Source organism: Equus caballus, chromosome 11, assembly GCF_041296265.1.
Source record: "Equus caballus isolate H_3958 breed thoroughbred chromosome 11, TB-T2T, whole genome shotgun sequence".
Classification (NCBI taxonomy): Eukaryota; Metazoa; Chordata; class Mammalia; order Perissodactyla; family Equidae; genus Equus; species Equus caballus.
The window spans coordinates 49,254,147-49,315,094 of record NC_091694.1 but is presented as its reverse complement, the minus strand read 5'-3'; the positions used below and the strand labels follow the sequence as shown (position 1 = coordinate 49,315,094).

General features: G+C 47.2%; 1 protein-coding gene and 1 pseudogene across 3 annotated transcripts; one reads left to right on the top strand and one right to left on the bottom strand.

The window, feature by feature from the left end:
• Positions 1 to 325: 325 nt before the first annotated feature.
• NLRP1 (NLR family pyrin domain containing 1) lies at positions 326 to 51,681 on the bottom strand. 3 transcript variants are annotated; one of them, XM_023653314.2, is made up of 17 exons: positions 51,457 to 51,681; positions 50,806 to 51,103; positions 49,739 to 49,912; positions 47,810 to 48,013; positions 35,591 to 37,205; positions 31,535 to 31,705; positions 21,723 to 21,893; positions 20,961 to 21,131; positions 18,544 to 18,630; positions 16,856 to 16,947; positions 16,087 to 16,249; positions 15,493 to 15,716; positions 6,739 to 7,001; positions 6,066 to 6,191; positions 3,530 to 3,671; positions 1,532 to 1,576; positions 326 to 1,090 (listed from the first exon to the last, which is right to left on the bottom strand). In XM_023653314.2, exons 1-17 carry the CDS (start codon positions 51,523 to 51,525, stop codon positions 759 to 761), a joined length of 4,347 nt encoding a protein of 1,448 aa, XP_023509082.2. In that variant the 5' UTR covers positions 51,526 to 51,681; the 3' UTR covers positions 326 to 758. The 3 variants fall into 3 exon arrangements, with proteins under 3 accessions (XP_023509082.2, XP_023509083.2, XP_023509084.2); XM_023653315.2 differs by lacking the exon at positions 47,810 to 48,013 and having other exon boundaries at positions 51,457 to 51,668; XM_023653316.2 differs by lacking the exon at positions 50,806 to 51,103 and having other exon boundaries at positions 51,457 to 51,666.
• On the top strand, positions 38,286 to 43,517 carry LOC138916307 (profilin-1 pseudogene; annotated as a pseudogene).
• Positions 51,682 to 60,948: the final 9,267 nt, after the last annotated feature.

Sequence of the window (60,948 nt, the reverse complement as noted above, 5' to 3'; positions counted from 1 at the left end):
GATTAGACACAGTTCTTGTCCTCAGGGAGCTTACCATCTAGTAAGGGAGACCAGCAATGAAGCAGGAGGGACAATGCCATGTGCTGAGCACTCTGATGGGGTGAGGGACACAAGGTGTTGTAGGGCCACAGGGCCGTGGCACCAAAGCCAGGTCTAAGGGCATGGAATCACTTTCTACAGGAGAAGACATCTAAGCTAAGACCTAGACTCCGTTCCCCCTTTGGTCTCCTTCTTCACCCCGCTCCTCTCTAGGAATCCATCTAGACTTCAGAAACAACAAAGCACAATTTGGACTAATAGGAAAACCAAGCTCAACACAGACAAATGAAAAATAAATCTGCTTTTGCCCCTGTTCACAAGCCATTCAAAACCCCCAAGGTGTCCATTTCCATTGTCTGTCTCCAGCCAGAAGTGGCTAGTCCCATGTCCCCCGTGCTCCTCCTGGCATCTGGATGGCACAGGGAGGGCTCTGGGCTTGGCTGCTGTGGCCACCAGACCAGGCTCTTGGGTTAGGCTTCTACAAGGTCTGCAGAAGTCCTGCCAGCTCCAGATGGACATTCCCTGAGATGCTGCCATCCCACCTGGACAGCGGCAGGTGAAAGCCAAGGGAGGCACTGTGGGTACCCAGCAAAGACGTCATCAAAGCTCCATAACTTTAAGGTTGGAACGCAACTCGGATGACACCTTGTTTCAAGATGAAGAAATGGAGACCTGAAGAGTGGTGAGGCCGAGCCAGGACTCACAGTGGTGTTGAGATTTCAGCTGCCGAGCTTGCTGGCAGTCCCCAGCTCTCCTCCATGGCCCCACTTCTCCCAGAGTTCCACAATTAGGTGAGGATGGGTCTCCTTCAGGGCTTGGTAGAATTTGTCTTTGCAGGCCCAGTCCCAGGACTTGCTGAAGCTAAACAGCTTGCGCATCTGGCTCGGCGTGGTGGCCTCAGCCCGCACTTTCTCATACTGCTCTTCGCTCAGCACCAGTCCATGCAGCTTGTCCAGGACGGGGTCCACCGATGTCACTCGAGCCACCAGCTGCTCCCGGTACCGGTCCACGAAGTGCAGCGAGGCTGGTGCAAGTCCGTGTGAAGGTGAGACTGCCAACAAACAAAGAAGGGCTTCACCACGGCTTCTACCTCCCATGCCGCGCCCCCCGCCCCCAGCTCTCTGCACTCACCTCAGCTGCATCCCTGGCTCCTTCTCCCCCTGTAACCACCAGAAAGGCACCTCTGCCCTCTGTCATGTCAGCATCTAGCCTAGCACTCTGCTTGAGCTGGGGGTTGGGGGGGTTAGTGGGGGGGGTTCATGATGGAGGCGTTTGAGGCTGTCCAGTGGGAGGTGCCAGGGCCTCCATGGGCAGGAGTAAGGGGGATGGGGAGGGACTCTGCCCCAGGGCACACACCACTGTCCAAGGCTTGATCCCTTGTGAGGTTTGCAATGATGGAATCCCTTTCTTTCTCTCTTCCCTCCCTTCCAGGACCAGATAGTACACTCCAGAACTGCCATGGCTCCTGCGATCTCTAACAGCTGTTACTGACCTTTCAGGGCTGGAGGGACCGGAGTCGCGGTAAGTCTGAGATCTCCTGGAGGAAAACAGATATGAAGAAGCATCTGTAACAGTGCTAGTTATTGACACAAGTGATAATCCTCAAAACTCTTACCCACTTCTGAGATTCTTTGATTCTGAGAACTAGCTACAGACAAATTCTGATAGAATCTAGAGTGAGGGCTGGAAAGCTCCTTCGAGATTATGTGGGTGAATCCCTTCCTCATGACCACGGAGAAACTGAGGCCCACAGGCCATGACCATAGACAGGGAAAGAGAGAGAGAGAGAGAGTGGGAGAGAGGGAGAGAGAGAGAGAGAAGGCAAGTAAATGAGCAACAGCAGTTTCTTCCTCCACACTCTAGACATGGTTTAATCCAGTCTTGGCCTGAATGGAATCCTGGTGGAAAAATAACTAAGTCCCTTGCTAGGTAGCTTAAACTATCTGAGATCTCCTTATCCTGAGCAGAAATGTACCTCCTTGTCTTTGTTTGGCCTTCTAGACTCACACCGTTCTGGATTTTGATGTCAGAATTAAGAATCAAGATCAAGAAAATCTTAGCCCTTGGGAGGAAAGGGTGAATTTCAATAGGAAAAACTACGGCAACAACAACCAATGAAGAGGCTTAAACAATTACTTTCATAAGGAGAGGAAGGGGGAGTCCACAGCAGCTCGTGTGGACAAGACCTGAGATTCTGAGCAGACCCCCAGTTCAGTGTGACCTGACAGTGTGGGGAGGTGGACACCAGGAGAGGGCAGCTCCAGTTGCGGGACTGGGAGCACCGGGTTCATTCATATGGAGGGAGGATGGTGTTCCACATCCTTCCTGCTGACTGGACAGCATGGAGTCCATCCTGACTCATCTGCAAACTGGAGCATATACTGAGGAAGGTGACTGGGTTGCAAAGAATCCCAGTTATTCGAAATAGAAGAGCAGTGATGGAAGGAACTGGAAATGTTTAACTGGCATAAGAGGAGGCTTAGAGAAGGCCATGATCACAGTTTTCAAGTATATGAAGGGTTTTCCCATGAGGAAGGAAATAGACTTCTGTCAGCTCCAAGGGACAGAGTTGAGACTAAGAGGAGGAAGAGATTGGCTTAATATGAGGAAAAAGAATAATTTTACTACTGTTTATTAAGGGCCACCGCATGAAACATGTTCCTACATCATTTTATTTAATCCTACAAGTTAGGCATTATGATCCTCATTTTACAGCTGAGGAACCCGAGACTCAAATGAGTTATTTGATTTTCCCAAGATCACGCAGCAAGTAAGTGCCAGAGTGGGTTTCAAACCCAGGGGCGATGCTGGGGCTGCTTAGTTCTCTACCTGTGATGGCACCCAAGCCAAGACTGAGTGAAGCCCACTCTTTCCCACCACACTGTGAAGCCTGTTTGTCGCAGCTCGGAAGCCAGATTCACCATATTTCAATAGCTGACAATGGCTGGTTGTTCCTAAAACTGTTTAGGGTATTTTGGTTCTTGGGGGTATTGGTGCTGGACTAAGAGACTGTAAAGTTTCATCCACCCCTGAAAATTCATTATTTGATTCCCTCTTGCCTACCTTGAAAATAACTGAATGATCCAGGTTAGAGTATCTGATATTGCCAAAATTGGCTCAAGCCGTACAACCCTATAACCACCTACTTCTTATTCTTTCATCTCACATCCAAGCTATTGTGAGAAACTTTGCCAAAGGCCTTGTGCATGTTGAAATCTGTTAATTAAAGGGCAGTGTGGAAACACCATGGTTCTCTCCCATGGTTCTTGGGAGAGAGCATGGAGCTTAGAGTCAGATTAACTTGAGTTCAAATTATTATCATATCAGCTGTCATGCAACTAGAAAAAGCCACGTTATTTCTTTGAGCTATTTTTTTCCCATCAGCAAATTGTGATTATACAAACTCACACACACACACACACACACATGCACACTTTAATTGACTTTCTCTCTCCCACCTCTAAGCTCCCTGGACTTGTCTCAACTTTACCTCGTTTCACCAAGGCCTCCCATACCACAGTCCCATCTTTCTTGTCTCTCATTTGCAGCTTGATCCCTGTCCCGAAATGGTCAATGTAGAACTCAGAGAAGAGCTGGGATTCCCCAGGGCTCCGATAACAGAGTTCCAATTCCTGCAGAGAGAAAGAGTCGTCATGTGAGAAGCCACCGATCATCCTGTAAGTGAGATCTTTCTCCATCTGACATCCTCTTGGCCCTGCTCAACCCCACAGGGACACTAGGATGATCAGTACTGAAATTAATCATTACCTTCAGACACTGCTCTTTTCCTAATTTCCCACAAATCGTGACTCGGAAGGATGAGGACACAGCTGGGACCCCATGGATGAGTCAGGACTCATCCTTAAATGTAGTGCTCGCACATCCTAAACCAGATCCTTCTCCCTCCACCTTGAACCAGATCCTCCTTCCTCTGTCTCCCCTATCTTGACCCCAAACCCTCATTTCTCCAGCCCAAATCCTCTCTTCTCATTGGATCCTAAACTTGACCCACTTTCAATCAACAGAAAATTTATATTCATCTCCTTTCCTAAATCACATCCAAGACAGAACTCTTGATTCCCAACTGTCTTCCAAACATTCTCTCTCCCCACTTTCCCCAAACTCAGTAAATGGCACCACTGCCCACTCAGCACTCAGTTTCCAGATTTAGGCATCATCCTTAACTCCTTCCTTTCCCTCCCCACAGGCCAAGTCCTATTGGCTCTACCTTCAAGATATGCCGTGAATCTATCAACCTTTCTCTGTCTCCACTGTGACCTTCCCAGTCAGGCCGCCATCAACTGCTGCCTGCAGTATTGCAATAGCCTTTCCACTTGTCCGTGTTTCCATTCTTACCCAGCAGCCAGAGGCATCTATATGAAAGTAAATCGGGTCTTGTATTACCAAGTTTAAGACCCTCTAAACGCCTGTCATTGCTCTTAGAACAAAATCCAAACTCCAGGTCAGGGCTAATGGGGTCAATGGACCCTACAAAACCTCTGCCTCTTGTCTGGCCCCATCTTCCTCCTCTCTTTTGCTACACTCATTAAGCTCTGCCACACTGGCCTCCACTTTGTCACCTGGAGGTATCAAGCTCCCTCCTGCCTCTATGCCTCTGCTCCTGAAGTACTCTGCCACAAACCTCCATGTACCTGAGCCCTTCTTGTCACTCAAGTCTCACAAATGTCACCTCCTCAGAGACACTTCCCCTGACCACCCAGTATAAAGTTGCCCAAGTCACTCTCTTACATGGCTTGGTTGTATTTTCTTTACAGAATTTCATGGTTCGTGGTCATTATTTCTTTAATTATTTATATAGGTCTCACCCCACCAGGATGTCATCTTCCCAAGTACAAGGCTTTGTCTTTTTCACTGAATTATCCCCACTGAAGATGGTGCATAGTTGGCACTGGGTGAATGTTTGTTGAATGACTGAATCATGTCTCTCATCCCTTGTTTACAACTGATATAGCAGGAAAATCCAAGGTATTTATCCTTGGATTCATGTTTCCCAACTCAAAAGATATATCACTTCCTCCTAACTACTGGATATCTATTCCATTTGTCATTGTCACATGAGATGGCTCAACGATTCATCTCACAACAGAAGGAGAAAAGAAGTCAACCACAGACTACCATTCAGTGGACCCTCTGATCCTAAGCAGCAAACTCTGGGCAGGGTGAAGATTGAATGTCATGGACGAATGTCCAGTGGCCTGATGTCATGCCCCTGTGGCTGAAAGGGGAGACTGAGAAAGAACAAAAGCCTGCCCGTGACATCCAGGGACTGATCTGATGCTCACAGCCAAAGCTCAGTGTTATTACAGTCTCACCTGAGGCTGCCATCCCAGCCATTTTGTCCTTGTAGGACACACGCAATTTCACAGAATGTCCCCTTCAGACAGGTCACTGTGCAACCCACAAAATGCCAAACATCCCTTCTTCCCACTAAATGAGTGACTGCTGTGTAAGCAATTATAGCTTTGTCCTTGCTGTGTCTGCCCTCCCTAGAGATAAGATTTGTTGAGGTTCCCAATCATAGAACTGCTCCTGCCTTCTGACAACACCCAATCTAGAGAAAATCTCCATTTCCTTAGGCTTTTCCCCAAATTACCCAACCAAGGCCCAAATCCTATACTGAGTTCTTTCCAATGCTCTTGTACTGAGAGGCCACGCCGTTCCCCATGGCTCATATTCTCTTACTGCAGTGAGTAATAAACCCAGAGTGTTCAGCTCCAGATGTGTTCCTGGTGCTTTCGCCTGGAGGACATTGACATCCTATAGCCCAACACTTCTCAGTACCCCTAAGTCAAACCCCATTGTCGTCCCCATCCTGAATGGGACCCTCCTTCTCACTAGCTTCCTTTCTCCCAATCTTTGAAGCATTCCTGCTCACCCTAAGTCCCTCTTGCTGTCTGCCCAACTCCATTTTGCCTTGTCCCTGGGAATGCTATGAGACCTGCCCCACAGGTATTCCCAAGCGTGACCTCTGATCCCAGTGAGGGGCGAACATCTGGGCTGCTCACCTTGGGGATTATTTCTAGCTTCTTTGAACCAGACACAGTGTAGCGGGAGCCCACGTAGAGTGGGGTCAGCGGGGGTGGCTTGTGTATTCGCACAAACTGGAACTTCTTTTCTTCATCGTCTATGGCCTAAGGAGCATACAGAACAACGATCAAGGGAGATGTGGCTGTGTCTGGTGTCTGGCTCAGAGATTCCGTCCTATGGAGTCTGGTCTGAATAAAGTAACGTGGTGCTTCTCTGTGTTTGTGTGGGAAGGGGGGGCTGTACCACCCCTGCACCCCTCTCCCCCCATGCACTGCTACACAGAAAGCCCACCCTTGGCCTTGGCTAAGTTCAGGGGGGGTCTCGGGGCATTGCTAGAGAAGAAGTGAGAACTGGGGAAAGGAGAGAGTTCTGGGCATGGGGCCTTCCCATCCTTTTGACACCTGGAAAGAGTCTGCAAAAGGTTGCCCAGAGATGAGTGAGGGAGCAGCAAACCCCACTGGGGGAGACCTTAGGGAGCCAGGAGACCAGTCCATGGCTGAGCAGGGGGCAGGATTATTCACCCACTTCAAGGTACCCTTTTATAAAGAGGCCTATCCTTATTCCCAGTTGACCCATCTGGGGGGCTCTCTGGCTGCATTTCATGATTGCTCACAGCCCACCCTGGCCCGCCCTTTCTGGCTCTTAGTCCACCTTCCGAATGGTGCAGTCGTTGGGGATCAGGTAGAGGTGGAAGGTGACTTCCTCAGGTTGAAAGTGATAGTACAGCAACACGGTGGAGGTGACGGGAATGAAGGGCAGGGCAGCATGGATCATTCTCAGTAGAACTCCCACCGGGGAGAAGCTGGGGTTTTCCAGGACTGCGTAACATGGCTCCACCCTGGCCGGCTTCTCCAGGAGCATCCCCTCCTCTTTAAAGTGGGCCACTTGGAACAGGGAGATGTCCACATGGGCCCCTGTCAAAGAATGGATTCAAGAGGTGAGGATTTAGTACCCTGACTGAGTCAGGCTTGGCTGGAGCAGTGGGGTCGCAGGGTGTAGGCTTAGTGGCCTTCATGGGGCACTCAGCCAGGGAAGGGGGCATGGCTGGGTCTGGAGCCTTTGGGGGATGTCGGCAATACTGTCTCCAGGGTGGGAGCACTGTAGGAACTCCCTTGAGCCAAATCCATACACAGGCCCAGTCCCTGGCCCTGGAGCTGGGACAGACACTGACCCCATGATAACCTGTGCTGGTGTGAAGTCTGTAACTGTGAGGGCCGTTAGTGATGCTGGCAGGTTTGTCTCCAGGCAGCTGGAGAACAAGGAGGAGGGAAGGATAGTGGAAATGGAGTGACCAAGCGTAGTGTACATTTGTCAAGTATTTGGCCACCCACCGTTCAGACTCTTCCTGTCAGGAAGAACCTCCTTCTCCACCATGTGTGGATCTTGGCAGGAGACAAGCTGGTCCTCCCACTCAGGAAGTCTCTACTTCCTGGTGGCTATGACACAGGTGTGCAACCAAGACTTGACTAAGTGGATGCTCCTAACCAGGCCCTTGATCTTGAGGGGGTGAAGCAAAGATGAAAAGACAGAGATTCTCTTGGCAGCAGCAGTAGAGTCAAGAGTCCAGTGGCCACCATGGCAGGAGGGTCCTGCTGTGGCTGTGTCTGCAACAGAGGTCTCCCCATATTTTTCTTTGTGTGACCTTGGCTATGTTCTTGGTTTCTCAGCACCTTTTGGTGCTGCATCTTTTTTTAAAGGCTTGCCTAATCTTTTGTTAAGTCTATAAGCTACTCAAGAATCATCCTATACATTCCTTTTCTGCCTAAATCAGACAGAATTGGTTTCTTTGATTGCAGCCAAGAACGCAGATCTGTGCACCAGGCGAGGATGTTAACACCACAAGAGAGAGCGTGAGGGATGAAGGCTGGCAGTGGGAGCAACCCTGGCCTAGAGGTCAGGAGTCCTGGCTCCATCCCTGTGTTGCCTGGCAACTGCCGCAATGCAGGTGGTTTCTGGCAACAGAGGGGCATCTGGCAAGCCAGACAAGGCTCTTAGGCTGCATGGGCTCCAATCAGAACACTGCTGAGTGATGTTAATGCCAGAAGGGGCCATGGAGACCATTACTTAAGTTTTCTCATTTATTAATGGCTTTTTTGGGGTGAAAAATAACACCACAGTGGTGTACACAATCTGAAAAAGTGTGGAAGAATTCACCTGTGATCTCATCAAACAATACAACTATTACCATCTTTCCCTTTTCCATTAGTCTTTCTCTGCAGCAACATCTTTCCACGTTTCCATTGTAGTCCACGTAGCTTTGTCTCCTGCCTTTCCCAGGTCAGGTTAAATTGTGGCAAGCATCTGTCAGACCTTTTTTTTTTGTGAGGAAGATTAGCCCTAAGCTAGCATTTGCTGCCAATCCTTCTCTTTTTGCTGAGGAAGATTGTCCCTGGGATAACATCTGTGTTCATCTTCCTCTACTTTATACGTGGGACGCCTGCCACAGCATGAGTTGATAAGTGGTGCGTAGGTCTGCACCCAGGATCTGAACTTGTGAACCCCGGGCCACCAAAGTGGAATGTGTGAACTCAACTGCTGCGCCACTGGGCAGGGCCCTGTCAGACCTTTCTAATGACTGCAGCATACACTCCCTGCTAGTGAATGCATCATCCTGGAATTCACCACTCACCTCTTGTTTCAGTGTTGAGGTTGCTTCCAGCTTATCTCCATCATAAATAGTGCTGCCATATGCACATATTTCTGCAGAGAGCTTTTCGATTTCCCTTGGGTTATTGCCTTGGAATCAATAAGTCCCAGGGGATGAGAAAAGTGTGTGAAACGATGAGAACATTTTTTTTCTTTTTAAAGATTGGCATCTGAGCTAATACCTGTTGCCCATCTTCATCTTTTTCTTCTTCTTCTTTTCTCCCCAAAGCCCTCCAGTACATAGTTGTATATTCTAGTTGTAGGTCCTTCTAGTTGTGGCATGTGGGACGCTGCCTCAGCATGGCTTGATGAGCGGTGCCGTGTCCGCGCCCAGGATCCGAACTGGTGAAACCCCGGGCCGCCAAAGCAGAGCGGGTGAACTTAACCACTCGACCATGAGGCCAGCCCCCTGGAACATTTTTATGACTTGTCCGCTTTAGCCAAATTTCTTCTCCAAGAGCGGGTGCCACTTTGCACTGCCACTGGTGTCACTAAGTGGATGGTCTCACCTTGCCCTTCACAGCACTGGAATGTCCTCACAGGTCAGATGGGGGGAACTGAAACCCTGGGAGGGAAGGGCTTTTCCCGAGGTCACAAGCCTGCCAGAGCCCTATGACAAGAACCCTGCCCTCTGACTACAGTGGTGGCACTTTCAGACTGCTCTGTGCCACGCTAATTTTGGCTGAATTCTGGAAGGTGCTGTGTGTCTCCAGCTCACCTTCTTGTTAGGGTGACCAACTGTCCTGGCTTGCCCAGAACTGAAAGGGTTCCAGAGATGCAGGACTTTCAGTGCTAAAATCAGATGACCCCAGGCAAACCAAGATGAGCTGGTCATCCTACTATGTGTGCATATTGCCCTTTCCATAGACTGTAACAGAATCCCTTTATCCAAACTTGCTGACTGAGTATATTTGTGCTAACCGATTGGAGGGAGAAAGGAAGCAACAGAGAAGATCCTGGTCTGAAGGGGAAGAAGGGTGAGTGGTGACTGGGACAGGTATCACTGGCATAAAGACTTTCTCTCTGGAGCTGCCTTTGACTGGTCTCATTAGAAATATTCAGAACCAGCCATCACAGGGTAGGAGGGTTTCTGTGGCAGGATCCGGGGCCCAGGGACTCACATCCCTTTATTAAACAAAAGTACACAATAAACTTCTGTTTACTTGTGCTCCTCAATCCAGGCCCCGTGGTTATGGCTGTGAAGAGGGACAGCACGGGCTCTGCAATCCTGGAGCTCATGGCCCAACAGGGAAGACAGACAGCAAATAGAACAACGAGCAAAGCTCACACGTGCTGTCCCTCCTCCTTCCCAGCCTTGGGCCACTGCCACTCCCACAGTCCAGGAGTCTGAGGGCTCTCTCTCATTTAAACCCTGCCCTTGGCCTTACGGTCTGATTCCACTGCCCTACCCTTCCTGCTGATGTGTTCTCAGCACCTTCCAGGCTCAGGTGAGCTGTTGAGGGTAAAGTGACTTTCCTGCTGGAGGAGGGGCACCGGGAGCCCCACTACATAAAGGTGGGGGCATAGAGGGCTGTCTGGCCAAGTGGTTAATGACATGGGCTGCCGGAGTTTGACTCCCAGCAAAACCACTTACTGCCTCTGAGAGTCTGAGCAGGTTACTTAACCACTCCTTGCATCACCTGCAAAGTGGAGCCAACAACAGCGTCCACCTCCTAGTGTGACTCTGAAGATTAAACGAGTCTGTGTCCGCAAAGCACTTGGATAGAAGGGTGACATGCTATGGTTATGGGTAAAATGCAGCTTGACCAAGAGCATCACAACCTGGCTGTTGTGGTTCTTTCTGTTTCTTCCTTAAATGACTTGGCCCACTCCTCCTGGTAACCCTTGGGGTCTGGGAAGGAAAAGCTACTCTGATCTTTTGAAGATGCATTTTGCTGAACCTGAGTAGTTTTTGGACTTTATTGCTGTACAGTTCAGAAGGCATTGGTTCCAGAGAAGCAACAGACTCGAGGCATGTGAAATATCATGGTAGTTCCCAGCAATCTAGAGCAGGTGCATTCCTGGGGCAGGCAGGGAGGGCGAGACGGAGGAGCAGGGAACGATCCCACCCAGGTGGCTGTGTGAGTACCCTCCTTCCCCACGGGCAGCACAGAGGAGCGAGCACACCAAAGTGAGTGAACTCACTTTCCTGGAGGAAGGGCTGTGTGGAGAGCAGGGGTCTGTGTGTGCTGGGGGAGATGGGTAGTGGGGGCGTGAAGGACCTGAAAGGACAGGGCCAGCTTCATGGGCACGTGGCCTATGCAGTCACACAGAGCTCTGTACTCATAAGGGCCTCACGCTTGGTTTAATGCTCTACTGTTGCCATCTTGAAACTTAATAACTTTTGAACAAAGGGCCCCCTGTTTTCATTTTGCTCTGGACCTCACAAGTGATGGAGCTGGTCCTGCAGGAGGATGAGACTGCCCAGAGCGGCGAGTTCTGTGAGGCCCTGGGGTGAAGCTGAGATACTAAAAGCTCTAAGCTCCTTCTATAGTGGGAGAAAACTCACCGTGGAAAGTTGATAACTTGATATAGGACCTCACCAATGACAGTGAAGAAGCAGCCAGTGCCCAAATCCTAAATTAGTATCGCATTAGGCAGTGAGGTCATTGTTTCCAGGACAACCGACAGCTGCAGCCCAGGCAGCAGGCAGCAGGGATTCCTGGAGGGGCTGGGATTCCTGGCTGGGCGTGGCCATGGTGAGCTACAAGCAGCCTTTGTGCATTTCACCTCTTGCCCTGTGTACGGAATCCAAAGGGAACAAGTGCTGTCCGGGCACAGGGTGGGGTCCAAAGGTGGTCTAGGGAAGGCTGATGGCACATGGGCTTGGGCAGGTGTGGGGTGGGTGTGGATGTAGCTCTCGTTGCAGGGTTAATAGGACCCCAGCTCTGGGAAGCATCCTCACCTCTCTGAGCTTCAATTTCCTCATTGATACAAAAGGGAAAAATCATAGTACCTAACTTACCAGGTCGTTACAAAAATTGAGATGCTACCAATACATATGGAACTGCCTTGTGTGATATCAGGCACAGAACGCTCAGTTAATCGTTCATTTGTTATGATTAGCCACGTCCCAGGAATCCTCAGAGAAAGTGCCACCAACTTGGTGAATTCACTCCTGTCCGCATCTGGCCTTCAGCCTATAGGCTTAGGCTAGATTCCTGTGCCCTTGGAGGGCCACTTCTTCCTTGGGCAAATCCCATTTCCTAGGCCTACCAGAAGGATGTACAAGACTGACCAGGGCATGGTTGGGGTGTCCTCCTGACAGGGCGTGGCGGGCTCACCCACCCCTGAGAGCTGGTGTGAAAGGGGGCCTGGGAGCAGGTGCTAAAGTCACGCTGCCCTCTCGGGCACTGCTGGTGCCTTCTGGCTCCAGGCCTTGGACGTAGCAGGTTTTTCCTAGAATGTCTTGGCGTAGAGTGGAGCGTGGCAGTGTAGCCCTGAGCATGGCAGGCCAAGGGCAGACCAAGTGCTCTCATTGCTGGGCAGAGCCGAACCCATTGACTCCATGGGCCAAGCCCCTCTGTCCCTGGCAGAGACCCCCTGGGCAAGGTCTCACTTTGTGGGAGGGGCAGGATGGCTGCTGTAGCGGCTATATTTACCACTCTGCAGATGGTCAGGTGCGAGGAAATAACTTGTCCTAGCTGTGGTCTGAGCCATCAGTGCTGGCTCCCCAGCTTTCCCCCATGTGGTGGGCCTCTACAGCCCCTGGAGCTATCTTGCTCCTCCCTCCCTCATGCTTTACTCTGGAACCTTCCCTAATGACCCTGTCTGTCCAGCCATGTGCCTCCGGATCCCCGAGTCTTTCCCCTTGGTCCTGGTCATTTCCCCGCCCCATGCTCTCTTCCTGGTGTGCAGCTCGAATTGTTTACTAAGCCTTGTGGTCTCAACAAATGAGCCTTCCCTGGTCCTGGGTGCTGGGCAGTTCCCTGCTTGTTATTTTTATCATTCCATCTTTTTCTTTCTACTAGTTTGTAAATTATTCTTCTTGCACATATATTCTTTGATTATAATATATATATATATATTTAAAGATTTTATTTTTTTCCTTTTTCTCCCCAAAGGCCCCCAGTACATAGTTGTATATTCTTCGTTGTGGGTCCTTCTAGTTGTGGCATGTGGGATGCTGCCTCAGCGTGGTTTGATGAGCAGTGCCATGTCCTTGCCCAGGATTCGAACCAACGAAGCACTGGGCCGCCTGCAGCGGAGCACGCGAACTTAACCACTCGGCCATGGGGCCAGCCCCTGATTATAATATTTTTGACCCTAATATATTTGACCCTAATATTTTAATGTAAACCTAACGTAAATCAGTCCCTTGACCTAGAGGTTACCAAATATATTTAACTATGGGGCTGGCACTATAAATTAATGTATCAATCAATATACCAATGAAACATTGAAAACATATCCCCCTTTATTTCATACATATCATAAAAGTGCTTATAACTGATATAAGCTGTAACACAAATTGTTTATTAAATCATTCTATCATAATTAAGTGATGCTCCTGTTTGAGTCATGATCTGACATGGGGAGCTGCATCAGACTCTTCTAACTTTCTCATTAAATTGATAGACTCTGGGTGCCTGGCACTCAGCACTGGCTGGGTGGGCCCCTGATGCCCCCTGTGCCCACATGGCCTGGTATGGAAAGCCCGTGCTGTAGCCCCTGCCAACAACAGTGCTCCTGATGCCCCCTCCTGCTGCCCAACAGGCTCGGACCCTCCTGCCTACCCTGAGTGTCTGGCCTGATACTGCCTCGGCCACGCCATTCATGCCTGCACCACACTCAGGCCCTGTTACTCACCTCTGTGGCCAGCACTGTATGATGTGAGGTCATTCGTGGTCTCAGAAAGTGGAGAATTTCTTTCCTGGCCAGTTCAGAAGTGTTTCAGCATTTTAACCTGGACAGCACTACTGGTGCAGTCTTTACCTTCCTTCTGAACAACACAAAGACCTTAGAATTCTGGGGCCGGCCCCGTGGCTGAGTGGTTGTGTTCGTGAGCTCCACTTCAGTGGCCCAAGGTTTTGCCAGCTCGGGTCCTGGGCATGGACATGGCACCGCTCATCAGGCCATGCTGAGGCGGCATCCCACATGCCACAACTAGAAGAACCTATTACTAAAATATACAACTATGCACCCGGGGCCTTTGGGGAGAAAAAGGAAAAATAAAAATCTCAAAAAAAAAGAACCCTTAGAATTCTTTAACACTCTTCTTTGCTATTGTCGTTGGCATTTTCATTCTCTTTTAAATCCCTGGCATCAGACATTATTATTGTTGATTTATCCAGTTCATGTTTTCTTAGACGTACCCATACACATCTCAGAATCTTTGCTGACCGTTCCATCTTGCACTTCACACCTTCCGTGTGGGATCATTCTCCTTTTGCCTGGGGTACATCCTTTAGAATTTCCTTTAGTCAGGATTTGCTTGTAGAAAGCTCTCTTGGTTTTAGTTTGTTTTAAAAAAATCTGTTTTATTCTCTTCTTAAAAAAAATAATTTTTCTGTGGTTACAATTTTCTTGATTGACGGCTATTTTCTCAGTAGATTGAAGATGTCATTGCATCGTCTTCTGCCTTCCATTGCTGCTGTTCAAAAGTCAGTTGTCTGCCTAATTGCAGTACCTTGCTAGATAATTTATCTTTCTTTCTGGGTGCTGTCAAGACCTTCCCTTTGACTTTGGTATTCTGTAGTTTCATTATAATGGGTCTAGTGCTGATTTCTCTCTCTTTTTTTTTTGATTTTTGAGATTTCTCATTATGAGAAGTCACAACTTTCAGCAATTCTAGAAATTTCTTAGAAATTCTCTCTTTGAGTACTGCATCTTCTCCATTCTCTCTATCTTATTCCTTTGGATTCTGATTAGATGCATGTTAAGCCTCCTCATGCCATCCTCCCTGCCACTTAATCTTTTTTCCCCTATATTTTCTATAAATTCAGTTTGTTTCCAAACTCAGTTGACAATTTTTAATGGTTTATTGCTTCTTGCTCATATTTTTTAAGACTACTTATGGCTTTAAGCATATGAAACGTACTTATTTTGTGTTCTGTTCGTGGTCATTTCAATGTCTGAGTCTTTATGGGACTGATTCTGGTACCTGTAGTTTCCATTGATTTTCACTTATGGTACCTTGTTTGCTGTTCCTGAGATTTTTGACCGTGAACTTATATTTCTTGGCACTTTATCTGTGGGAAGTCTCTGGAGGTGAGCGAGGTGGGCATAAGTCCATTACTCTTTCTGACTACATATCCTACTGGGAAGCCCCCCTTTCGTGGCTGCAGCTCTCAAATGGAATCTGGTGACATGGTTTCTTCTCATTACTAGTCCCTAGGTACCCCAACATTCTTGTGAGTTCACTTAGACTTACTTTGTAAATAGTGCTGTCTTTGAAAAATCTCTTCAAAAACCTCAACAGCATATCATCTGTTTCCTGCTGGGACCGTGAGTGATACAAGCTATGTGAAGAGCACTTACTAAGTGCCAGTTCTTGTTGCTATGGAGGAGAACAGTTTCTATATAGGGAAACTTGCAAGGAATTCAGGCAAAAATAATTATGAGGCTGGGAGAGAAATATACTTCAAAAAAGGTATGCCCAGAGCACTGGGGAATGAGGGAAAAGCCGTCCCCACTCTACAACCCTCTCAGTGTCTCTAAGGAAGCCCCGAGCTCCTCCCCCAGCATGTTGCCATCCAAAGCCCCCTTCAGGCCTGTTCTCTCCACCATCACTTCCCTCCACCCCTCGCTCTTGCTTACCTTGGAGGACCACAAAGTGAGGGAGGTACACAGCTGCCACAGCTCCTGGCTCAGCCTTGATGTCAAACAGAGGCCCTACCACCATCCAGCTGTGCTGTGGGACAGTCCTGTCCAGGAATTGGCCCCAGGCACAGAATTCAATCTCGATGGTCACTGGCCCTCTCACCACAAAATGGAGACCTGTGTTGGGCCAGCGGTAGGAGCCAGCCATGGGGAGGTGAACTCTGGGAGAAACAGGGAGAGGTAGACACTGAATTACTCTACACAAACTCACTGAGCGCATCGTTGATGCCAGACCCCATGCAGGGCACTGTGGATTTAGCCGAGTGGCTACAAGCTGAGATGTTGGCGTCAGACAGATTTGACTTTGAGTTCTGGCTCCTTTTTGTGTATGTTTGAAAATTTTCCTAATAAAACCTCTTTTTCCATAATAAAAGCCCCCACCTGGTATCTCAGCCCTGTGCCTGCCTGCTGGCTTGGAAGGGGAGGGGACCTGATGAACTGTGGGTGGGGTGCTGACCGTCTGTGGGGGCCCAGTGTAGGGATGGTAGGGTGGCAGAGGCCAGCCTGGGCTAGCAGAGCCCGCTCACTCACCGGTACAGACTCCTCTCTTTGTCAACCACCTCGGTAGCCACAGGACCCATGGGGCCCCAGAAGTCATCTTTGGTCTCCAGAGGCTCCACGTGCGGGTCCCCCGGAGAGGCAGGGAAAGGCAGAAAGAGGGGTTGCACCTGTACCACTTGAGGGGAGCTGCTCTCTGGAACAGGCAGGGCAGTGGTCAGCTCTAGGTTCTTCTGTCTGGTCTCCACCAGCCCTTGAAGGCTGGACCTTGGAGGGGCCCCTCCCAAGGTTGATCTGCCTGGACTGTGGCAGGCATGTGTCTGCAGCCTCTGTTCCTGCTTTTGGGTTGCCCGCCTGCTCTCTGGGGAGGCCCAATCCTGCTGCCCCCTGACCCAACCCCTGCCCACCTGCCCTTTCCCAAGATCCAGAAGTGTCGCTTTTCCCAGCATGCCCCAGGTGGGCAGCTTATGAGAGGAACATGGCTCAAAAGATGAATGGGCAGGAATGGAGAGGTGATGCCCAGACCTCAGAAGCCCAGAGTGGGCCTTCGGAGACTGGGCCCTGGCTCAGAGTCTGAGACATGCCACATATGTTCTGGAGAGGAACAGCCCCAGTTCCCGAGGCTGGGAGAGAGGGAAGCAGAAAGTTCTAGGAGTGGGAGACTTTGCATGGGGCGGGCTCTCTTAGGTGAGGAAACTGCCCTGTCCCGAACCAGAGGCAGGGGGATGGAGGGGATGACCTTCCACAGCTGCCCCAGGAGCCATCCTGTTGTGAGGCTGTCAGCCTGGCCCCTTCAAACTACCTGATTCTGCTCTCTGCCGCTTGAGTGAGCACCTGTTTTCACTCATCTCTCCTCCATCCCGGCCTTCGTTAGGGGTCGTCACACTCGGCTTCCTAGACACAGAGTTAGTTGTTCATTCTCCTTGAGATCTTGGAGGAAGCTAGACCTGTCTACGAGGCATCCTTGCTTAAATTCAGCTCATCTGAATTTGAACTCATGGCCCCCGTCTGAGCTTTTCCATAGTTCCTGTCTCTGTGAATGGCCCCCCATCTGCCCAGTCATCCGTGCCAGAACTGGGGTGTCGTCCTGACTCCTCCCATGCCCCCTCCGAAAGCTGACTGATCTCCTAGTCACTACCTCCAAAATAGCTTTCCATTCTATTCTCTTCTCTCCACCTGCATGGCCTCCACCCTAGTCCCAGGCCTGGCGTCTGTGCTTGAACCACCGTAGCATCCTTCTGCTCTTGCCCCTCTCCAGTGCATTTTCTACACAGCAGCTGATCTTGAAATATGAATCTGGCACATCACTTCACTGCTGAAGCCCTGAAATGTCTCTTCATTGCTTTTGGGGTAAATTGAAAGTTCTTAACATGGCCCAAAAGGCCTTACTGTGCCCCTGTGTCCTCCACCCCCTAATCCCACCTGTGTCACTCTCCCCTACTCACTCACTTCTAGACCAGCGCTGCTCAAACGCGGTGTTGAAAATCACCTGGAGGGCTTGTTAAAACACACATTCCTTGACCCCCCCCAGAGATTCAGGTTCTGCAGGTCTGGAGTGGGGCCCGAGACTGCATTTTTGACGAGCTCCCTGGTGATGCTGATGCTGACACTGCTGGTCTATGGCCTACACTTTGGGTAACACTGCTCCAGACACCGGGCCTTCTTCTATTCCTCAAAGGAGCTAAGCTCAGAGCCTCTACCTCTGCCTGGAGTTGACCCCTTCTCGGCCCAGCTAACCCCTCCCATCCTTCAGAGCTCAGCACAGTTCCTCTGGACAGGTGGGCCCAGCAATACACTCACACTGACCCCAGGTGCGATTATACAGGCTGGGGGTCGCTTGTGCCCGTCTCCCTCCTGGACTAAGCTCCTGGCCCTTGCTCACTGCAGTGTGTCTAACATACCGTGGGTCTGCAGGGAACCGTTTCTCCAGTGATGAATGGCTGTTCCTCCTAAGCCTAGGCGCCCTTTCCCTTCCATTTCATCTGAGACACAGTAGCCAAGAACCCCGGGACAGGTGCACTTTGCAATAACAGGCAAATGCACCAAACTGGGAGAACTTGGGGGCTGTAGCAGATTCCCCGGGGGAGGGGGGAGGGGAGATGACTGCTCTCCCAGGGGCTTGCCCCTCAAGCACGGGGCGTGTGTCTATGTGTGTGTTTGAGGAGTGGTGGGGTGGTCTGGTCCCCAAGCCTTGCTCTCTTTGTCTTTTGTCTCCCCCTGGCGGTCACTGCTTTCCATGTTCCAAATCTCACCCACTCACTCATTCACTTTTTTCATTGTTCATTTCCTTATTCACCTAATGGAAGGATTTAAGCAGAGGAGTGACGTGATTCTATTTGTAGCAGACAACCAACCAACCAACCAAACCTCACTCTGGCTGCTGTGGTTTCTTGGTTTTCTCCCGGCTCTGCTCCCTTTGTCACACCCCAAGTCTCTCCCCCATCTCTTGGCTTTGGGCCAGCTGCAAAGTTCTGGGTCTCCCCGCCTTACCATCTGCTGAGGATGAGCAGCTGAGCGTTCTTCTCCAGGGCCCGCAACATCTCCGTCACCTCCTCATTCAGCTGGGTCTGGTCCAGCCTGCAAGCACAAAGGAAATCGAGTTCTCCTGGGACCCCCATACGACCCTGAGGTCCTCAAGGCCCAGAGGCGAGGAATCTGCCACCTCCTTTGGGAGCCTGTCACAGGTTGGTTTCCCTGGGAATTGGGCTCTGAGATGGAAAGTAGAGTGAGGAGGTTTATTAGGGTGTCTTCTTGGGTCAACATACAGGGCAAAGGAAGAGAGGGAAGCAGGATTGCACAGAAGGGGAAGTTGGGCTGTGATGCAATCTCAACGCAGACCTCAGCCAACTCTGCGGGGGGTTCTGAAGCTGGGATGGCCCTTCAGAGCTGTCCCAAATTAGGATGAGGGGCTGGGTCTTTCTACCCTATCACCAGTCAGTCATTGGACGTAGGCCACCCCAGGAAGGTGAGGTCGCCTTGGTTGAGATGGCCATCGTTGGCAGAGGCCAGCCCTGTAGTTGGCTGCCAGCAGCATTCCCAATGGCTAGGGGTTACGGCTTCGTTCCTGAAGGGGATCAGGGCAGCTCTTCACAACGTCCGCCACAGAACAGCCATTTGCCCAAATGACCACCTGGGGGTAGGTCCTGGGATTTGCTTCCCAGGGGATAGAGGTTTGTTGGAAAGAGAGTGCCCTGTTTCCATCTCGCAGGCCGTGTGTTCTGGGGCTTCCCGTTGGATTTGGGATAGCCGTTGCCCTCTCTGGGCCTCTGTGTCCTCATGTCTAGCACGGAAGGACCTGCTCTGTCTGTTGTGAGCCATGGACAAGGCAGGTGAAGAGACCTGGCGCCCTGTAAAGGGCGGGGCACACCTCACTCATGACTGCCATCAGAGCTGTTCTCCGCCTGGGGAGGGGATGGAGCCCACGATGTCAAAGGTGGTCCTTCTCAACCAGGTCCCGGGCTCCAGGAAGGAAGGAGGCAGAAACCTTCACAGGGCATCAGAGAGCAAGCTGCCCTGAGGCAACCAAGATTTGACCAGTCCCTGGTCAGCTGGGGCATGAACCGGATCTGCCTGCAAAGGCCCAGCTCTGGAGAGGCCCTTCAACACAGAGGAGATGGAGAGAGCAGAAATGCTCGGTGGGGAGTGGGCTGGGGAGCGAAGGTGCCATCCCCAGGGATGCAGTTCCCTGGGTGGAAAGGGTCCGAGTCAGCGTGGAGAGCTCCCACAGGCGGACTGCGAAGCCGGTTACCCTGCTCTGACCCCTCCTCCTTTAGGTTGCAGAGTCAATGAGGGAGGCCTGGCTGAGGAAAGCCAGGGCCCTGCTTCACAGAGCCCCTCCGAGAGCTGGCTGGAGCCTCAGTGCAGGACCAGAGGGGTCCAGACAGGTGGGGCTCTGGGGCCCCTGTCAGCTCTCTGAGTGTGTCCCAGGGCCCCAACCAGGAGCTGCAGGGAGTGTCCAGCCAGAAATAGCCTGTGGACTTGTATTCAGGACGTGAAGGAAAGAGGAAGCGGCCGAGAGACAGCTTGGGGAGTGGCTGCTCAGAGAAGGACGCGGCTCTCGGGGCCTGCAGGATGGGAGATGAGGGCTGGGGTTCACCGCACTCTGGCCACATGGGTCTCCCGTGCTCTGAGCCCGTTTCTGTCCCGGGGCCTCCCCCATATATTCTCTTTGTCTGGACTGCACCCTCAGACTGGGCCCGGTCAACTAGTTCTGCTTTAGATCTTGGCCTGGTGTCGCTTCCTCAGAGAATCCCTCGCTGGCCCCTCACTCTAGTTCCGTCCTCCCCGCATGTTACCCCTCACATAAGGCACTGCGCTTTCCCTTCACAGCACTCCGTGGAGTTTGGAAATACATGTGTGCGTGTTAATATGTGAGGAAAGTCTATCTCGTTCCCACTAGAGTGTAAGCTGCAGGAGGGCAGGGCCGCCTCTGCGTGCTCACTATTGCATCCTCAGGGCCTGGTCCAGTGCTTGATAGGAGGCGTGCAATGAATGAAGGAATGAGTGAAGGGACGGAGGAACGGAGGAATGGAGGAAGCACCACCCTGGAGTGGAGAAGTGAACCTGGGAGTCCCCTCAGAACACTCGGCCTCACTAATAGTTATCCTCTCATCCGGCTCAGCTCTATTCCCACCACTGTTCTGGTTTTTACATGCCTTTTGTTTCATTACAGTCGATGAAGCAGTTATGATAGACCCATTATACAGATGAAGAAACCGAGGCTCAGACGAAGACCTGCCCAAGTCACGCGGCCTAAGTAAGTGGCAGCGCTTGTAAGGAAGCCAGGCTGACCGTGCTTTTCTTTGTCCCTATTCCTTGCCCTGTCCAATTTCATGGCACCTGCATCCCTTGCCACCCCTCCCCACCACTTCCCTGCCCTCTGCCCAGAGGCACCCACAGGGCCTTACCACAGGAGCATGAGTTGGCAGGTAGGACGTCTGAGCCCTTCACAGAGCAGCTTCACGCCGAGGTTGCCCAGCTCGTTCTGCTGCAGGTCCAGCTCTGTGAGCCTGGAGCTGGCACTCAGCACGGAGGCCAAGTCCTGGCAGAAGCCAGACGTGAGGCCACAGCTGACCAGCCTGCAGGAGAGATGCACACAGGCCCACAGGCATTATCCTGAGGGCCCTCTCCTCCGGGTGACTGGGGTCTGGTTTCCCTTTCTAGTACCGTGGCCCTTTGGTGGTCCGCAGTGACATTAAAGGAAGATAAAGAGATGTCTGGCTTGCAGTGAACTGGGAGACTTACATTTTCCTGCTGCAGCCAAGGAGCCACTCAAGATGCAGGCAGCCTTCCTTCCTCACCCCTGCATGAGTCCCATGAATCCTGCCCACTCGCCATGCCAATCTCGGACGCTGAATTGACCCATTGTCCCATTGTCCCACTTGTCTAAGTGTTAACCACTTTGGCCCTGCCAAACACACAGCGTCAGCTGACGTGGGATGCTTGGTGGGTTTCAACATTAAGGGCATCCACTACACGGGAGAAAAAAGACCGAGCTTCTAATATAAGAGCAAGGGTTGAGGAGGAATCTGATTGCTTTAGTTGGAATCAAGGGTGCATCCTGGCCACGCCCCTGAGCTCTCACCTTCTCTCTGCCCCGTGGTGGGAGGGCAGCTCCCTCCGCCTCCCTGCGCCCACCCCACAAAGTAGTGTCAATGAGGAGCAATTACAGCAGTCGCTGCAGCACGCAGCTTGGCTGTCTCAGCCCCTGGCAAAGGTGCTTGGCTCCGGCGTCCTCGAGCACATTGCAGCTCAGCTCCAGCTCCGTCAGGGTCTGGCTGGCGCTCAGCCCGGAGGCGAGGTCCTTGCAGCCTTCAGCTGTGAGGCCACAGCTGGCCAATCTACGGGAGACATACACCGGTGGCCTTGACTTTACTCACCTGTTGATTCCACAAACACTCACAAGCACCCATTGAGCAGCTACTCTGAGCCAGGCCTGTGGGCTTGGCAGAGGTCAGTAAGACCCCCCAGTGCCCCTTGAAATGCATAGGTTCTGAGGGATAGACATAGAAACAAATAACAGTAAGTCAGTTTTCGGCTGTCTTTTGATCAAAACCCTCCCATGTCTTCCAATGTCATCAGAATTAAAATCAAGGTCCTGTCCTTGTCTATGGGACCCTGGAGATCTGACTCTTTGTCATCTCTGTCCTCATCTCATATCCCTTTTAGCTGCATCTTCACTGTTCCTTAAATATTCCAGGCATGGTCCCACCTCAGGGCCTTTGCACCTGCTGTTTCTTCTGCCTGGAACGATCTTCTCACCTGCTATCTCATGGCTTGTTCACTCACCTGCTTCAGGTCTTTGCTCAAAAGTCACCATGGTGAAGTCTTGCTTCACTGCTCTCCCCGTTTAAAATTACACACCCAGCCCACCCCCTACCCTTTTCTGCTTTACTTTTCTCTATAGCCCAAACCACATACAATATATTTTACTTATTTATCTGGCTTTTTGTTCCCCCTGCTCCAGAATGTAAGCTCCATGAGGAAGGAGTTTTGCCCATTTTCATTGCTAGTTGTAGCTGAGTGCCTAGGGCAGTGCCTGGCACATAGTAGGCACTTAATAAGTATGTGGTGAATGAATGAATGCAATAGTGTCAAGGAGGGCAAGCCAGGCGCAGCTGAAGGCAGAGAAGGAGTGACTAATTTTGACGAGGGAAGGAGGAGAAGACGTATGTGTCCTTGAATGACGAGTAGTTCACCAAGATGAGGGTGGAGGAAGGGGACCGGCTGGCAGAGTGGATGTGAAATTACAGCGTGTGTTTAGTTTAGTGACATTGGCATAAAGGCTACACGAGGGGAGATGAAGTTTGAGGGTAAAGCTGGAAAATATCGAGATACTGGTAGGTCTCCCATGTCATTATTAGCTGTCTGGACCTTGTTCAGGTGGCAGTGATGAGCCGGTGACAGTTCTTGAGGAGGGTAGTGATGTGTTCTGGGCACTGCTTTGGAAAGATGCCTGACAGCGAGTGGAGGATGGTTGGATGGGGCGAGGCAGGAAGCAGTGGTCCAGGTGGGAGCGGATGAGCACCTGGGTCAGAGCACTGGCTGTGGGAGACTTTTCTGGTGGACCCAACAGCGCTCGGTGCCTCTAGATGTGGGGATCGGGGAGGCTTCTCCATCAGGTGCAGAGCTGAAGCTGCTGCCACTTACTGAGAGAGTCAGTGTGAGAGGAGGCAAGGTCAGCTTCATGGATGTACAACCAGTGCAGTTGCACATGGTCCTGTCCTTGGGGTTTAATAATCTGGTTGCCATCTTGAATTTCTTAATAATTTTTCTTTGAATTTGTGTTTTGTAATTAAAGTCTGATGGGACACTGGAGCTTTGGCTCCTGTGTGTCCCCATCTCCTGCCACCTCCCTCCTTCTGCCTGAAGAGTTCTTGGCCACCCACTCCCCTGTCCCCTGATGCAGTGGGACCTACCCTAGCCTTTCCTTCTGCCCATTGACCATTGTCCCCATGGGCGCCCGGATCAGGCATGGTGAGGATCTGGGTTGGGCATCTTGGAGAAGGGCATGGAGGCAGCCATCCTGCTCTGGGCTGGCAGCACCACGGCACATTTGGTGATTTGGTGGGGGTAAGTCTCTCACCCACTGCTGATCCAGGTACCTCGTGCATCCTGGTAGTAATCTGGTGGGGGATCTCCTATCTACTTTGGGTTAGGGTGGCAGTCCTTGGGGTTCTCCCATGTGCTGTGGGTTGGGGTGGTGGGTGTCTGGCTTAACTTTTTTACCCACTCTAGGGCACGGTGCATGGGTCTGGCGGCTGGTGGGAGGAGAAACCTGGCATCTGGTGGGCTGTGTGCACACGCTGAATTGTTGGCAGTGCTTCCAGGCAGCTGCAAGGGTCTGCACACATCTGCTAGCATCCCCATGTGAGAGACAGTGCAATATTAAACAGCAAATAAAAAACACCACGATAGGTTGAGAGAGAGACTGTGGAAGAGGAAAAAAATTTCTATCTTAGTCTTGTCAGTGGCATTTTTTCCTGATTTTTGAGCAAGGGCACTGCATTTTGATTCTGTTTCTGGATCCTGAAACTTTGTAGTGGTCCTGAGAGGAGGAGCAGGTTTTCTTTGGTTGGGGGTAAGGTCTAGTTTAGAATACGCTGAGCTGAGGAGCCTCTGGGACACTCTGGAGGGGGGCATTGGGTTTGAGCCTGGAGCAGCAGATGGAGACTTGGCAGGTGCCTGTGGGGAGGGGTCACGGGGTGTGGTCGTGGGAGAGGCCCTGCCTGAGGAGGGAGGAAGCTGAAGGTGGGGCCTGCTTATCGTCCTGGTTGGACATCAGAGGCCCCCACTCGAAAATCGCTGTCTTTCCTCGCTCACACAGGACCTGCTTTCCCTCCTCCTTGGTCTTTCTGGCTTCCTCCTGGATTTCCCCACCCAGCCTGGAATCCCAGGTCAGCTTTATCAAAGACACGTCCCAGCGCCTGACATTTCAGAACGCCCTTGGCCATTGGTTGTGTCTCCCCAGACAGGCTCTGGCTTCCTTCTCTGCCCCCAACCTTGAGCTGCAGAATGTGGCCCAAGAAAGATAAGGATCCAGTTGGCAGATATCCCTACTGACGTGGCTCTGTGCCCCATCATCTACCACGCCTCGTAGCTTCGCGCCTGCTTTCCTGACGGCTTCCTCCTGCCAGCCCACACCCTCCCTGGCTGATGAGTTCCACCCATCTTCTTGTCTGATTTCCTGCTTGTTGACATGCGGGTTCCCACTGGGCATATTCCTGCCCCCAGGACCCATCTCAGCTTCAACAAACCCTTCTCTTGAGGGTTTACTCATCCTTGAATGACTCATCATTCAAGCTATGCTGTGTGTTTTCCCTTTCCTCAAATCCCCAACTCCTCCCCAGCCCCACCCAGGATGCTTGGCCTTGGACTTCAGTGAGGAGGCTGAGGTCACCTGACCGGGGCAGTGGAATGGGCTGGTGAAGGACACAGGCTGTGGAGCCACATGGACATGGGTTCAAATCTTGCCTGCCAGTTCGAGTTGAAGACTGGGGGCAGGTTTCTTTATCTTCAGGTTTACTGATCTGTAACATGGACTCACCATGCGTCTTGCCCAAAATGGTTGCAAAGGTCAAAGGAGATAATATATGCCATGTGCTTAGAACAGTGCGTAAAGAATGCTGCTGCTGTGGGACCTGAACTCCTCGACTTCCCTCCACCTCTCCGTCCTCAGCTTTCATGCGGCCTCACATTTCAGTTTTCATGAAGCCCCCCTCTTTCTCTTCTGTCCCAGAGGGGGCCAAGGCTCTTCCTTCCTGTGTCTTTGATTCCACGCCCTTCTGCTTCCCCCGTGACATTGCTCTTTCTGGCATCCCCTCTTTCAGATGTCCAGCCTCTCCTCTACCAATTTCTTCTTCTTTGTCTGTGGAATATGCTCAATTCTGCATGCACACAAAAAACAAACACCCCAGCAACCTTGGTTCTAGCCTATTCAACTTATTTCAAGAGAAACTCAATCATTAGTTAGGTCTTTGCTTGAGGGTCTTAGATAGTCTTGCATCCACAGGCAGTAAAGCTCTGAGCTCATCCGTATAGAGCCAGTTTTTCTAGTGGGAAAAATATTCACATCTGCCTGTTCCAGGATTGATAATCTTGGGGAAAACTCCTTCTTTTTATGACAGAACCCCAGTGAGCCAGCATGAATCAAGTCCTGGCTTTGCTAATAAAGAGGTAGTGTTGGTGCTGGGTTGTGCCCTCAATGGGTTTGTGTCCTGGTTCTCTCATTTCTAGCTGTGTGAATTTGGGCAAGTCAATTAGCCTCCCTGAGCCTCAGTTCTTATCATCTGGAAAATGGAAATAATCATCCCTGCTCTGCCATTTCCATAGGTTTTATTTGAAGGTCCAAGAAGATGATGGATGGAAATTGTGAAATTCTAAACCAATGTAAGAAGCACATTGTAGATTGGTGTCTTCCCAATAGGGTGGGAAATTTGAGGTGGAACCAGGATTTCTGAGTCCCTTCAAAACCATTTTCTCTTTCCCTTTCCTACACTCGGGGGGTTAGCACTGGAATGGTTTTAGGAGTGATGGGGCAGCCTCCTGTGGCCACAGGAAGTTACAAAGGCTGGCTTTACCTCCTTACTCTGCTTGCTCAACTTCTCCCACTAAGACCTTCTTCGGTGAGCAATCCCCAACCCTCTGCTTTCTCCCAATCTCTCACCACTTTCTTTTCTTCACTTGGAATCTAGCTTAGATTCCATGGTCCATCACTGGTGATATCATGAATGTCTTACCCTCTTACCCTTTAATCACATCCCTCTGGCTAAACCCAAACTCTGCCATTCTCCAGCTCCCCCATGCCCACTGCCACCTGAGTAACAGGGCTGATGGCTGACATCAAGAATCATGGCCACAACTCTCACATGGGACTCAACAAGACCTGGCAGGCAGAAATCTCCGACTCCACAATGGCCACTTCAAGATTTTACCTTCCCCAAACATGTAACACCCCAACCCTCACACTCTCAGCAGAAAACTCAATTCCTACTTCACAGAGAAGAATGAAGCCATTAGATGGGAACCTGTCAGCTTCCCACACTCAAACCTATGTGCCTATGTGCCTACCTTTTCCCTGTCTTTACCCGCCCTCCTGTTACAGTAGAGGAGCTGTTGCCTCACTCCTCCAAGGCCAGTCTTCTGTCTCTCCCTCTGAGGAAAGGGAGACCATTAATTACTCCTTCTCCTTTTGTATCTTTCATCATCCCTTCTCCGCTGCCATTCAGACTAAGGTCTTTTCCTTCTTAAATGCAAGCAAGGATACACACACACCCCGCTTCCTCTGGCCATTCCCACATTCCCCTCTGCTTCAGTTCTTTCCTCTTCTTCACTACCAAAGTCTTTGAAAAAAGAGTTTGTATTTGTGGTCTCATTTTCCACCTTCATCTCCCTCTTCCATCCAGTCCAACCTGGATTCTGGTGCCCTCACATCACAAAAGCTGCTTCTGCTAAGGTAATCCAATAGACAACTTTCAGCCCTTATTTTACTTGCCCTCCAGCAGTAATGGCCCCTGCAGGTCGCAGCCTCTTTGAAATCCTCTGCTCCCTTGGGTTCCATGACACCACATTCTCCTGGTGTTCGTCCCACCTCCCTGGCTGCTCCTTCTCAGGTGGCTTTGTTGACTATTCTTTTCCTGGTCATTAAACACTGGGGGAGGGGGTTCCCCAAGGCTAGACATGAATCTTATCTTTGCATCTGAATTTTAGGAGCAGCTTGACCATTTCCACAAAAAAGGCAGCTGGTATTTTGATAGGGATTGAATTGAATCTATGGGTCAGTTTGGGGAGTACTGACATCTTAACAACGTTCAATCTTCCAATTCATGAACATGGGATATCTTTCCATTTATTTAGGTCTTATTTAATTTCTTCAATTACGTTTTGTAGTTTTCAGTTTACAAGTCTTGCTCTTCTTTTGTTAAATTTATTCTTAAGTATTTTATTCTTTTTGATGCTATTGTAAATGGAATTGTTTCTTAATTTCATTTTTGGATTGTTCATTGCTAGTGTATAGAAGTACAATCGATTTTAGTATGTTGACCTTGTAGCCTAAAACCTTGCTGAGTTTGTTTATTAGTTCTAATAGGTATTTTTGTAGATTCTTTAAGATTTCCTACATACAAGATCATGTCAGTTTAAAATATAGTTTTACTTCTTCCTTTATAATCTGGAAGTTTTAAATTTTGTTCTCTTGCCTAATTGCCCTAGATAGAATCTTTAGTATAATGTTGATTAGAAGTGGCAAGAGTGGATATCTTTGTCTTGTTCCTGATCTTAACAGGAAAACATTCAGTCTTTCACCATTAAGTATGATGTTAGCTTGTGTTTTTTGTAGGTGCTCTTTATCAAGTTGAGAAAGTTCTCTTCTATTCATAGTTTGTTCAGTGTTTTTAACGTGAAAAGGTGTTGGATTTTGTCAAATGCTTTTTCTGTGTCTTTTGAAATGATCATGTGGTTTTGGTCCTCCATTCTATGAATATGATGTATTACACTGATTGATTTTCCTAGGTTAAACCAACTTTGCATTCCTGGGATAAGTCCCACTTGGTCATGGTGTACAATCCTTTTTATACGTTTTTAGCATTTTGTTAGGATTTTTGTGTCTATATTCATAAGAGATATTGGTCTGTAGTTGTTCTTTTTTCTTGTGATGCCTTTTCTTGTCTTTGATTTTGTTATCAGGGTAATGCTGGCCTCACAGAATGGTTGGCAAGTGTTCCCTTTTCTATTTTTTTGAAGAGTTTGAGAATATTGGTGTTAACTCTTCTTTATTTTTTATTTTATTTTATTTTTCTTTTAAAGATTTTATTTTTTTCCTTTTTCTCCCCAAAGCCCCCCAGTACATAGTTGTATATTCTTCCTCGTGGGTCCTTCTAGTTGTGGCATGTGGGACGCTGCCTCAGCATGGTTTGATGAGCAGTGCCATGTCTGCGCCCAGGATTCGAACCAATGAAACACTGGGCCGCCTGCAGTGGGGGGCGCGAACTTAACCACTCGGCCATGGGGCCAGCCCCTAACTCTTCTTTAAATGTTTGGTAGAATTCATCAGTGAAGCCTTCTGGGCCTGAGCTTTTCTTTGTAGGAAGGTTTTGCTTACTAATTCAATATTTTTACTTGTTATAGGTCTATTCAGATTTTCCATTTCTTCTTGAATCAGTTTCAGTAGTTTGTGTTTTCCTAGAAAATTGTCCATTTCATCTAGGTTATCTAATTTGTTAGCTTATAATATTTCATAATATTCCCTTAAAGTTCTTTTTAAATTTTTCTGTGAGGTCAGTTGTGATGTCCCCTCTTTCATTCCTGATTTTAGTAATTTGAATCTTCTCTCTTTTTATCCTAGTCAGTAGCTAAAACTTTTTCCATTTTGTTCATCTTTTCAAAGAACCAACTTTTGGTTTCATTATTTTCTGTATTATTTTTCTACTCTCTATTTTATTTATTTCCATTTTAGTCTCTATCATTGCCCTCCTTCTCCTTGCTTTTGGTTATGCTTGCTCTCCCTCCCTCTCTCTCTTTTTAAGTCTTTTAAGCTAGAAGTTTAAGTCATTCATTTGAGCTGCTTCTCCTCCCCCTCCTTCCCCTCCTCCTCCTCCCCCTCCTTCCCCTCCTCCTCCCCCTCCTCTCCCTCCTCCTCCTCCTCCTCCTCCTCCCCCTCCTCCCCCTCCTCGTCCTCCTCCTCCTCCTCCTTCTCCTTCTTATTCCTTCGTCCCCTCTCCTCCTTCTTTCTTAAACAGACTTTATTTTTTAGAGCAGTTTTAGGTTCACAGCAGAATTGAGCATAAAGCATGGAGAGTTCCTATATACCCCTTGATTCCACATGCATAGCCTCCCCCATTATCATCTGGCACCACGGTGGTGCATTTGCTGCAATCAGTGAACCTACATTGACACATCATAATCACCCAAAGTTCATAGTTTACATTATGGTTCACTTTTAGTGTTGTACATTCTACGGTTTTGGACAAACATATAATGGCACGTATCCACCCTTACAATGTCGTACAGAATAGTGGCACTGTCCTAAAAATTCTCCATGCTCTGCCTATTCATCCTTCCCTCCCTACTAACTCCTGGCAATCACTGATCTTTTTACTGTCTCGATAGTTTTGTCTTTTCCAGAATGTTACATAGTTGGAATCATACAGTATGTAATCTTTTCAGATTATCTTCTTTCACCTAATAATACACATTTAAGTTTCCTCCATGTCTTTTCATAGCTTGACGGCTCATTTTTTTTGTGCTGAATAATATGCATTGTATGGATGTTGCACAATTTATTTATCCACTCACCTACTGAAGGACGTCTTGGTTGCTTCCAAGTTTTGGCAACTGTGAATAAAGCTGTTATAAACATCTGTGTGTAAGTTTTTGTGTGGACACAAGTTTTTAAGTTATTTGGGTAAATACCAAGGAGAATGATTGTTGCATCATATGGTGAGAGTATGTTTAATTTTGTAAGAAACTGTGAAATTATCATTTAAAGTGGCTGTACCATTTTGTGTTCCCACCGGTAATGTATGAGAGTTCCTATTGCTCCATATTCTTGCCAGCATTTGGTGTTGACAGTGTTCTGGATTCTCACCATTCAACTAGATGTGTAGTGGTATCCTTTCTTCTTTTTTTTTTTTGACATAGGCATTGATAGCTATAAATTTTCCTCTAAGCACTGCTTTAGCTGCATCGAATAACTTTTGGTATGTTGTGTTTTCATTTTCATTCATCTCAAAGTATTTTCTAATTTCCCTTGTGATTTCTTCTTTGATCCACTGGTTATTTAGGAGTATGTTGTTTGATTTCTGTGTATTTGTGAATTCTCGAAATTTTCCTTTGCTATTGATTTCTAATTTCATTCCATTACGGTCAGGGAATATGATTTGCATGATTCCAACCTTTTTAAATTTGTTGAGGTTTGTTTTATGGGGCAATCTTATTTTTGCATAGAGATTTTTTTGATACCTGCTTGACATCTCCACTTGGATACCTCAAAGGAACTTAAAAGAAACACGGCCAAAATCATACTCATGACATCCTATCCTTCAATCACTCCTCTCCCAGGATTTTCCAACTTAGTGAAGGTGCCACAATCCCATGAGTTCTTCCAGCCATAAACCTCAGGTCATCCTTGATATCTCCATCTCCCTTTCTCCATAAATCCAGTCCATTACTGAGTCTGGCTGACTTTACCTTTATACATCTCTTGAACCCACTCACTTCTTTCCATCTCCACGGCCAACACTACAGTCTTAAGTTATCACTATCTCTTACAGAAACTATTGTAATTTTCCTTAGTCCAAGCTCTCACCATCTTTACAGGAACTACTGAAATTTTCATACGAACTGGTTTTCTAACCTGAACTTCTGCTCTCCTGCAATCCATTTTTCACATTGCCATCTGTTTCTACTTTGAAAATGTACCCATCTTGTTAACTTCTGCTTAAAATCCCATTGCATTAGGAAAAAAACCCCCAAATTCCAACAGGGCCCTGGAGGCCTTGCATAGTCTGGCTCCTATTGATTTCTGTAGCCTCATCTCACCACTTTGCTCTCTCTACCCCCCAGACACATGGTCTTCTTTCAATTCCTTGACTGCCCATCTTCCCTCCTGCCACAGGGCCTCTGTACATGTTGTTCCCTCTGCCTGAAACTTTTTTCCCTCCTGCTTCACTTGGGTAAATCCTCTGTATTCTTCAGATCTTTTTCAAGCTTCACATCCTTCCTTAAGGAAGTTTTCCACTGGAGCCCTTATCTGGGCCTGTAATTACACATTTGTTTGTGTGGTTCCTTGATTCAGGTCAGTCTCTTGCAAACTCTGTGATAGAAAAAAATCCTGTTTGTGACTGTTTCCTGTAGTAGCCCTGGCACCTGGCACAGTGCATGGCCAGAGAAGGGTGCAGTGAGTATTTGCTGAATATAAAGACCGATCTCCCATCCCAGACTTAGGTCCATCCCGGTTTCAGAACAGAACACAGGCCAGACTCACCGCAGGGTCTGCAGGTGGCAGCGAGGGTGTCTCAGGGCCTCACAAAGACTCTGTACTGCAGAGAGGCTTAAGAAGTTCCCACTCAGGTCCAGCTCCTTCAGGCTCCCAGTGACCTGGAGAACGGAGAAGAGTACCTTCCAGCAGGCATCTGTGACTGGGGCCCGGCTCAATCTGAGGGAGGGAGAGAGGGACAGGAGAGATGTGACTTGTGTGTGTGGTGTCTGAGGTGCACAGCCCTGCACAACACAGTGGGGCTGTCCTCTCTGAGAGCCAGGCACAACGGACAGTGCTGTCCCCAGGACTGACCAGCCTCCCCTACTGCCCCTGCCGCCCTGGGCTAGGTGCCCCTCCTCTGTGTGGCTCCTCATTCTACAGCCCTTGCCATTCTGTACCGAAGTGTTCAATTTGTGTGTGTGTTTCTGCCTCAGTGTGGGAGTTCCTTGAGGGCAGCGGCCGATGTTTCCCATCTATTTAATCTGCAGTGCCCAGCATTGGGCCTGGCACAGAGGAGGAGCTCTGGGATCCGGACAGCCTTCCTCCTTTCAATGCAGACACACCTGTCTTCCTTTGGCACAGACATTCTGAGTCCCAGTGCCAGAAAGGAAAGGAGGAGATGGGAGGAGGGAATCAAGCCTGGGATTGGTGGTTTGAGGATGACTGTGTGATGGCAACGTGGTACATGACCATAGATACTGTTGTCCAGGTTGACTCACGTGGGACCCTATCCCCTTCCAAGGATAGCAAGACCACAGAGAGAGTCCCCAGGAGAAAGATGGCCAAAGGGAATGTCCCAGGAGAGACCATCTGTAGCTGGACGGGGGAGGATGACAGGCTTCTCCTGGGAGTGTTTGAGTAGGTCGCCTCATGTAATTGCCACCCATTTAATTCTCCATTTTCACACACTACTTTCTTAGTCTCGTCTACTTCCTGGGCTTCAATGACTCAAACTCTATTTCAAGGTCCAGATTGGCATCTCTACTTTCTTGACAGATATCTCCACTTCAACACCTCCATAGCACCTTGACCTAATACATCCCAATATGTCCCCAGCTTGATTCATCTTCGCCCTAAGTCTGTGGGGCTGTGCAGAGGTGAGCAGCAGAGGCCCTGGAACCAGCTGCCTGCATATGAATCCCACTTCTCTCTGCCTCATTTATTCTCCTCGCATGCAAAAAGAGGCAAGAGTTCCTACTGCAGAGGGTTTTGTGAGGATCAAAAGATATTACAGAGTATCCCAAAAGTCTTAGTGCTTTTTTTTTTTTTTTGCTGAGGAAGATTAGCCCTGAGCTAACGTCTGTGCCAGTCTTCCTCCACTTTATATGTGGGTCTCTGACACAGCATGGCTGACGAGTAGTGTAGGTCTGTCCCTGGGATCCAAACCTGCAAACCTGGGCTGCCGAAGTAGAGTGACCAAACTTAACCAATACACCATGGGGCCGGCCCCTTCATGCACTTTTAAGCTTTAACAGCTCCAGAAGTACAAATGCTTCAAAGATACCCCCAAAACGATCATTGCCGACAGCCATCCAGGGCATGTCTGAGCAGCTGAGGGAGCAGTTGCTCAGAGAGAAACATGTCAAGAGAGAGAAACAGAGGCAGGTGGGCTGTGTGGAGGGGAAGTACAAATGCTTCAAAGATACCCCCAAAACGATCATTTGAAAGTTTAATTATTTGAATTTCTTTCACATTTATTTAGTTTTGGGAAATTTGAATAATACATTTTTTAACTTTTTGTTTTGGTCAACATTTGCTATCTTTAATCAGAGGGACTGAAAGAAAAAATTAAAAATTTATTATTCAAAATGCACAATGCTTAATTATAAGCCAAAGACCTGGAAGCTGCCCATCCTTACTGTCTCAGGTTGGCCCTCCTCTCCCTTCCACAGCCCTTGGCCAATCCACAACGTTTCCTCCTGGCATTTTTCTTCGTTTATAGCAGCCTCCTTGTTATTCTGCCCGCCTTGTCTGGCTGACTCAGTGCCTTTAAAATCTCCCTCCTCACTTGCAGCTGAAGCCTCTGACTTCCCCATGGGCTCTCTCAGCTCATTTGCCACCATCTATTCCAGACTCTCTTGCTCCAGCCCAGCGTCACTTGTTCCTCTTACTTCCCACCTGGCCATGTCTCTGTGCCCGCTCAGGACACTTCTGAAGGTCTGCACGTCATGCCACCATCACTTGTAACACCCATACCCAGGTCCTTCAAGGCCCAGTTCAGGTTTATAACCATGAAGAACTAACAGGAAACAACCTAAGTACCCAAAATAGAGGAATGGTCACATCTGTGGTGGCATCTTCCCTATTGAATATCACGTGGTCATTCAAAATGATGTTGTACCAGGCTACTTAATAACATGAGAAGATAGCCTTGATATAAACATAAGGAAAATAAAGCTGACTGTAGAATAAAATGTACAGTGTGTTTCAGTTTTGCCGTAGAAATGTGCATAGAGAAAAAACTGGAGGATATACTTCAATTCTTTTTTTTTTTTTAAGATTGGTACCTGAGCTAACATCTGTTGCCAATCCTTTATTTTGAGGAAGATTAGCCCTGAGCTAACATCCACCGCCAATCCTCTTTCTGCTGAGGAAGACCAGCCCTGAGCTAGCATCCATGCCCATCTTCCTCTACTTTAAGTATGGGACGCCTACCACAGCATGGCTTGCCAAGTGGTGCCATGTCCGCACCTGGGATCCGAACCAGTGAACCTCGGGCTGCTGAAGCGGAACGTGTGCACTTAACCGCTGCGCCACCAGGCCAGCCCCTGTTGCCAATCTTTTTTTTTTCTTATTCTCCCCAAAGCCCCCTGGTACATAGTTATATATTCTAGTTGTGAGTGCCTCTGGTTGTGCTATGTGGGACGCTGCCTCAGCATGGCCCGAGGAGCCGTGCCATGTCCGTGCCCAGCATCTGAACTGGCGAAACCCTGGGCCGCCAAAGTGGAGTGCACAAACTTAACCACTCGGCCACAGGGCTGGTCAGATATATTCTTTATGGCGATCATCTCTGAGTGATGGAATTCTGGTTCGTATTACTTTTTATCATTTTGCTTGTCTACATATCCTTATTTTTCTACAATGAGCATGGGTTTTATTGCGAGAAAAAACTTAAAAAATCTGAAAATAAAAAACCCAAATCCAACATTTCTTCCCCTGAGACCCTTTCCTTTTCTGGTCCACTGGTGTGGTCACTCCCTTCCTCTGGCCACCATCGGGCTGTGTCCATGCCTCTGTTACTACAGGCATGGCATTCTCTTCTAATTATTGGACGGATGGCTCTCTTCTCCCCCAAAGTCTGAGCTCCTTGAGGGGAGGGACTGTGCTTTGTTAATCTGTGATCTTCAGGGCCTGGCATAAAATCAGCGCTTAGTGAATATTTATGGAATGAATCATCTGAAGGGGGAGATAGACACATAACAGTACTAAATGACCAATACTGCAGCGAAGTCGGGGAATCTGGGTGGGGAAGTTAATAGTGGTGCTGGGGTTGGAAGATGGTTAGACAAAGCTACTGTCATGCTCAGATGGGGCATTTCAGGTGGAGTGCCTCGGGCAGCCATGCATCACCGACACAAACAAGGAAGTCAGTTTTGCAGGAAAAAATAGAGACTCCCTTTCGAACACACACATTCCAAGGTGATGGGAGAGAGCTCAGGGCCAGTGTCATTGCCGACAGCCAGCCAGGGCATGTCTGAGCAGCTGAGGGAGCAGTTGCTCAGAGAGAAACATGTCAAGAGAGAGAAACAGAGGCAGGTGGGCTGTGCGGAGGGGAACTCAGGACAGCGTGCGGGTGGAAGCACGCCCAGAAGGGAAGGTGGCGGTAATCACAGAGGCAGGAGGAGAAGCAGCGGTACAAGGCAGGGCCACAGCGGGTCTGCCCTGAAGTAGGCGGGCACGCCACACAGTTGGATGCTGCTGCAGAGCATCTTAGGTAGATAGAGAATGGCAGTCAGATTTGACAGGTAGAAGTCACCGGTGACCTTGATCTTTTAGCCCCCAGTGCTGAGGAGGGTGGAACCGACAGAGCAGCTGGAGAGAGGGGTGGGTGGGGGTACTCACAGAACCGCACTGGAGGGCCTCCACGCCTGTCTGTGTGGTCCACTCTCATTCAGCTGAAGCCTCTCCACATGGTGGCAGAATTTAACACAGAAAGTGAACACCAGGAGCTCCATGTCGGTCTGGACGTACATCCTTGTTCTTTGGAAATGGGCCATTGCCTGCGTCAGGAAGTCTTCGTCCTGAATCTCATACAAACAGCGGAGCACCTGCAGCGAGTATGGTGGCAGGGAGGGATGCCCTCGCCGCACCTCTGCCTCCACCTTCTGCAGCAGGTCCCCCTTCCTCTCTTGAGACAGCTTGCACCTGAAGATGTGCTCCATCTTTCTCACCCCCTGCTCACTCAAAAGGCCGAATAGGAAAGGTGTGGTTGGTGTCCCAAACGGGTCATGCCTCTCACATTTTTCTAGCAACTTTTTTATGCGTCTGGTGCTGTTAAGATGATCACTTTTCTCCTTATCCCCCAGTGCATAGGACATTGCTGCAAAGAACCCCTGGAAAAACGGGTGAATGAAGCTGTATCTCTGAGAGGTGGGGTGCTTTTGAAGAAGACCCATCTTTAGGAGAGTGGAGATGCAGGCTCCATCTAACCTGTGCTTCCTGAGGTCGTTCAGACTGAACAGGGTCTCTCCTTGCCCGACTCCCTCAGCAGCCAGAGAGCAGAGGCACCTCAGCTGAGTCCTGAGGGGCTGAGCTGGGAGAGCCTGGGAAAGGTAGTGCAGACAGAGGGCCGTGGTGGTCTGGGATGTCAGTGAGAGTTCTTCCCCCCGCTCCATCTGCTGCTTCAGGCAAGTGCAGACCATCCAGGACACGAAGGGCACGAGACACAGGGTCAAGAGGGCTGGGTTTGACTCAACCAAGCTAAAGGCTTGAACTGCTTGGCTTTCTTCTGTGAAATATCTGTAGAAATATTCCTTCCTGGAGGACTCGGAGAATCCAAGGACTTCCACCCAATGTGGGTGCTCCAAAGAAAGAATGAACTTCTGTGGAGCTGGGGTTCGAGCTGTGACCAGCAAGGATGCCTCGGGAAGTAAGACTTTCCTCAGCAAACTGTGCAGTACTCTGGGCACTGGCTGCCGTAGGCTCCAGTCCTCACAGAGAGGCCTCTGCTCCTCCAGGACCAATTCTGGCTCATCTAAACCATCGAGGATGAAGAGCATCTTTTCCTGCTGAGACCGAATGGGAGGCGCTGGGGCAGCGCAGTCTTCTCCCATGAGCTTGGCAAGACTCACTGGCTTGGATTGGGCCAGCTCTGTGCAGTTGAAGTAGAAGACGTGCTGGAAGCGGTCCCTGTACAGCCGACCTTCCTCCCAGGCTCCTCTCACCTGTCTGGCCAGTGTCGACTTCCCGATTCCAGTAACCCCATGCAGTACGACTGTGTGAGGCCCTCTCTGGGTACCCAGGCCCGGGCCAAATAAGTCTCCAATCTCAATCAAATGTCCTTCCTCCTCTACCACCCCGTGAGGACAGCATCTCCTGACCAGGGACTCATGGCTTCCGGGGTCAGATGTGTGTAGAAGTAGTAGCTGCACGAATTTTTGGTGCAAATCTTCATTTTGCCTTGACTGTGTGGGGCAGGGCGTCTCTCTCCATTGCTTCTGGTATCTTTCTCTGATTCCTGAGTAAGGGAGGGAAAGATGGAACATAAAGGTATAGAACAGATTTGTTCGTTTCTTCCTTCATTCACTCATTCCACAACTGTGTTACGCACCCACTTCGAGCCCCACTCCGTGCTGGCTGCCGACACCAGTACACTCTTGCCAGGTCAGTGGAAGGAACATGGGCTTTGGGGGAGAAGATCTCAGCTCAAGTCTTGACTTCACCAAGTCATATTCCCTGTGTCACTTTCCTTCATTCTACAAATACTAGTCAAGGGCTTACTATGTGCCAGACACTGCTCTAGAGGCTGGGGATAAAGAGTGGACAAAATAGACATGGCTGTCTGCTCTCGTTAAGCCCACGACCTGAGCTGTTAGCCCCACTGAGCCTCAATATTCTCATCTGTAAATTGGGCATTGTGACCTCTCCTTTTAGGTGGGCATGGAGGAGTAAAAGAGACAATGGGTGGTGTAGCAGATACTATTGGTTCCTGACAGTGTCCCCCTCTGCACCCACCGTTGAAGAACATGCCAAGCACGTCCTTCTGCAAACACCTGTGGTTGTCCCTCAGAGGGCTCTCTCTCAGCCCATGAGTGGGGCGGGCCAGAAACACTGGGGAGTTAATGCTCCAGAAGGAACCCTCAACCAGTGACAGATGGCAGTCCGTTGTCCCCCCAGAGAGTGTGTTCTACACTGTCTTCTAGAGATGCCCAGCACTTCGAACCTTGGTTGCTCATAGAGGTAACCTGCTCCACAATGCAGGTTGCATTGGTTTCCCACCTTCCCTGCCTCGCGTCTCCCTCCTGCTTGTGCTTCCAGGGAATCACTTTTTATCAGGTAAAATCACTTTTTACCTGATAAACCACCTACACTCAAGTCCTGTCTCAGGGTCTGCTTCTGGGGGAACCCACCTGAGACACACAGGAAAGTGCTTTGTGAACTGTGAGGAGCTGAGCACATGACAGGGATTGTCCCCCAGGGAGGGGCCTCAAGCTTACACCTTAGTCAGATTCCAAATAGAATAATTGTTACAACTCCTTCCTTTCTTCCCTTCAGAATATTTTGAGTGCCTCTCACTTCTCTCCTTAGGGGATTTTTTTTTTTTTTTTTTTTTGCTTGAGAAAGATTGGCCCTGAGCTAACATCGATACCAATCTTCCACTATTTTACATGTGAGACACCGCCACAGCATGGCTTGATGAGTAGTGTGTAGGTCTGCTCCCAGGATCCGAACATGTGAACTCTGGGCTGCCAAAGTGGAGTGCGTGAACTTAGCCACTAAGTCACTGGGCCAGCTGCTCTCTTTAGGTGAATTTTTGAGAGGATGCAAGTGACTCATCTGGGATCCTGAAGCCCAGTTCATCTTGGGGAACCTGTTGGGCCCCCAGAGTTCAAGGTTACCTGTTCTATATTTGTGGGTGTACTGAGAAAAGTCTGGGGGAGAGTGGGGCATGTGAGATCAATTCACACTTTTAGCATTGATGAGACAAGAGTGTCAGATGGCCACCCCAACCCGTGAAATCATAATCTATAGATCCACTTTTATTGTCTCTTGTGAGAACATTTCTGGCAACGTGAAAATCTTCTTGGAGCATCTGGGTCGTGGCTATGGCCTACCCCACTCAGGGTCTTGTGTCTGCCCAAGGTGCCAAGAGAGAGCTTAGCTCTTCTTCGTGCCATATTCTCCAAAGCATCCTAGTTTAATGAATCTGTTAGCATGCCACATAACTAAATCCTCTTGATTTAGTAAAACTTAAAAAATACCCCCCCCGACCAAAACCTATAACAAATTGCATTTTAATATTATGCTTTAGACCACGGATTGGCAAACTCTAGCCAAACCCAGCTGGCCATCTGTTATACGACGTGTGACTTAAGGACGTCGTGTCACTTATACGACGTATTACATTTTTAAATGGTTTGAAAAAATAAAAAAAAAAGAATAATATTTCATGATGTGAAAATTATATAAAATCCAAAATTTAGTGTCATAAATGCAGTTTCATTTGTAATACAGCCACGCCTATTTGCTTATGTTATGTATTATGTATTAGTTGTTTGTGTATTATAGCCTATTTTTATGTGGTTACTTTCAGGCTCTGAGGGAGAGTTGAATGTTTGCAAAAGAGACTGCATGGCTCACAAAGCCTGAAATATTTACCACCTTGTCTTTTGCACAAAAATATTTGCCTATTTTTGCTCTTCATATATCAAAATGCTCACCACATAGTTTTTGCACTTGCACTGTTTTTGGGATATTATTTGGTTCAAGTTTTTCACTTGAAGAATTCCCTTAGAATTTAGAATCAGAGGAGAGTGGCATCAGTAAGATGGTGGAGTAGAAGATACTAGTCTTTGTCCCCTCACAAAAAACAACAATTAGACCCCAGAGTCCTGGATGTTCCGTGTGTGCCTGTGGTTCAGACCCTGGCTCTGCAGCCATTCTGTGTGCATCTGTGCATCAGACACCAGTGCCATTACCACTGTAAGGGTGCCTGCAAGCTGGACCTAGCACCAAGAGGAATCCCTTCAGCTGTGATATCCCCTGTGGAAGAAAGGAAGATCAAGAGGTCTCCAGCACCCTTGGGCACTGAGGACCCCTGCAATCTTTGCCAACACTGACTTCAGCTGACGGGGCTACACCAGGACTACACAAGAACTTTCCCTGGAACCAGAACTGCCACACCTCACCCAGCTGGCACCCTTGCATCTACACTTAGGTAAAGGTCTTTCCCCACCAAAACCAGTCCATAAAGTCTAGAAGAGGGGAATATTCCATCAAATGCACAGACATCACACAAGGAGGCTATAAGAAACACAAAAAATCAAGGGCAGGACACCACCAAAGGAACACAATAATTTTCCAGTAACCAACCCCAAAGAAATGGAGACTTACAAATTGCTGAACAAAGAATTAAAAGATAATTGCTTTAAGGAAGCTCAGCTACAAGAAAACACAGATAGACTACTCAATGAAATATGGAAAACAATACATGAACAAAATGAGGAGTTCAGAATGAGAAGTTGAAAGTGAGAAATCACAAAAAAGAACCAAGAAGAAATTCTGGAACTGAAGTATACAATGAATGAGATGAAAATTGCAACAGAGGGCATCAACAGCAGACTTGATCAAGTAGAAGAAAGAATCTGTGACCTCAAAGACAGGTCACTTGAAATTATCCAGTCAGAGGAGAAAAAAGAAAGAAAAATAAAAAAGAGCAAAGAAAGCCTACATGAATTATGGCACACCATCAAACAAAATAATATTCACATTATGGGAGTCCCAGAAAGAGAAGAGAGACAGAAAGGGGAAGAAAGCTTATTTAAGGAAATAATGGCTAAAAACTTCCCAAATCTGGGGAGAGAAATGGACATCCAGGTACATGAAGCTTATAGGTCCATAGACAGATTCAACTTGAAGAGGACTTCACTTATACACATGATGATAAAACTGCAAAAAACATCAAAGACAAAGAGAATTTTGAAAGCAGAATGAGAAAAATGACTAACCACATACAAGGGCACCCCTGTAAGGCTATGAGCAGATTTCTCAGCAGAAACTTCATAGGCCAGGAGAGAGTGGGATGATTTATTCAAAGTACTGAAATAAAAAAACTGTCAACCAAGAATACTTTACCAGGCAAAGCTTCAGAAATGAAGGAGAGATAAAGAATTTCCCAGATAAATAAAAGCTGAGGGAATTCATCACCACTGGACCTGACTTAGAAGAAATGCTAAAAGGAGTTCTTCGAGTTGAAATGAAAGGATGCTAATTAGTAAAATGAAAGCATGTGAAAGTATAAAACTCACTGGTAAAGGTAAATATATAGTCAAATTTAGAATACTCTGATACTGTAATGATAGTGTGTAAATCACTTAACTCTATTACAAAGGTTAAAAGACAAAAGTATTAAAAATAACTATAGTTACAGTAATTTGTTAATAGATAGACAATATAAAAAGATGTAAATTGTGACATCAAATACATAAAATGTGAAGGGAAAAGTCAAAGGGTATAGGTTTTCTATGTGAGTGAAACTAAGTTATTAATAGCTTAAAATGGACTGTTGTAACTATAAGACGTTTTATGTAAGCCTCATGGTAGCCACAGAGCAAAAACCTACAGCAGATACACAAAAGATGAAAAGAAAGGAATCAAAGCATACCACTATGGAAAATCATCAAATCACAAAAGAAGACAGAAAGAAGGGAAAAAAGGAATAAAGGAACTATAAAACATCCAGAAAAACAATTAACAAGATGGCAGTAGTCATTCTTTACCTATCAATAATTACTTTAAATGTAAACGGATTAAATTCTCCAGTCACAAGACATAGAGTGGCTGAATGGATAAAACAAACAAACAAACAAGACCAGACTATATGCTGCCTACAAAAGACTCACTTCAGCTTTAAAGACACACAAAGGCTAAAGTGAAGAGATGGAAAAAGATATTCCGTGCAAGTGGAAACCAAAAGAGAGGAGGAGTAGCTATAATTACATCAGAGAAAATAGATTTTAGGTAAAAAGCTATACCAAGAGATAAAGAAGGTCTTTATACAATGACGAAGGGGTCAATTCATCAAGAGGATATAATAATTGTAAATATATATGCACCCAACATTGGAGCACCTAAATATATTAAGCAAATATTAATAGATCTGAAAGTGGAAATAGACAGCAACACAATAATAGTAGCGGATTTCAAAACCCCACCTTCAATGACGGATAGATCATCCAGACAGAAAATCAACAAGGAAATATTGGACTTGAACTACACGTTAGACCAAATGGACCTAACAGACATATACAGAACATTCCATCCAACAGAAGGAGAACACACATTCTTCTCAAGTTCACACAAAACATTCTCCAGTATAGATCATATGTTGGGTCACAAAACAAGTCTTAACAAACTTAAGAAGATTGAAATATATCAAGTACCTTTTCCAACCACAATGGTATGAAACTAGAAATCAATAATAGGAGGAAAGCAGGAAAATTCACAAATACGTGGACATTAAACAACACACTCCTAAACTATCAATGGGTCAAAGAAGAAATCAAAAGAGAAACCAAAAAATATCTCGAGACAAATGAAAATGGAAACACAACGTGCTAAAGCATAAGGAATACGTCAAAAGCAGTTCTAAGAGGGAAGTTTATAGTGAGATATGTCTATGTTAAGAAAAAAGAGAGATCTCACATAAACAGCCTAACTTTACACCTCAAAGAACTAGAAAAAGAGGAACAAACTAAGTCCAAAGTTAGCAGAGGAAGGAAATAAAGATGGGAGCAGAAATAGATGAAACAGACTAAGAAAACAATAGAAAAGGCCAATGAAATGAACACTTGGTTTTTTGACAAGATAAACAAAATTGACAAAAGTTTAGCTAGATTCACTAAGAAAAAGAGAAGGCTCAAATAAAAACAGGAAAAGCAGACAGTACGATTGAAACTGCAGAAATACAAAGGATCATAAGAGACTAATACGAACAATTTTAGGCCAACAAATTAGATAACCTACCGGACAGCAGCGCGTGCCCCAAGCTCTCCGCCTCCCCCCGCCCGCCAGCCCGAGGAAGCCCGAGCCCAGCCCGCGGCCCCAGCAGCAGCGCCGAGAGCAGCCCCAGCAGCAGCGCCATGGCCGGGTGGAACGCCTACATCGACAACCTCATGGTGGACGGGACCTGTCAGGACGCGGCCATCGTGGGCTATAAGGACTCGCCCTCCGTCTGGGCCGCCGTCCCCGGGAAAACCTTCGTCAACATCACGCCAGCTGAGGTTGGTGTCCTGGTTGGCAAAGGCCGGTCAAGTTTTTTCGTGAATGGGCTGACACTTGGGGGCCAGAAATGTCCTGTGATCCGGGACTCACTGCTGCAGGATGGGGAATTTACCATGGATCTTCGCACCAAGAGCACCGGCGGAGCCCCCACCTTCAACATCACTGTCACCATGACTGCCAAGATGCTAGTCCTGCTGATGGGCAAAGAAGGTGTCCACGGTGGTATGATCAACAAGAAATGTTATGAAATGGCCTCCCACCTGCGGTGTTCCCAGTACTGACCTCGTCTGTCCCTTCCCTCCACCACTCCCCACTGCTTTTGCACCCCTTCCCTTCCCTTCCCATACACACACATACACCATTTTTATTTTTGGGGCCATTACTCCACATCCCTTATTGCTGCCAAAACCACCTGGGCTGGGGGCCGGGGCTGGATGGACAGACACCTCCCCCTACCCATACCCCTCCTGTGTGTGGTTGGAAAACTTTTTTGTTTTTTGCGTTTTTTTTCTGAATAAAAAAGATTCTACTAAAAAAAAAAAGCAAATTGGATAACCTAGAAGAAATGGATAAACTCCTAGAAACATACAACTTGCTAAGACTGAATCATGAAGAAATAGCAAAATTGAGTAGACCTATAGCTATTACGGAGAATGAATCAATAATTAAAAATCTCTCAAAAAGGAAAGCACAGGACCAAATGGCTTCACTGGTGAATTCTATGAAACGTTGAAAGAGGAATTAATGACAATCCCTTCTCCAACTCTTCCAAGAAATAGAAGAGGAGGGGGCACTTCCAAAGTCATCTTCTGAGGCCAGCTTTAACTTGATACCAAAGCCAGACAAGGACGCTACAAGAAAAGAAAATTACAGGCCAATATCTCTGATGAACATAGATGTAAAAATTCTCAACAAAACACGAACAAACTAAATTTAACAGCACGTTAAAAGGATCGTACACAGGGGCTGGCCCCATGGCCGAGTGGTTAAGTTCGCGCGCTCCGCTGCAGGCGGCCCAGTGTTTCGTTGGTTCGAATCCTGGGCAAGGACATGGCACTGCTCATCAGGCCACGCTGAGGCAGCGTCCCACATGCCACAACTAGGAGAACCCACAACGAAGAATACACAACTATGTACCGGGGGGCTTTGGGGAGAAAAAGGAAAAAATAAAATCTTAAAAAAAAAAAAAAAGAAAAAAGGATCGTACACAATGATCAAGTGGGATTCATCTCCGGGATGCAGGGAGGGTTCAACATACAGAAATCCATAAATGTGATACATCGCATTAGTAGATTGAAATATAAAAATCATAAATCATTTCAATAGATACATTTGACAAACTACAACAACCTTTCATGATAAAAACTATTAACAAATTGGGAACAGAAGGAACGTACTCAACATAATAAAGGTCATGTTTGACAAACACACAGCTAACATCATACTCAGTTGTGAAAGGTTGAAACCTTTTCCTCTAAGACGGGGAACAAAACAAGGGTGCCCACTCTCACCACTCCTATTCAACGTGGTACTGGAAGTCCCAGCCAGAGCAATAGGCAATAAAAAGAAATAAAAGACATCCAAATCAGAAGGGAAAAAGAAAAATTGTCTCTCTTTGTAGGTGACATAATCTTATATTTGGAAAACCCTAGAGATTCTACCAAAGAAACCTGTTAAAACTAATTAATAAATTTAGTAAAGCTGCAGGGTACAAAATCAATGTATTAAATTCAGTTTCATTTCTTTACATCAATAATGAACCATCTGAAAAAGAAAGAAAGAAAACAATCCTACAATCCCATTCACAATAGCTTTAAAAACAATAAAATACTTAGGAATAAATTTAACCAAGGGGTTGAGAGACCTGTACACAGAAAACTATAAAATACTGATGAGAGAAATTGAAGAAGACACAAACAAATGGAAAGATATTCATGTTTTTGGATTGGAAGAATTACATGGTTAAGATGTCAAACGACCCAAAGTGATTTATAGATTCAATGCACTCTCTATCAAAGTTCCAATGACATTTTTCAGAGAAATAGAAAAAACAATCCTAAAATTCTTATGGAAACACAAAAGACCCCCAAAGGGCAAAGTAATCTTGAGAAAAAAGGAACAAAGCTGGCAGTCCCACCCTTCCTGATTTCAAATGTTATTACAAAGCTATAGTAATCAAAACAGTATGGTATTGCCATAAAAACAGACACACAGACCAATGGAACAGAATTGAGAGTCCAGAAATAAACCCACACGTACATGGTCAACTATTTGATTTGGTATTCGACAAGGTAGCTGAGAATACTGAATGGGGAAGGGATGATTTCTTTAATAAATGGTATCAGCAAAACTAGATATCCACACGCAAAAGAATGAAACCAGACAACTATCTTACACCACTCACAAACATTAACTCAAAATGGATCAAAGACTTAAATGTAAGATCTGAAATCATAAAACTCCTAGAAGAAAACATAGGGAAAATCTCCTTATCATTGGTTTTTACAATGAGTTTTTGGATGTGACACCAAAAGCACAAATACCAAAAGCAAAAATAAGCAAGTGGGACTACATCAAACTAAAAAGCTTCTGCACAGCAAAGGAAACGATCAACAAAATAGAAAGACAACCTACGGAATGGGAGAAAATATTTGTAAACCATATGTCTGCTTAGGGGTCAATGTCTAAAATATGCAAGGAACTTAATACAACTCAATAGCAAAAAAACCAAATAATCCAGTTAAAAAATAGGCAAAGGACCTGAATAGACAGTTTGGTAAAGAAGATATACAAATGTCCAGCAGATGCATAAAAAGGTGCTCCATATCGCTAATCAATAGGGAAATGCAAATCAAAATCACAAGGAGCTGTTACCTCACACCTGTCTGGAAGGCTATTATCCAAAAGAGGAGAGATAACAGATGCTGGTAGGGATGTGGAGGAAAGGGAACCCTTGTGCACTGTTGGTGGAAATGTAAATTGGTGCAGCCACTATGGAAAACAGTATGGAGGTTCCTCAAAAAATTAAAAATAAAACTACCATATGATCCAGCAATCTCACTTCTGGGTATATACTGGAAGGAAATGAAACCAGTGTCTTGCAGAGCTATCTGCACCCCCATGTTCATTGCAGCATTATTCACAATAGCCAAGACATGGAAACAACCTAAGCGTCCATCAACGGATGAATGGATAAAGAAGATGTGGTGCATATTTAGGATGGAATATATTTCAGCCATAAAAAAGGAAGGAAATCCTGCCATTTGTCATAACATGGTTGAAACTGGAGGGCATTATGCAAAGAGAAATAAGCTGGACAGAGAAAGACAAATCCTGTATAGTATCACTTACATGTGGAATCTAAAAAAAAAAAAAAATCCCTAAACGTCATTTAAACACAGAAGCAGAAAGAGGAACTTCGGTCATCAGGCCCGGAGGCCGGGGTGGGGTGGGTGGAGGAAGTGGGGATTTGCTGGTCAAAGGGTACAAACTCTCATTTGTAAGATGAGTAAGTTTTGAGGATCTAATGTGCAGCATGGTGATTATAGTTAGTAATACTGTGTTGTATGTTTGAAATCTGCTGAGAGAGTAAGTCTTAAGCATTCTCACCACACACACACACACGTATGTGAGGTGATGGATGCATGAATTAACTTGATTGTAGTAATCATTTCATAAAGTGCATGGACATCAAATCATCATATTGTACTCTTTAAACATAATAAAATTTTATTGGCCAATTATACCTCAAAGCTGGAAAAAACAAAAACTTAGAATCAGGGAAAAATGTATTTTTCTCGAAATGGTCTTTTCTTTTCTATTGAGTAATAGGTATCATGTAACCCATTATATTTCTCCTTTTGCCCTGGTTGCTAGGATGCTCAGAATTAATAGATGTTTAATTACAGCAACTAATTAGTCCCCATGACTTTCACATTTACGTTTTCAATTTTAAGGTTATTGCATTTGTATATTTCTGTAAGATGCCTCTTACATCTTAATCATTCTTTCTTCCTTCCATCCTTTCTTTTCTGAATGGGAGGCAGTGTGACTAATTAAGCCAATTGATTCATTTTGAGTCTGGACTGCATTTTAGGACCATGGATTCTACCAGTTTACTCCTATCTGGGTGCAGAAAATATCCTTTTAACTTAATATTGCTCAGATTTCAAAGGAGGCATCTCTAAGCATTGGGATCAATGCTAGAGAGGTGCCTTAGCAGAGGGTAAGACCAGGACACCAGGAGCCTGCGTCCCTGTGACTGTCCTTGTTGCCTATATGGCAGAGGGAGTGGGCTGTAGGGGTTAAAGGCAGGGATTACGGCGTTAGAGAAAGCGAAGGTTGAATTCCATCTCTGCCACTACTCACTGAAATTTTGCCTTTTTGATCCTCAGTCTTCTCATCTCCAAGGTGGGATAATAACAACATCCATCTCATGGGGTGGTTGTGAAATTTCAGTGCACTATGCAGGTGAAGCACTGGGCACAGAACCCCACACAGAGAGAGTGTCCAGCAAACCCATCTGGCCACGTGACTCGTTCTAGGTCACTTGGAGGGTGAGAAGCTCAGTGGAAATCAAATCCTTCTCTTCTGACCCAGACCAGTGCCCTGTCCACTAAACCAGGTGATGTGTTTTCTGTACCGGATAATGCACCTGCATTTTTGTTTCCAGGGGCCTTGTGGACATGGTGCCTTAGCCAGCTGGAGAGACTCCAGAGGTGGGATTTCTGGAGAGAGGTTTCAGATGTTTGTGAAACTCTCTGTGCTCAGCCTGCCAACCTGGCCCCCATCACACCTTTGCCTCACTCAGTCCTCTCCAGAAGCTCGACAGGGCCTCACCTGTGCTGTGTTTTCCAGATGTTTCAGCCAGAGGCCACGCAGTCCTGGGAGGCTCCTGCTTTCTGCACGCCAGCATGGACTGAGGTGGGAATTCCCAGCCCCCTAGCACCGCTGTGGACGTGGGGGCATTGGGTGACTCCTGGCTTGGTGACTCACAGACTGGGGAGTATGGAAAATCTTGGAAAGGGAATGAGGGTGGGTTTTCTGGGGGGAATGACAGGAAAGAAATTACCATTTACTAAACATCCATTTTATTTCAGGCTTATACATTTTGAACTCTTACAACAATCCTGTGAGAAAGGTTTTGGTCATGCAACTTTTAAAATCATAAAGATAGAGATACAATTTTATTCTCTCAGTGGCTGGTCTGGAACTTCCTCTTGGTGGAAAATTCCTCTGTTAGGTAGAATGATTTTGATAAGCCACTTGGGGGGCTAACTTCCCCATTTCAAGTAACGACAAATAGTTACTAAGTGGCATTCTAAGGAGGTGGGTCCTCTTTATTGCCAGGCACTGACACTTGGGGCATGCAAGTTGGGGGTAGAGCAGAATTGCTCCATGTCATCAACAAGGGAAGAGCCAGTGAGACTGGGTACTGAGTGGAGGAAGGGCAAGAAAGAAGAATGCTGGTGGGGGCAGAAGAGGGGACCTTTGTGGGGAGAGAGATGTGAATGGTCTAACCCTCTCCTCCTTCAGAAGAGTTTATATCACAAACTCAGACTTCTGTGCAAACGGATTTTTAGTTTGGAGTTCAGAGACTTGCAAATTCTGTACTGTGGAGTGGGAGGTGGTGTGCAGAGTGAGAACTGAGTAGTATGAAGGCTCAGAGAGGAAACTGAGACACAGAGGGATGAAGCAACTTGTTTCATCTCACACAGCAAGCGGGTGAAGTTAGGGTGAAAACCGAGGGCAAAGGAGCCTGGGTTGTGACCGTCACTGGCAGGGCTTGGGAGTGGGAGGGGTGAGAGTGGGCACAGAAGGAAGGGAAAGAGAAAAGGGGCACAGGGGGCCGGCCTCATGGCCGAGTGGTTAAGTTCATGTACTCTCCTTCGGCGGCCCAGGGATTTCACTGATTTGCATCCTGGGGATGGACATGGCACTGCTCATTAAGCCATGCCGAGGTGGCATCCCACATGCCACAACTAGAAGGACCCACAACTAAAATATACAACCATGTGCTGGGGGGATTTGGGGAGAAAAAGCAGGAAAAAAGAAAAGATTGGGAACAGTTGTTAGCTCAGGTGCCAATCTTAAAAAACAAACAAAAAAAAAAAAAAAGAAAAGGGGGACAGGGAAGCTGGGGGTGGGGCCTTCACAAAGCAGCAGCAGAGTGGAGGGAGAAATCACTGCTCCAGGAACACCTGGTTCTAGGCTCGAGCCCCGGCTCTGTCTCCAGTGCTGTGTGAGTGTGGACTACGCACTGGTATAAGAAGAGGAAGAGGCGTGGGTGTAGTTGAGCTTTGCGGTTGGATGACTCAGGATGGCAGAGGTCAGAATCAGAGAAGTCAGGAAAGGAAACTGGTTTGGGCTGAGGAATGAGCCTACCCTCCTTTTAGGGTTCATCTGGAGAACAGAGTCCTCCTTGGAACTTTCTGGACCACCCTGACCCCAAGAATCTTCAGAGTCCACAGAGATTATGCACTACGCTCTTCCTGGGTGAGGACCATGTCTGCCATGGCACCCTGTTGCCTGGCCTGTGTGGGTCTCAGTTTCCCCATCTGTCAAATTGGAGGTGGTACACTTTCAGCACTGGAATGTTCTTGAAAAGTCATTCCTAGGCCTGCGGCTCCCTCTGCCCCATGCTGGCTCCTCCATCACTCTTTTGCAATTCCCTCTGCCCAGGGCCCCATGCAGCTACAGGCCCACCCAGGTGGGCACCTGCTGGCTGCCTCACAGCTCCACCCAGGGGGCCAACTCAGTGAGCCTCACCTTTCCAGGTGTGTCCAGATGTGCCAGGCAAGTGTCTCAGATTCTTTCTCTGTGAGTCTTGGAGGAGCCCCGGGGCCTCAGGGACCCAGTGCCCCAGCACCATGGTGGAGGTGGGGGCACTGGAGAACTCCAGGTTGGGTTTACCCAGGGAGGCATGGAGTGAGGAAACTTGGACTGTGGGAAGCAGAAAAAGAGGTTGGAGATTGCCAGAGAGCAGGGGCTGGAGCCAGGGGACTGAAACCAGGGTTCCTCATATGCAGCAGGTCTCCTGCCTTAACCAAGAGCCGTCAGGAGAAACCAACGAACCCACTGCAGCCTGCCCTGACCCCTCCAGGGGCTCTTTGGAGAAGGATGCCCTGGCACTGCTGGGCAAACGTCCTGATCTGGGGTCCAGGAAATCTGCATCTTTGCCCTGGTTCTGCCTCTACTTTCCCAGGTAAGTCACGACTCCTCCTCAGGCCTCAGCTCTCCCACGTGGGGCTCAGAGCCTTTGCCTGCCCAGGCTGCTGATGGTTCTAGCAACAGCAGGGGCAGCAACAAGAGCAACCGAGCTCCTATCACTGAGCACCTGCTAGGTGTTAGACGCTGTGCTAAACGTTCACCATGGATGACCTCTTCACCCCTCACACAGTCCAAGGAGGCAGGCACTTACTCCCCCAGCTTACAGAGGGAGAAGCAGAGGTGGAGAACAGTGAGGCCGCTTGCTCACTGTGGTGGTGCCAGAACTGGAACCTGCTGCTGCCTGATTCCTGTCTGTGCTTGTGACACAAGGCCAGGCAAGTGCCCGCTTGGGAGCTGGGCGTGAAATCCACACCCCTCCTTCTGAATGTCAGCCTCCCTCTCTGGCCCTCTGAGCACTCCCTCCCAGGTGCTGTGAGGACCACAGGAGATCCTGGGAATGCACTTTGCTAGAACAGGGGTCCAGCAAGCCCCCCCAGCAAGCCTCTTAGCTCCAGCCTAGTCTGAGCCTGGATTACCCCATTGACAGGGCTGTCCCAAGTCAGAGGAAGGTCTGGGGCGGGGGCCCAGGAGATTGACAGCGGGCAGAGGGTGATTTATGTACTCACTTGGTATGGAGGCTGCCTCTCTGTGGGCCTGGATGCTCACCCTGCTCAGGTCCATCCTCCTCTGGGTGAGGAGGGCCAGGTCCCAGGCCTGCCGCTGCCCATACAGAGCCACCAGGCGTGAGGCCACCTCTGGGCCACTGGCCTCTACTTGAGCCACAGTCTCACCGGGAGAGTGCCTGGAGTGTGCATCAGGCAGCCGAAGCTGGAACTCCTTCGGCTCCTTCTTTTCCCTTGACTCTAAGTACCAGGGCCATTGCAGCTCGGCTCCACCGGCCATCTCTGCCTGGGCTGGGGGGGCCTTGGGGATGTTCACAGGGGAGGGGTTGGTGGTGAGGGGCGGCAGGCAGGGAATGGTGGCCTCCCTTGGCCCATACCATCTCCCAAAGCAAGACTCCCATGGGGATCATTCCTCTTAGCCTGGTAAACTCCTATTCAGCATTCAGAACCCAGTTTTGTAAACCCCAGGGCATCTGCCAATAGATGGTGTTGGCAGAAGGGAGGGAAAGGGGAGTGGTAGGAAAAGCCTTAGGAAGGAGGAGCCCAGAGATAGCTGGGAGACACTGGAAGAGGTCAGGTTACTTGGGTGGGGCCAGTCAGGAGAGTGAAGGGGTGGGAACGGGAGGCTGGGTGAACGGGACTTGGGACACTCACTGTTCTGTGCTCCTCCGAGTCTTCTGTCTCCTGGGCCTGGACTCCTGGGACCAAGTCTTGAGCTGCCATGCTGACAGGAGGAGGGGTTGGGGGAGAGGCGGAGAAGACGATGGGCTTTTAGAGCCCAGGGTTGAGCTCAGGCCTGCCGACTCCCAGGTCTCCTCAGACCTCTCCTGGCCCTGGGGCACCAATGGAGAACTGAGCTCACTCAGCCAGGGCGGGAACAAAAGTCACCCAGAGAAAACCACATGGGGGTGTGGCCAGGGGAGGGAGCGGCATCACACGCCTGGGCAGAGCAGGGACACACAGCAGGGCCCGCAGGCCACATCCGCGGGAAGGCAGGGGTGGGCTTCGGCAGGCCGCTGTGCCTGGAGCAGAGTCTTCCAGGAGCACCCCGCCAGCCCACCCCCAGGGCCTGCCCACAGAGTGGGTGCAGACTCTCCAGGCAGGTGGGTGTGGGGTCTGGCCCGCTCTCAGGATGGAGGGAGCCCCCTGAGTCTGCCAGGGCAGCTCCTTATTGCGAAAACTTACAGCCAGGTTAGGGAGCATCTTTTCCAGCTTCCCATGGTTTTCGGGGCTGCCTGAGCCCCGCTGCATATCCTGCCATGATACGAGGGGCACCCAGCTGTGTGTTCCGGGGCCCAGGGGGCTGTCTGCCTTGTGGGCAGCTCAGCGCTCAGCTAGTAAACACGCCCTGAAAGGGGGACAGCCTCTGCCTCCTCGCTGCAAAGCCAGGCCTCTGGGGAGCTGGGCAGGGCTTTCCTCCTCTTTATGGTCAACCAAGGAAGACTCCCACCAGCTGAGCTGTGTGTCAGAAATGGAGGGCAGACGGTAACTTACCCATTTCCTGTGGTGTAACAGTTTCTAGAGATGCTCTAATTTGACGTGGGCTGCAGGAGCCCAGGCCTACAGAGCTTCAGCCCACGGCTCACCTGGACACCGGGTCCTTGTGTGGCTGATCCATTTCTCTGAGCCTCAGTTTGTTCATCCATTAAATGGGAAATCGCAGGTTTGCAAATTAAGCAAAAGCTCTGAGTAACCTGTAAAAATGTTATGTAAATGTTATTATTGTTATTATTATTATTTTTTTTTAATGGCCAATGAGCACCCTTGAGGACATTCTAACAGCCAGACTTACAAGGAGCGGAAAGTGCTGCCCTAAAAGGTGAGATGATCGCAGAGATTCGCTCCCTCCATGAAGGGCCCTGTGACCCTGTGTGGTGGGAGTTATGGCCTGGGAGAGGGATGTGGGTTTTTTTTCTCCTGACACCAACCGATTCTGACATCAACACTCTGGACTGAATTCATTCCTGACAGGAATCCCTGAGAGTTAGTGCAGACCCCCGGGTGGAAGGGCTCCGTCCCTCAAGACTGCTCCCCACTTCAGACACCAGTTACAAATGGCATCCCCAGGTTACCCCCTTTCTATCTGACCTAGTGACAAATTCAGAGGTCCCCACAACACCCCATCAGGTTCAATGATTTGCTAGAACGACTCACAAGACTCAGGAAAACACTTTACTTACTGGTTTATTATAAAGGATGCAACTTAGGAACAGCCAGATGGAAGAGATGCAGAGGGCAAGGGTTAGAGGTTTCAGGAATGATTGATTAAACTGTGGGCCTTGGTGACTAACTGATTCTCCAGCCCCTCTCCCTGGAGGTGGAGGTCGTGCCTTGGTCTTTCTGGCCACCAGCCCCCATTCTGGAGTTCCCTAGGGGCCTCCAGCCACCAGTTGTCTCATTGGCATACAGAAGGCTCTCTCCTGATTGCAGAGATTCCAAGGGTTTTAGGAGCTGTGCGCCAGGAACTGGGGACAAGAACCAAACATTTGTTTTTTATCGTATCACAAGGGGGCTGCCAGGATTTTGGGTAACATGGGAGACCCCAGGTCTTGGAGGCCAAGGCCAGGCAGAGAGAGGCCGATGGAGCAGAACAATAGCAGAGAAAGATGTTCCTGCCTGTCCTCACACGCCTCCCCAGCCAAGCAAAATCCCTGGGGGCCCAGTCACCTGTCCCCCTTTCTCTGTGACGTGAGTGTGTGAGCCTCAGTGCCCCTATGCTATCAGACATGGAGTCCGGGAATCCTGGACTAATCCTTTCATTTTGGGCACGTCAAGAAAGACAGCGGAAGGGGGCATGGGGGCCCAGAGAAGAAAGCAGACGTACTCAGATCAGACAGCACGACAGTGGCCAAGCTGGGGCTGGGAGCCAGGTCTCTGGATACCCAGGTCAAGGATTTTTCCTCTTCTAGTACATTCTATTTAATTCTGGGTCAGCCGGGTTGGGGTGTAAGGATGTGGGATTTGGAGTCAGAAGGCCCAGCTCTGCCCTTAGCAGTTTTATAACCTTGGACAAGTCATGTAACTTGCTAGGCCTCAATGTAGTACCCACATCTGTAAAATGGGGGTAATAATGCCTACTGCACAGGGTATAAAACCAAGAAATGCATGTGAATGCAGGAAACACCGCTGCTGGAGCGCGTGGTTGGTGCTCAGTACGAGTTCACCTCTCCTTTTTTTCTTATTTCGTCTGCCAAAATCCTACTCCTTTTCTAGGGGCCACCCCAAATGGCACTTCTCCTGTGAAGCCTTTCCTGCTTTGATCTTCCATCCCACGATTCATTAAGCATATCCCAGGATGCCTTGCAGTTCAGCCATCAGTACCGGGAGGCTGGGTAGTGCCATGGAAAGTGCAAGGGGTTTTCATCTGGTGGGTCTGGGATCCAAGGCTGGCTCTGCCACCAGCTGAGTGCGACCTTGGGCAACACCTGCCTCTGTCTCTTGTCTGTAACGTGAGCTAAGTCCCAAAGTACTTGTGACAGTTAAATGAGTAAATACGAACGTGCCTAGCGCAAGACCTGGGACGCAGCAGAGGGTCAAGAGACCTCAGTTAATTTCTCCTTCTTCTTAAGATTGTGGGTTCCTTGAAGGCAGGTAACTGAGTCTTGTTTGTTTGGTAAGTAGAAAAACAGCTTAATACTTTGTATGGCATTGGTATCTAGATAATCTAGTTAATGAAGAAGTAATTTAAAATATTACTTTCATTTAATTTTAATTTCCAAGTAATATATGAATACAGTGCCATCATGAAAACTGCAAGCAATACAAGACGTTGCTCCACAGAGGTTACCACTGTTCCTAGTATGTTCTATGTCCTTCCAGATAGACAGACATGTAGACACACACACACCTTTATAAAATATACAGCTTGGTTTTGTAACCCAACGTATGTTTTGTTCTACAACATGCTTAATTTTTTTGTTGCATGATACTTGATGCTTACAGAAGAACCCTGCAGGGCACGTCGTCCCATGTGCCTTCTAGGATAATGCTGATGTCTCTTGGGATACAGGACTAGAAGCAGAACCCAGAGGTCATGCACCTTTTATATTCTAGTAAAAACCCTCAAGCCACCCTTCCAGATGACCGTGACCATATTCCTGTCCAGCTGCCAAGGGTGCATTGTTCCCCCACACCCTTGCCCACAGGCAGGAGGTGCAATGTACCTGTGCCCATCTCCCCGATGAGGAAGGAGGTAGAGCTGAACGTGGTGGGGATTTGATTGCTGATGGTGCGCTAGATGGTCAGAGCCCCAGGCTTTGTTCCCAGACTCCTCCTCTTCTCTAGCTGGGCTCACTCCCCTCGTGGCCTCATCCAGAGGCTTCTGATGCGGGGGCGGTGAGCCAAGGATTCGAAAGAAAGATTTCTTGGACTCTCAAGGTCTGGCAGTAGTGCTCTTTTATTTAGTGAATAGTATGGAATAGCATGGGGACAGGACCCATGGGCAGTAAAGAGCTGCTGCTGCTGCAAACGTGGGTTGAGAGTAGGGCTAAATTTAAGGCATCTGTATGTGAGTTATGTCTTTACAAGACAAAGGAAAGAATATGTTAAAAAGTCAATAAATGGTATCAGTGCAGGTGGGGTCTGGTTATTGGGTGGTCCTATAACTTTAGATAAGAATTGGACCTGATTAAGTCAGGATGTCTTATGCTTCCCCGAGGATGTTGGTGGTGGGGGGAGTCAGCTACATGAGGTTACCAGACAAGCACAATAAACAAGACTTAAGTCCTTGCCGTCCCCATTAAGAGTTTCTAGAGATAAGGTCATCCCCCCTTCCTCCTGGTGCAGAGAGGGAGACACCCCCACAGGTGGAGACTTCCTTCACAAATGCAAATGTCTCTCATCAAAGAGTAAGCAAATTCCACTCCTCAGAGCCTCCTTCCTGTCTGCAGTTTTTAAAAGTAACCAGCCTAAAATAATCCTCATCACCCTCCATGGGCCGATGATTCCCACATTTGTATCTTCAGCCCTGATCATTCCTCAGAATTCCACAATCTTTATCCAGCAGCCTCTTCCACCTCCCCACTTGGGCAAATCATAGCTGTCTCCAGTTGGACACCCCAGGTTGGAGGTCCTGATTTCACCACCTCCATCCCCTCCCTCCCTCCAGCCTTCCCTGCTCACACGCTCTTCATTTCAGGAAGGGACTGCTTGGGCCCAAAACATTGGGGCCATCTTTTTTTTTTAAATTTAGTTAATTAGTTAATTTTTATTGCAATAACATTGGTTTATAATGTTATATAAATTACAGGTATATGTCATAATGTATTTCAGATTCTGTGTCGATTACCTCGTGTTCACCACCCAAAGACTACTTACCACCCACACCACAAACACGTGCCTAATGACCCCTTTCACTCTCCTCCCTACCCGCTTCTCCTCTGGGAGCCACCAATCCAATCTCTGTCTTTATGTGTTTGTCATTTTTATCTTCTACTCATGAGTGAGATCACATGGTATTTGACTTTCTCCCTCTGACTTACTTCGCTTAGCATAATACCCTCAAGGTCCATCCATGTTGTCACAAATGGCCCAGTTTCATCATTTTTTTATGGCTGACTAATAGTCCATCGTGTATAAATATCACATCTTTATCCATTCATCCCTTGATGGGCGCCTAGGTTGTTTCCAAGTCTTGGCTATTGTGAATAGTGCTGTGATGAACATGGGGGTGCATGCATCTTTACACATTCACGTTTTCATGTTCTTTGGATAAATATCCAGCAGTGGAATAGCTAGATCGTATGGTAGTTCTAGTCTTAATTTTTTGAGGAATCTCCATACTGTTTTCCATAGTGGCTGCACCAGTTTGCACTCCCACCAGCAGTGTATGAGGGTTCCCTTCTCTCCACATCCTCTCCAATACTTGTTTACTGTCTTGTTAATTATAGCCATTCTCATGGGAGTGAGGTGATATCTCATTGTAGTTTTGATCTGCATTTCCCTGATAGTAAGTGATGTTGAACATCCTTTCATGTGCCTATTGGCCATCTGTATATCTTCTTTTGAGAAATGTCTGTTCAGATCTTTTCCCATTTTTTAACTGGGTTGTTAGTTTTTTTGTTGTTGACATGCGTGAGTTCTTTGTATATTTTGGATATATTAACCCCTTATCAGATATATGGTTTGCAGATATCTTCTCTGAGTTGTTATGTTGTCTTTTCATTTTGTTGATGGTTTCCTTTGCTGTGCAGAAGATTTTCAGTTTGGTGTAGTCCCATTTGTTTAGTTTTTCTACTGTTTCCCTTGCCCGGTCAGACATGGTACTTGAAAATATGCTACTATGACTGATGCTGAAGAGCATGCTGCCCATGCTTTCTTCTAGAAGTTTTGTGGTTTCAGGTCTTACATTCGAGTCTTTAATCCATTTTGAGTTTTTTTTTGTGCATGGTGTAAGATAATGGTCTACTTTCATTCTTTTGCATGTGGCTGTCCAGTTTTCCCAACATCATTTGTTGAAGAGACTCTCCTTTCTCCATTGTATGTCCTTGGCTCCTTTGTCGAAAGATTAGCTGTCCATATATCTGTGGGTTTATTTCTGGGCTCTCAATTCTGTTCCATTGATCTGTGTGTCTGTTTTTGTGCCAATACCATGCTGTTTTGGTTATTATAGCTTTGTAGTATATGTTGAAATCAGGGAGTGTGATACCACCAGCTTTGTTCTTTTTTCTCAGGATTGCTTTGGCTATTTAGGGTCTTTTGCTGTTCCATATAAATTTTAGGATTCTTTGCTCTATTTTTGTGAAAAATGTTGTTGGAACTTTGGTAGGGATTGCATTGAATCTATAGATTGCTTTAGAAAGTATGGGCATTTTAACTATGTTAATTCTTCCAATCCAAGAGCACAGAATATCTTTCCATTTCTTTGTGTCTTCTTTTATTTCTTTCAACAATGTATTATAGTTTTCAGTGTACAGGTCTTTCACCTCTTTGGTTAAGTTTATTCCTAGATATTTTATTCTTTTTGTTGCAATAGTAAATGGGATTGAATTCTTAATTTCTCTTTCTGCTGCTTCATTGTTAGCGTGTAGAAACACAATGGATTTTCGCATGTTGATTTTGTATCCTGCAACTTTACCATATTCATTTATTATTTCTAAAAGTTTTTTAGTGGAATCTTAAGAGTTTTATATATATAAAATCATGTTGTCTGCAAAAGGTGACAGTTTCACTTCTTCCTTTCCAATATGGATCCCTTTTATTTCTTTTTCTTGCCTGATTGCTCTGGCTAGGACTTCCAATACTATGTTAAGTAAGAGTGGTGAAAGTGGGCATCTTTGTCTGGTTCCTGTTCTTAGAGGGATAGCTTTCAGTTTTTCTCCATTGAAAATAATGTTAGCTGTGGGTTTGTCATATATGGCCTTTATTAAGTCGAGGTACTTTCCTTCTCTACCCATTTTATTCAGAGTTTTAATTTTATCATACATGGATGCTGTATCTTGTCAAATGCTTTCTCTGCATCTATTGAGATGATCATGTGATTTTTATTCCTCATTTTGTTAATACAGTGTATCATGTTGATTGATTTGTGCATATTGAACCATCCCTTTATCCTGGAATATATCCCACTTGATCATGGTGTATGATCTTTTTAATGTATTGTTGCATTCAATTTGGTAGTATTTTGTTGAGAATTTTTGCATTGATGTTCATCAGTGATATTGGCCTGTAATTTAATTTTTCTGTGTTGTCCTTGTCTGGTTTTGGTATCAGGGCAATGTTGGCTTCATAGAATGAGTTAGGAAGCTTCCCCTCCTCTTCAATTTTTTGGAAGAGTTTGAGAAGGATAGGTATTAAGTCTGCTTTGAATATTTGATAGAATTCACCAAGGAAGCCGCCTGGTGCTGAACTTTTATTTTTGGGGAGGTTTTTGATTATTGTTTTTGTCTTCTTCTTGGTGATTGGTCTATTCAAATTCTCTATTTCTTCTTGATTCAGTTTTGGGAGGTTGTATAATTCTAAGAATTTATCCATTTCTTCTAGATTATTCAATTTGTTGGCGTGTAGCTTTGCACAGTATTCTCTTACAATCTTTTGTATTTCTGAGGTGTCTGATGTAATTTCTCCTTTTTCATTTCTGATTTTATTTATTTGAGCCTCCTCTCTTTTTTTCTTGGTGAGTCTAGCTAAAGGTTTGTCAGTTTTGTTTATCTTTTCAAAGAACCAGCTTTTGATTTCATTGATTTTTTTTAGTCTTTATTCCATTTATTTTTGCTCTGATTTTTATTATTATCTTCCTTCTACTGATTTGGGGCTTTGTTTGTTCTTCTTTTTCCAGTTCCTTTAAGTGCGCTGTTAGATTGTTTATTTGAGATTTTTCTTGTCTGTTGAGATAGGCCTTAATTGCTATAAACTTCCCTGTTAGAATCACTTTTGCTGTATCCCACAGGTTTTGGCATGTTGTATTTTCATTTTCATTTTCATTTGTCTCCAGGTAATTTTTGATTTCTCCTTTGATTTCTTCATTGACCCAATTATTGCCAGTAGCATTTTGTTTAATCTCCACGTATTTGTGGCTTTTCCAATTTTCTTCATGTATGTGATCTCTAGTTTCGTACCTTTGTGGTCAGAAAAGATACTCGGTATTATTTCAGTCTTCTTAAGTTTATTGAGACTTATTTTGTGGCCTAATATGTGACCTATCTTGGAGAATGTCCCATGTGCATTTGAAAAGAATGAATATTCTGTGGTTTTTGGATGGAATGTTCTGTATATATCTTCTAAGTCCATCTGGTCTAACATGACATTTAAGGCCAATGTCTCCTTATTGATCTTCTGTTTGGATCATCTATCTATTGGTGTAACTGGAGTATTAAAGTCCCCTACTATCATTTGTACTGTCTATTTCTCCTTTTATGTCTGTTAACAATTGATTTATATATTTAGGTGCTCCTATGTTGGGTGCATAGATATTTAAAAGTGTTACATCCTCTTGTTATATTGTTCCCTTTATCATTATATAGTGCCCTTCTTTGTATCTTGTTACAGTTTTTGTTTTGCAGTCTATTTTATCTGACATAAGTATTGCTACCTCAGCTTTCTTTTCATTGGCATTTGCATGGAGTAGCTTTTTCCATCCCTTCACTCTTCAGTCTTTAGGTCTGAAGAGTGTCTCTTGTATGCAGCATATATATGGGTCTTGTTTTTTTATCCAATCAGCCACCCTATATCTTTTGATTGGAGCATTTAGTCCATTGACATGTAAAGTAGCTGTTGATAAGTATGCACTTATTGCCATTTTGTTACTTTTTTTCTGGGTGTTTTAGTAGTTCTTCTTTATTCCTTTCTTCTTCTTTTGCTCTCTTCTCTTGTGGTTTGACCTTCTTTAATATTATGTTTGGGTTCCTTTCTCTTAATTTTTTGTGGATTTATTATAGGTTTCTGGTTTGTGATTACCATGAAGTTCATATATAATAACCTACATATATAGCAATCTATATTAAGTTGATGGTCTCTTAAGTTTGATCTCTTGCTAAAAGCGCTGCTCTTTTACTTCCCTCCTCCCACAGTTTATGTTTTTGATATCATGTCTAATGTCTTTTTTTTGTGTGTATCCATTACCCTCTTATCATGGAAGTAGGTAATTTTAGTACTTCCATCTTTTGACCTTCATAGGTGGTTGATCTGCCACTTTTACTGTATTTTTGTCTTTACCAGTGATTTTATTGCTTTTTTTTTTTTTGTTGAAATTTTCTTATTCCTATTTGTGGTCTTCTCTTTACCACTTAAATAGGTCCCTGTAGCATTTCTTGTAAGACTGGTTTCTCAGCGATTAACTCCTTTAATTTTTTCTCTCTGGGTAACTCTTTATCTCTCCTTCCATTCTGAATGCTAACCTTGCCAGGTAGAGTTTTCTTGGCTATAGTTTTTTCCCTTAAAGAATTTTAAGTATATCATGCCACTCCCTTCTAGCCTGTAAGGTTTCTGCTGAGAAGTCAGCTGACAGTCTTATGGGGTTTCCTTTGTATGTCACTTGTTGCCTTTCTCTTGCAGCTTTTAGGATTCTCTCTTTATCTTTAATTCTTGACGGTTTAATTATAATGTGTCATAGTGTGGGCCTCTTTGGGTTTATCTTTTTGGTGCTTTCTGTGCTTCTTGTACCTGGATGTCTGTTTCCTTCCTTAGGTTAGGAAAGTTTTCAGCTGTGAT

Coding starts and splice junctions, on each gene's coding strand:
- NLRP1 (XM_023653314.2), bottom strand. CDS start 51,525: ATGGCAGCTCAAGACTTGGTCCCAGGAGTCCAGGCCCAGGAGACAGAA. Junction 21,894..31,534: donor TGCCACCTGCAGACCCTGCG/GTGAGTCTGGCC, acceptor TGTCTCCCGTAG/ATTGGCCAGCTGTGGCCTCA. Junction 16,250..16,855: donor GCGGCAGAGAGCAGAATCAG/GTAGTTTGAAGG, acceptor TGCCTGTTCCAG/AGAGCAGCTCCCCTCAAGTG.